Raw genomic sequence first — 71,454 nt, 5'->3', positions numbered from 1 at the left:
AATAAATAAATGGAAAATAGGGTAAAATGATTCCCTACATCATAAAATTGGAGAGAAATAAATTTGAAATCATTTTGGTATTTTTAAAATGATTTTTATTGGGTTTTATTGCATCACTAGCACTCTTTGATTTATTTACATTTTCGTGGACTTTACTTGGCACTAGAAAAATGTTCATGTTGTAGAAAATCTTCTTCTGAAAATTTCGATATATAATATGCCTATGTAAATTTTTATTTTTATTTTCGTTATTCGGTTTATCTTTTTTTATTAAAAAATAACAAAAACTGCGTGTGCGCCCGGAACTAACTGTCGCTCCCGTGCGCAGCATAGTGGCAGTGGGCGCCCCATCTTTTCCTTTTCTTTTTCCTACATGGGCTACGCGCATCCAGCCTTTTTTTCACTTTGACCTATTTTTGTTTAAAAAAAACTACAGCGCGCGGCCGGGCCGAACTTTTAGCCCATGATCTTTTTCAAATTTCATCTATGTACGTATATGTTTGGTCCCACATTGCCTAGCCTTTGACCTCTAAACCCATAGAGCTTCCAGAAATCATCCGATTCGGGTTAAATCAATATTTTGGTTTGACTAGATTCATTTAAGAAAAATATTTTTTTTCTCTCCGGGGCGACTTCTCGAAGTTGTCTCCTCTCTCTGAAGTCGTCTTTTCTCTACCTTATAAAGGTATCTTTCTTCGTTTTTTAATACTTCTGTAGTTTATTATTTCTAGACTACTATGGTAAAATAATTAGATTATCAATTAGTCTCTGAATGTATACATTAGACCTAGAATTCTTTCAGCTGTAGCTATTTTTCTTTCGTAAAACAGCTTGGCCCTGATTTTTCAAATAGGCATAACTTTTTACTCATTCATCCAAATTAGATGAAAACATCGCCTATAGTTTTGTCTTGTTTTCACCTATGCAGTTAACCTGTCACATCAACTTTTTGAAATTTTCAAATTTCGAAATTTGTTCAAATTCATATTCAAACTTCTTTTGTTCATAACTCGAGTTTTATAACTCCGTTTGAGTAGATTCTTTTTGCAAATCGAAGCTCTTGACCTAAACTTTCTGATAAGGCCAAATTCACTTAATTTTGGTACTGTTAGAATTTTTTTATGTTGCAAGAGTTATTTGCTTGGTTTTTTGATGTATTCCGAATTGTCTTCTTCGTTCTTCCCGATATTTTGGGTGATTACTTATGTGTGGTTACTATTGCTTGCTCACGCTAGATTGACTGGAGTCTGACGAGTAGAACTATCAGGAGTTATGAGTGTGACTAATCTTCATCAATAGTACAAGGCAAGTTCGCACTTTGATCATATCCCTTTCATACCCAGTTTTTATGCATTAGTTTCACCCTTAAACATTGCATGGTTAGGATTTGATAACATGTGGGTATTGGGAAGTAGATGATGAGGTAGAACCTATTGCCCTTTCTATATCAAACCCTTGGGAGTTACTTCTACGTTATGCTTATACTGCCATGCTATGCTCATAGGCGTGGTTTGGTTGAGTGTATCCATGACAGATGTGAGAGTTGTTAATTAATGGTTAACTTAAGGTGGCTACTTAAATACACATCTGGGTGGATTGGTTGCGGACACCTGGGGATATACCAGTGTTGTCCTAGGAGATCCCGGGGAACCCATGTGATCATCCTATGGTTCGCCACCCAGGCTCAAAGGGATCATAAGATTATTCATGCTAGAAACTTCCGTGTGCAGCCACAAGCTATTATGGGCTCTAGCATAGTGGAGTAAGTTGCCTGACCTCTTCCAGTGGTAGGCTAGCAGATGTAGGGGATGTAGGTTGGTATGGTCTACCCGGGGTTAGAGTTAATGTTTCTGAAAATCTGTGTCTCGGTCATCCGTTTCTCAAACACCATGTAGTGCGAGAAATCCAACGGAGGAGATCGAGTCTTGTGGGGAAAAGTGCGCAAACCTCTGCAGAGTGTACAAACTAATCATGATTAGCCATGTCCCCGGTTATGGACATCTTGAGTATCTGGTTCTTGGATTATCATGTTGATCTCATCACTTTACTTAATTAATTTGTTGGGTTATAAATATTATTTTGGGATTGAGTTGGGGATATACCTTCTCAATAATTTTCAACAAACTTTGTAGTTAAATAAAATATATTCCTTTCCAGTAGGGAGAATTGGATTTTCGCAAAAACATGATAACCATAGAGCTTTTCCACCAGCCAAATATGCATGTAGTGATAGCTATTATTCATCATTGTCCTATGGTGTGAATTTGCCAGTACATTCAATGTCCTGACCCTTTGTGGCTGCAACGTCTCTTGTTGCAGGATTATCTTACGACGAGTAAGTGACACGTTAGGGTTACGATTTCTACACTCAACTTTGCCGTTGGTGTTGATGGGAATCCACAACCTTGTTGTTACTTCCGCTATTTGGATTGAGGTAATAGTATTTACATTACTTTATACATGTGATTTACCTCTGTTATAAATCCTCGAGTATTGTGTGTGTCAGCATACCGACCCATGGATGACACATAAGCACAGAGACTTGACCGTCTAAGGTCGGGTCGCTACAAGATGGTATCAGAGCACATGTTGACTGTAGGACGTGACCCCTAGAAACTGGCAAGCCCATAGGAAAGATTTTCTCTAAAACTTTATTTTTTTAAAGGATCTTTTAACTCTCATCTTTTCTAAGCTTTACGAAGTATTTCCTCTCATCTCAAATAATTAGACTATACCCTTTCCCCTTTTGACCACGCGAGGATTCGACTAATGAGAGTACTCCAAGAAGTATAAGATATCGGACAACTAAGACCACTTCGGAATGAAGAGGATTTCACCATGTATTATAATGGAAACTACAATGGTTGGAGACTCCAAAGACTAGGAGAATTGGAAGGCTCTGAAGAATTTTCAGATTTGTATGACCTAGGAAGGCTACCCTTATGGAATTTGTCAAACTATTCAAAGCTGTCAATACTCGAGATCAAGGTGTGTCAGAGAAAGGCCGGAACATGGACCACTAAAACTCAAAGTTTTTGTCAACAAAACCCTAAGGCAGGAGATATCAACTATGGAATGATAGCTCATGGCAATGACATGGGGATAAAGACGGCTATCCATGATGTTATCGATGCTTATGCTATTGTCACCGTGCTGAGTTAAGCATGCATTTCTTCGGAAGGATTGGATGGTAGAAGGCAGATGGAGCATCTATCAGCAAGGGATACATTTTTAACCTTAGCTGGTGTATCACCAGGATCGGGGGTATTACATCAAGAATTTTAAGATGGACCTTTAGGAAGCCATATTTGACAAGGAAGTATTTTGTGTAGAACTCAGGACCCAGAAGCTGAAAGTATCCAAGCTGAAGGAGCAAAACTTCGAGATACCAGAGGTTCATCAGGATTTGAAGGACATTAGTACCATGATTCAAGCCAAGGATGTTGAAACCCAGAAGTTGGAACGCAACTCCAGAAATATTGAAGGACATCACGAGAGACTTTGCGTCAACATAGACGATCTAGCAAAAGAACTTGAGAAGGACAAGCACGATTGGAAGAAGCCATCGGAGACATGAACAAGGCTTGAAGAGTTTGTCGAATTTGAAGATTTATTAACCCTTAGAAGACCAAACCCCTGTTATATACCTACGTTAGATGTGACGTTTGTGAGCTGTCATTTGTTTGATGTTTTTTCGACAGCCACAAAATAAAATTTGTTCTTTCAAAACTATTGTTTGTATTATGTGTATCCCTCTCTGCCTCTCTTATCTCCCCCCAAAACCCATGGACCCAATAGAGGATGAATGGAGAAGGACTCATGTTTCCTTGACTGATAAGTCAATTGGGGACAAACCAATGGATTCAGAACATGGAAGATCACATGAAGAATAACCCTATAGTCGGGAAGGATATGACCCATCATGCTCTTTAGTGCTTTGAAAGAGGTGCTTCTACTTGGTGGAGGATGTACCAAACCATCAATGGATGACAAGGAGTAACCACTTGGAAAGAATTTAAGTCGACTATACTAGAGTCTCGATTTGTGTCCCAGAAATTGAAGCCTTATGGAAAGGATATGAAGAAACTTTGTGCATGCAAGCTCTGTGGAGAAATAGGACACACCCATAAAGAACACAAGGATGAATGCCCTAACTGTGAAGGAAGTCACACAGCTGGAGAATGCCCAACTAGGCAGATCACTTGTTTCTTGTGTGAAGGGACTACCCACTACCCTGCTTAGTGTCACATTTACCCCATGGTACAAAGAACCATCCAGCAGAAGAAAGAAGCAACGAAAGGATCCCTCATGGAAATTTTAGAAGAAACGGTGATAAAGGAGGATGTCGAGGACACACACAGAGGAAACAGAATTAAAGCCTGCACCCAGTCATGCTATTCATGTGGAGAAGGACACATCTCCCAAAATTGTCTGGATGGAGACCTAGTAGAATTCCCGACAGAGGAAGTAGAGTATGATCCACGGGAAATAGAAGCCATGATTGGAACGGAATAATCCAGGAAGAGAAATAGATTGGATTCTAGGAAGGACCTGAGTCATATCACCTGTTTCAGGTGCAAGGAGTCAGGGCACTACTTCAGCAGTTGCCCAAAAAGGAAGCCGAGGACCCAAGGAGGCTTTGAAATCAGAAGGAAACCTCGAGACTTGTCAGAAGTAATATGCTTTCGTTGTAATGAAGCATGGCACTTTACCAGAGAATGCCCGAAGGAGAAGGAGACTTGTGATAAATAGTTGGGTTGCAACGAGGAAAATAGTAGTAGTATTGAGAACTTTTCGTTTATATTGAGGCGATGAATTGAGGCATGAAATGAAAAAGCAAGAGATTGTAATCATTGGAGAATCAATAAAGTTAGTCTCGTTGGTACTGATTTAGAATTTTATACTCTATGAAGAAAGATTTTGACCTTTTTCGAGGATTTGAGAAATATGGTCTATGGATGAATTTGTGCATTTTAAGGGTGGTAGTACCCTGTGAGGACACTTGACCCCTGGAAAGGATAAAGATATTCCATGGAGTGGACTTTGGACAAAATAAGTATGAGTTTTATCTCGATATGTGGTATACCCCAAGAATATGGAGGGATGAAGTATTATTGGATATAAAGGAGGTATAATGTTGGTAATATGGAGCAATTGTAACTCCATCATGAGTCTGAGTAATCACGCCTCAGTTTGGTACAAATAGAAGGAATGAAGACAGTACAATTGGATGGATTTAAGAATGCTGGGAAGCTGGATGTTGGAGTAATGATCAGTTGCCCCGATGATGAGTTCAAGGTTTACAAGAGATAAGATGGGCCATAACCCACAGGCCACAGGACCTACCAAGAAGCAAGCACATCCTTGCTGAAGGAAAAACCCTGGAAGAAGTTACGAATTTATCAACAGACGATCTTATAGGAGTTTACGCAAAACCTGAGAGATGTGAAGGAACGATAGATGTTTCTTTGGCTTGCAGAATCAATGGATTTTTTCCGAACCCAGTTCGTGGACAAGAGAAATTATGCAATACTTGTGAGGATGACCGAGTGTTAGAATGCGAGATTCGCTAAACCGTATACAAGATAATGATTTGGGTGCGGGATGGATTGATCACCATACCGACTTACTCTTTTTATTCGCCTTGCTATATGGGATGGTAAATCTGGTGACTTACCCATAGTAAAGCGACAACGATCAAAACCATGTTGAAACCTTAGAATGGTATGACAATTTCCCCTTGTACTAGGCAGCTGTTGCCAATCGTAGGACGTCCGGTGAAGTTCAACCCAGACCCATTTCCTGCAGGAGAAACCAAAAATGGTTGACCACCATGAGATATAGATAGTTGTTTAGCATTGGCACCAAACTCGTCAGCTAAGAAGACCCAGTCTCGGAAGAACCTTACCAAGACGAAAGGACACAAGAATTGAGTAAGAATGGTTGTGCCACTACCGTAAGTGCCGGAGTAGGAAATTTCCTGAGAATCGAGGAGATTGACACTGTCAACAATAAGGATGGAGTATATGAGTATTGATGGAACCGTAACGATGTTTCTAAGGGTGGTAGCACCCCAGACCCCGTGTGACGATCGATGGATTTTGAGAAGACCCCAAACCTAACCTAAGGACAACAGCAAATAGTAGCCTTGGACGCTCAGTATTGCTTAGACATGTACGGTAGTACTATCACACTAAAAATCACTTTTTAGTTTTAGAAGAACACTAAAAAAGACTAAGTTTCAGCCGTGGACAACATAAAGTACTAACAACATCATGCTAATAGTAGTTAGAAATTTACTAAGTACTGCAACAGGAAAAGCAAAGAACCGTCATTACGTATTTCCTAGTCACTAGCATGCTAGGACTGAGAGTTCTTGTACACTTGAACACACGGTACATTCATTCTACACAAATATAAAAAGGAACAGGAAGTTTCAGTTTGCATTCCATCAAACAGTGAGACACTAAGAATAACAGTAATAATACAACTTAGTCTATACGACAAGTACTATGATCATACCAAACATTGCCTTGAGAAGAACCACAGCCTAGAAAAAAAGGCCAAAACTAAATAAAAAAAGATATCTGTTCGACCAAGGAGAAAAATCACAAGAAAGGAAACAGAAGCATCAGCCCACATTGACCAGTGAGGCACTAGTTTCAAACAACACGAAAAACATAAAATGATAAAAGTACTAGCACAATTGAAATCTCAGTACAGCTTAGTTTATTCGGTAAGTGCTATGATGATACCAATTAATGCCTTGAGAAAGAAGGCCAAGACTCGACCAAATAGATTATAGTTCAACCAAGGACAAAAATTAACAAAAAACAAAAAACAGAAGCATCAACCCACATTGACTAGTGAACTAATTATGAACTTAATACGGCTATCCGTTAAATGTAGCTAATTTAAACCTGTGCTTTAACTTTCAATATGAAATTCAACTACTAAAATTCAAGAAGTTCAAACCAAAATTGGGCTCTCAAAATTTTGCTAAATTTCTTATACTTAAATAAAATCTGGATAGAGATCACGTAGCAACTTGGTCGTAAATAATTTCAATACCAAAAAAACTTCAATTCTAATACATTATATGAAATCAGTTCTACATAACAAAAGAAGCATCAGTCCACTCACGCTAGATCCACAAGTGCTACCGTGACACCAAATTTTGAGAGCCTTACACTGAATGACATTACAATTCAGTACTAACAGAACTATACTATAAGTACAAGAAAAGAGGGTACATAAACTATAAAGGTCCAACCTAGGTTGGGAGAGATGAAAATAAAATAAATCTCACTTTTCCAGCAACAACTCGTAATGAACTTGGCAAAAGGTGTTTTCAGTTCAACTATTTACAAGACTTCAGTACAAAAAATAGAACTTAACCAAAACGAATTCCCAATGAAACATACACAAGTGAAAACAGCTATTCAATCACACTATCATCATGGAAAAAAAGATTGTTAAACATTGTGCCACACTTAAACACAACACAAAATATACCAGTTATTACATAGTACTTGACAAGACATCCAAACACTACAAACAAAGCCTACAATGCTTTCAAGAAATATATCACACAAACTATCCATTTCTTCTATGCACTAGGAGCCAAAGCCTGAACCTCCTTGGGAAGCTCCGTCACCAGAAGCTGGTTATTCCGGTTGAACACAACTCTATACAGATCCTCAGCATTCCAATAAACAATACGAGGCTGCAAAAACAATCAAACAAATAATCAAAAATCATGACAAATAAAAAGAAGAATACACAATCAGCCAAACACAAAAAAGTGAAAAGTTCAACTAGAACCCACGTCATTATCTTGAATGTTCTCAATGATCTTTTCACCATCATAGCATCCCGCATACTTCAGAGTATAATGGCCACATTCATTCGGGCCTTGAAGTGGAACCTTGACAAACGTTGGTTTCTTTGCAAAAACCTCCCATTTGGGCTGCTTGCTCGCATTGTACTAAGCATCACCATACATAGCCTTCATTACTTGGACTGTAGAGACCCGACCTCAGACGGTCATGTCTCTGTGCTTAAGTGTCATCCCTGGATCGGTATGCTGACACACACAGTACTCGAGGATTTATAACAGAGGTAAATCACATGTATAAAGTAACGTAAATACTATTACCTCAATCGAAATAGTGGAAGTAACAACAAGGTTGTGGATTCTCATCAACACCAACGGCAAAGTTGAGTGTAGAAATCGTAACCATAACGTATCACTTACTCGTCGTAAGATAATCCTGCAACATGAGACGTTGCAGCCACAAAGGGTCAGTACATTGAATGTACTGCCAAATTCACACCATAGGATAATGATGAATAATAGCTATCACTACATGCATTTTTGGCTGGTGGAAAAGCTCTATGGTTATCATGTTTTTGCGAAAAGTTCCCTACTGCAAAGGAATATATTTATTTAACTACAAAGTTTGTTGAAAATTATTGAGAAGGTATATCCCCAACTCGATCCCAAAATAATATTTATAACCCAACAAATTAATTAAGTAAAGTGATGAGATCAACATGATAATCCAAGAACCAGATACTCAAGATGTCCATAACCGGGGACACGGTTAATCATGATTAGTTTGTACACTCTGCAGAGGTTTGGGCACTTTTCCCCACAAGACTCGATCTCCTCCGTTGGATTTCTCGCACTACATGGTGTTTGAGAAACGGATGACCGAGACACATTTTTCAGAAGCATTAACTCTAACCCCGGGTAGACCGTACCAACCTACATCCCCTACATCCGCTAGCCTACCACTGGAATAGGTCATGCAACTTACTCCACTATGCTAGAGCCCATAATAGCTTGTGGCTGCACACGGAAGTTTCTAGCATGAATAATCTTATGATCCCTTTGAGCCTGGGTGGCGAACCATAGGATGATCACATGGGTTCCCCGGGATCTCCTAGGACAACACTGGTATACCCCCAGGTGTCCGCAACCAATCCACCCAGATGTGTATTTAAGTAGCCACCTTAAGTTAACCATTAATTAACAACTTTCACATCTGTCATGGATACACTCAACCAAACCACGTCTACGAGAATAGCATGGCAGTATAAGCATAACGTAGAAGTAACTCCCAAGGGTTTGATATAAAAAGGGCAATAGGTTCTAACCCATCATCTACTTCCCAATACCCACATGTTATCAAATCCTAACCAAGCAATGATTGAGGGTGAAACTAATGCATAAAAACTGGGTATGAAAGGGATATGATCAAAGTGTGAATTTGCCTTGTACTGTTGATGAAGATGATTCGCACTCATAACTCCTGATAGTTCTACTCGTCACACTCCGGTCAATCTAGCGTGAGCAAGCAATAGTAACCACACATAAGCAATCACCCAAAAGATCGGGAAAAACGAAGAAGAAAATTCGGAATACATCAAAAACCAAGCAAATAACTCTTGCAACATAAAACAATTTCTAACAGTACCAAAATTAAGTGAATTTGGCCTTATCAAAAAGTTTAGGTCAAGAGCTTCGATTTGCAAAAAGAATCAACTCAAACGGAGTTATAAAACGCGAGTTATGAACAATAGAAGTTTGAATATGAATTTGAACAAATTTCGAAATTTGAAAATTTCAAAAAGTTGATGTGATAGGTTCACTGGATATGTGAAAACAAGAAAAAAGTATAGGCGCTGGTTTAATCTCATTTGGATGAACGAGTAAAAAGTTATGGCTATTTGAAAAATCAGGGCCAAGCTGTTTTACGAAAGAAAAATAGCTATGGCTGAAAGAATTCTAGGTCTAATGTATAAATATAGAGACTAATTGATAATCTAATTATTTTACCATACTAGTCTAGAAATAATAAACTACAGAAGTATAAAAAAGAAAAGGATACCTTTATAAGGTAGAGAAAAGACGACTTCACAGAGACGAGACAACTTCCAGAAGTCGCGCCGGACAGAAGAAAAATATTTTTCTTAAATGAATCTAGTCAAACCAAAATATTAATTTAACCCGAATTGGATGATTTTTGGAAGCTCTATGGGTCTATATTTATAGGTGGAAAAGAGGTTTAGGGGTCAATGGCTAGGCATTGTGGGACTAAACATATACGTAGGTAGATGAAATTTGAAAAGGATCATGGGCTAAAAGTTCGGCCCGGCTGCGTTGTAGTTTTTTTTAAACAAAATTCGGCTAAAGTGAAAAAAAAGGCTGGCTGGGCCTGTCCCATGTAGGAAAAAGAAAAAGAAAAGATGGGGCGCCTGCTGCCACTATGCTACGCACGTGGGCGACAGTTAGTTCCAGGCGCACGTGCAGTTTTTGTTATTTTTTAACACAAAAAGATAAACTGAATAACGAAAATAAAAATAAAATTTTACATAGGCATATTATATATCATAATTTTCAGAAAAAAGATTTTCTACAACATGAACATTTTTCTAGTGCCAACTAAAATCCACGAAAATGTAAATAAAGCAAAGAGTGCTACTAATGCAATAAAACCCAATAAAAATCATTTTAAAATTACCAAAATGATTTCAAATTTATTTCTCTCTAATTTTATGATGTATGCAATCATTTTACCCTATTTTCCATTTATTTTATTTGGGAGAAAAATAATTTGAATAAAACCCAAATAACTCCAAATTGAAAATAATTTCAAAAGGACTTTAAATTTGACTCCTTTAAACTTCTAACTCATATTTCAGATATTTTGTAGAAGTCATTTTATATTCTCTAATGAAAATCATTGAGTTGCTTAAAGTTTCCGAATTTGAAATAGTTCCAAATGGAATTCAAATCTTTTCAAAAACCTTTTCATTTATTTAAATGGAAGAAGTCATGTCATCTTCTCTCTAGGGTTTTGTGATGAAATGAATTTGAATTCATGGGGATCATAAATGCAAGATGAAAGTTTGGGAAAGTCCTTTTATTCCCTCTCATTTAACTTTCAAAAAGTTTCACATTTCACTCAATTTCACACATCACAATCAAACAAACAATCAAACTATCTATTTATTATAACATTCCAAAATTTAGAATTTTGGGATGTTAGAAACCAACCACACTTAAAATGAATCTCGTCCTCGAGATTCGGAGAGGCTAGAAAGAAATAGGTTAGGTTCGGGGTCTTCTCAAAATCAATCAATCGTCACATGGGGTCTGGGATGCTACCACCCTTAGAAACATCATTACGGTTCCATCAATACTCATATACTCCATCCTTATTGCTGACAGTATCAGTCTCCTCGATTCTCGGGAAATTTCATACTCTGGCTCTTCCGGTAGTGGCACAACCATTTTTACTCAATTCTTGTGTCCTTTAATCTTGGTAAGGTTTTTCTAAGGTTGGGTCTTCTTAGCTGACGGGTTTGGCGCCAATACTAAACAACTATCGATATCTCATGGTGGTCAACCATTTATGGTTTCTCCTGCAGGAAATGGGTCTGGGTTGAACCTCACTGGATGTCCTACGATTGGCAATAGCTGCCTAGTACAAGGGAAAATTGTCATACCATTCTAAGGTTTAAACAAGGTTTTGATCGTCGTCGCTCTACTATGGGTAAGTCACTCAGATTTACCATCCCATACAGGAAGGCGAATAAAAAGAGTAAGTCGGTATCGTGATCAATCTATCCCGCACCCAAATCATTACCTTGTATACGGTTTAGCGAATCTCGCATTCTAACACTCGGTCATCCTCACAAGTATTACAGAATATCTCTTGTCCACGAACTGGGTTCGGAAAAAAATCCGTTGATTCTGCAAGCCAAAGAAACATCTATCGTTCCTTCACATCTCTTAGGTTTTGTGTAAACTCCTATAAGATCGTCTGTTGATAAAGTCGTAACTTCTTCCAGGGTTTTTCCTTCAGCAAGAGTGTGCTTGCTTCTTGGCAGGTCCTGGGGCTTGTGGGTTATTGCCCATCTCATCACTTGTAAACCTTGAACTCATCATCAGGGCAACTGATCATTACTCCAACATCCAGCTTCCCAGCATTCTTAAATCCATCCAATTGTATTGTCTTCCTTCCTTCTATTTGTACCAAACTGAGGCGTGATTACTCAGACTCATCATGGAGTTACAATTGCTCCATATTACCAACATTATACCTCCTTTATATCCAATAGTACTTCATCCCTCCATATTCTTGGGGTATACCACATATCGAGATAAAACACATACTTATTTTGTCCAAAGTCCACTCTATCGGGGATATACCCCGCGGTATGACCCATCCGGAAATATGACCCGGCAAGACTTGGCGGTTTACTTGAGACCCGGTTTACACTTGGCGATTCATTGGCAACCTGCCCTGATCAGACGGTTTACGAGCAACCTGCCTGAACATTATGACTCACTGGTAAACTGGCAGGCGGGACTGGCGGATGACAAGGCCCAAGGCCCAGAAGGCCAGTTTATGTTAATGGTGGGCCGGTTTGAGAGGAAAGCCATGAGGAATATTTACCTTACAAGAAGTTAAGACCCAGACTTGTATCCGGTCTGTACTAGAAGGTAGACTAGTCCTAATCCTAATAGGACTCCACATGTAACCTGCCCCTCTAACTTATATAAGGAGGGGCGGGGCACCCAAAGAGGACAAGTTTTTGATAAGTTAGGTTTAGACAGACAACTCAATAGCTCTCGAGATAGAGCTGCCTTGTAATCATGATAATCATCATCAATATCAATGAAGCAGGACGTAGGCTTTTACCTCCACCGTGAGGGGCCGAACCTGGATAAAACCTCGCATCTCTCATTCCACTCAACCCCTTTCAAGCTACCACATAGATGTGTTGGCCTCGCGACTAAGTCCTGACACTAAGGACATCTGCCATGACAATTCCACGACAGTTGGCACCCACCGTGGGGCAAGCGCACGGTGGTGTTGAGTTCTTGGAGGGATCTCTTCAGGGATCGAAGAGCTCGCGATTAGACAGATAAAGTTTTGAGTTCAAAGATTAGGGTTGCGTGGTGCGCGCTGCTATGACCAGATGATCCGTCAAATCCGGGTCAATTTCTGTTCAACTGTCATTAGAAACCAAGGCAAGATTAATTGCCTCCTCAAGTTCTTAGATGATCAGGCATTGCAGCAAGTTACGAGAAAAAGCGATCTGCTATTTTGTCTGATACTATGTTGAACCAAGTAGTACTTTTGCTACATCCCACATAAAGATACAGTCAGGTTGGTTATCCGTGAGTATTGAGGATTGGATTGACAAAGAAAAAAAGGAAGGAAGGGGAAGAGTAAGAATTTTCGACTAGTGCTCCACGACAAGGGAAAGTCCCAAGAGACCTCTTGTTTGTTGAGAAGGAAAGTTCAGTTAAACAGCACAACGGCTCCATGATCTGAAGGTAGACTCGGACATGGATAACCATCCGTGACACGGAAACAAACACGGGCCACGGATTCGGTCTTTGACCACGCCGCCGGCTCACCCCCGGTCGAGATACCGCCACAGCTGTGCTCCAGCCTGAACCTCTGCCGTCGAGCTGCCCTCCTCTGCATTGAGTCACCTCCACCAGAGCTTAAGTTGCCCATCTCGCGCTGAACCGCCCCACACTAAGTCACTGGGCTCCGTCTTCAAATCGCCGCCGCTGGCCACCTTTGAGTCGGCCGTCGTGGTGTATCTAAGCCGATGTCCGCCTTGGGCCGCACTGGCTGAAGTAGCCTCGCCTACGCTCCCTCTGCCTCAAGCACGACCTTGAGCCGTCGCCTGCCTCGGCTGCTCGTCGTTGACCAGCCCCGGTCGAGCCGCCATCATCTTCACCCGCCTTGCCTCCGCCTCAAGCCACCGCGCGTTGGGCCACCAGTCGCCTTACCGCGGGCCAACTCAGTGGCAGCCGCGCCGAGTTGGCCTGACCCCGTTGCACTTCCACTCAGACTCGCCACCAAGTGGCCTCGTCTCTGAGTCGCTCCGCCTTCCGGACCAGCCATTTCGAGCTGCCCTCGTCAAGGTGCTAGTTTATCAACTCCTCTGTCAAGGTGCTAGTTGCAAAGAACAGTAGCCATCACACATTGACACATGCGATTCAGAAAACGAAGAAATACTCCCTTGTCTGGAGTAGTACACAGTTCAAATCAGTAGACATTATTTGTGAGGCCACACTGGACAACGGAGAAGACTGCGGCAGCAATGCTAGCACGTGCTGGCGGTTTGGTCAAGCGTTGGTCTTACAAAAGGTTCAAAAGGAGGGGTGGAGATCGACCCTATATATGCATGCAAGCAATTCATCGAGGACCCCTACGTGTCAGATGCTCTACTAGATTAAACAGGAAAATACATGTCATGACGGCGCGATCGGCCAGCGTGGCCCGATGTAAGCTGCTGCTGTTACGGCCATATTACCACCTCGCAGAACCTCCTGCAAGAACAATAGGCTGAAGTCTGTAGAGATCGCTGGAACAATGAAAAGCGCCCAAGAGTTATCACTTCATTACCACTGGCATAAAGGGAATATATGCACAAATTCTTAGGTGCTGAAAGAATCCTATTTACATGGAGAAGCAAATTCAATGCCAACTGCTAATAGTGCTCGGTGAGGATTTTTCACTAGCGTACTATATGAGGAGAAACGTGACATCAATTGTCATCTGCATGAAACATGCCGACAAACGCACATTCGGATCATCTGTCGTCCGAACAAATCAGGTGATATACATCTAAGTCTATTTTATTTAGCACATATTGTTTTTGTCAAAGAACAATTACTTTGGTATATATATTTTACGCAGGGCAATTATTTATTATAAAATCGGTGTTATACCGCAAATGCGGAGCATGTGCGGGCAACATTCCACATCGGTGTTCGTCTGTGTCATATTACCCTGTGAATGGACGCGCATAAGTCGCCACCCTTGCGGCTCGGTCTACATTGACTTGTCGGGATCGCGCTTGTTTGTTGTTCAATGGATGTGCGCAAGCCGCCGCCCCTGTGGCCCGGTCTACATCGACTCGCCGGGGCCGCGATAGCTCGCTGCTCAACGGACGTTACAATGTCGCGGCCGACTCATCTGTCCGCGGACGACTCATTCACGTCTATGCCGCTTCTGACGCTGCGGCCGTCTTTGCCCCTCTGTCTGCACCGGATAGCTCGATGGGCAGGCACACAAGTCGCCGTCACTGCGGTTTGGTTAACTTCAACAACCAGTCAAGATGAACCGTTGGCCGGGTTATTAAAGCAACTCATACGGGATCATTTATAACCCGACACGGTCAACCTCAACCTTCCTTGGATTTACCTCGCATTATCAACGCCAAGAATATACAATGAGTGTTGCAAAGATCATCAACTCGCCACTTCACCTCCAGCGTCAACACATTCCAGTGTTCCGCTGTTTAACTATATGCCGGTTTATATCACGGTCAAATATGGAGAATCTCAAGCCAACTCCTCGAGTCACCTTGAGACTCGAGGGCTACAATGATATGACTCAAGCAAGTGTTGCCAGTTTTCAGTGAATTCAAGAACCCCAGGACGTTGGAGGAAAAGTTAATCCAGTCCCGGAGGCTACTACCATATTGATGAAAATTTGAAGGGTGTCAGATGATTTCTGATTCAAAATGAAGAATGTCGGTTTAAAATCCGGTTCAAGGGAAATCTGTTCTCCCACAAAGCTCTAAAGTTCTCAAATCTGGTTTAAGAATTTCTGGTTCAAAAAGAATTAATCTCTCGCAAGTTCGAGTTTAAAGGCCGTCAGAAAATTTCCGGCTGAAGATTCCGGTTTAAAATCCGGTTAAAGGGAAAGATGTCTCCCACAAAGCTTTGAAGCTCTCAGTATCCGGTTTAACATCCGGTTCAAGAAGAAATATCTCTCACAAAGTTCGAGTTCTCAGAAAAGTTACATGGGGGCTTTTATTTATAAAGCGGAGTTCTATTTACCCATTGATCCGGCTTATAAATCCATATATAAAAAAAGCATTTGGGGGCTTGGTTGTATTCGAGCCATAGCTACACCTCTTGATCGGCGTAAGGCCACCAGGGAAATCACTTGGGGGTTTGTTCGTATTCTAACCATAGCTACACCTCTTGATCGGCGTAAGGCCACCAGGGAAATCATTTGGGTGCCAAAGAGAGTGTTGCAAAAGCACAACTCAAACATAGGCACCCACTGAGCACAGCTCAAAATATTGCTTGGGGGCTCTTTGCTTCTCAAAGAACAAATAGTCTACACCCTTATAATAGGCTATCAAGACAGTCTTGGAAGCCAGGTGTGTTCACCTAAAACCCCGGGTTATCCTGCCTCTTTAAGTAAGCCACTCCGTCCAGGTAATCCTGGTATGACCCGCTGAACGTTTGACAAGTCAATCTCATAGACCCTGAACTTGTCAAAGTTAGATCGACGATTGGTTAATGTGAGGTCCATCTTAAAATGCTTTGTAAAATGGTTTAACTCAGTGGCCTGGTAGCCCATGAAAAGCCTCGATTTTTGTCCTGGCAGCCCATGAAAAACCTCGCATATTCTTTTTATGCTTTTAATTTGCCAAGTTTTTTCTCCTTTGATAAGGTTCATATTATCTTATGATAAATCGGCGTTTATTGACCCGTCTTGGCTTTCAACTACAAGTTGTCAGTACATGATCAGTTATAATCCGGTGCTTATTGACCCGGTCTGGTTTCGACTACAAGTCGCCAATATTATATATGGATAATCCGGTGTTTATTACAACCCGGTACGGTTTTACTATAAACCAGCAAGACATAGGAAGAGTTATCAGTACTCAAAATTCGGGTTATCACCTTTACTACAAAAAGTTGGTAAACCAACGATGTGATTCAATGTCACAGGTATGACATTTTCATATTTGATTATTCTTAAGTGCAAGCCTTGGTTATAAACCCGGGTTATATGTTGGGCATTATGACCCGTCCGGAGGTAAACCGACAGGACACTTTAAACTTGTTGTATGCAGAAACAGGTTGAATAAAGCATGATTATAAATCACCGACGTTTATTAACCCGACCTGGCTTTCGGCTATAAGTCGCCAGTATGTTGATAAATTATCCAGTGTTTATTAACCCGGACTGGCTTGGGATTATAAGTCTCCAGTATATATTTGGATTGCGCCATTGGAATCATGCGCTCATAAATCATTGGATGGTATTATTCAAATCTTCCAATAGCCAACATGGCGGGATTTTATTATGGTTATTAATAACTAGAATTATGATTAAGGTTTTCAAAGTCGCTTTAGCGCAATTGGTATTATATTATCAATGGATATGATTTATTCTATAATTGAAGGAATAGTCCCGAGTCGCTGCAGGCTTACGACCCGGCACTTGGGGGCTACATTATTCAAGTCTACATGATCATATTTATAAAGTCCCTGCTCATTATTGCATAATGACCCGGCCCTTGGGGGCTACACTGGTTGAAGTTTTTATGAGCATAAAGGCAATTATAAGTCTCAGGCTACTGCAAGCATGACAACCCAGCACTTGGGGGCTACATATGTGGAATATTCAGTTTTGACTAGTGACTAAGATGAACAATCTGGATTTCTTCAAAGGTTGTAACATTTATATTGAAGCAAGTCTTAAGCTATCACTATGTTCTCCTCTTAAGACTTGGGGGCTACAGGTAATATGCATATAAAGGAGGAACATCTTCAAATTCTCAGTTTTGAGCAAAGCAGGAAGATTAATTGTGTGACCCGGTGTATATAACAGTCATGACCCGGAATTATCAGTTTTCATAACCCGGCAATGGTGGTAATCATAAACTGGCAAGTTCTACATCTTCAAGCCGGCTAGATATCAGTTGAATATTTCAAAGTCCAATATTTTTGTCAAGTCAGAGCATTGAAGGCCGACTCAAATGGATTCTTGATTTACAATATTTCTTATGCAAACAAGTTGATTATGAAGCTGGTCTGTTGACCTGGATTTTCGAGAAGAAGGAAATGACAAGGACTTAAGGATGTTCAGGTGCAGGTTTACAAGAATTTCATAACCCAGGGCACAACCTGTCAAATTTGTTCTTGTGTTTTTTGCAGCATAAGTTTACCATGGATAAATCCAAGCTAAACTGGGGGCTAATGTCGGGGATATACCCCGCGGTATGACCAGGCCGGAAATATGACCCGGCAGGACTTGGCGGTTTACTTGAGACCCGGTTTACACTTGGTGATTCACTGGCGACCCGCCCTGATCAGACGGTTTACAAGCAACCTTCCTGAACATTATGACTCACTGGTAACCAGGCAGGCGGGACATATGGATGACAAGGCCCAAGGCCCAGAAGGCCAGTTTAAGTTAATGGTGGGCCGGTTTAAGTGGAAAGCCGTGAGGAATATTTAGCTTACGAGGAGTTAAGACCCGGACTTGTATCCGGTTTGTATTAGAAGGTAGACTAGTCCTAATCCTAATAGGACTCCACATGTAACCCGCCCCTCTAACTTATATAAGGAGGGGCAGGGCACCCCAAGAGGACAGGTTTTTGATAAGTTAGGTTTAGACAGACAACTCAATAGCTCTCGAGATAGAGCTCCCTTGTAATCATGATCATCATAATTAATATCAATGAAGCAGGACGTAGGCTTTTACCTCCACCATGAGGGGCCGAACCTGGGTAAGACCTTGCGTCTCTCGTTCCACTCAACCCCTCTCAAGCTACCACATAGATGCGTTGGCCTCGCGACTAAGTCCTGACACTAAGGACATCTACCGTGACAATTCCACGACACACTCCGTGGATATCATAATCCTTTCCAGGGGTCAAGTGTCCTCACAGGGTACTACCACCCTTAAAATTCATCCATAGACCATATTTCTCATATCCTCGAAACTGGTCAAAATCTTTCTTCATAGAGTAACAACTCATAAAATTCCAAATCAGTACCGACGAGACTAACTTTATTGATTCTCTAATGATTACAATCTCTTGCTTTTCCATTTCATGCCTCAACTCATCGCCTCAATATAAAGGAAAAGGTTCTCACTAGTACTACTATTTTGCTCGTTACAACCCAACTATTTATCACAAGTCTCCTTCTCCTTGGGGCATTCTCTGGCAAAGTGCCATGCTTCATTACAACAAAAGCATATTACTTCTGACACAAGTTTTGAGGTTGCATTGTTATTTCAAAGCCTCCTTGGGTCCTCGGCTTCCTTTTTAGGCAACTGCTGAAGTAGTGCCCTGACTCCTTGCACCTGAAACATGTGATATGACTCAGGTCCTTTCTGGAATCCAATCTATTTCTCTTCCTGGTTTTTTATTTTCCAATCAGGGCTTCTATTTCCTGTGGATCATACTCTACTTCCTCTGTCGGGAATTCTACTAGGTCTGCATCCAGACAATTTTGGGAGATGTGTCCTTCTCCCCATGAGTAGCATGACTTGGTGCAGGCTTTAATTTTGTTTCCTCTTGTGTGTCCTCGACATCCTCCTTTATCACCGGTTCTTCTAAGATTTCCATGAGGGCTCCTTTCATTGCTTCTTTCTTCTGCTAGATGGTTCTTTGTACCATGGGGTAAATGTGACACTAAGCAGGGTAGTGGGTAGTCCCTTCACACAAAAAAAAACAACTGATCTGCCTAGTTGGGCATTCTTCAGCTATGTGACCTCCTTCATAGTTAGGGCATTCATCCTTGTGTTCTTTATGGGTGTGTCATATTTCTCCACAAAGCTTGCATGCATAAAGTTTCTTCATATCCTTTCCATAAGGCTTCAATTTTTGGGACACAAACCGAGACTCTAGTAAAGTCGACTTAAATTCTTTTCAAGTGGCTACTCCTTGCCATCCATTGATGGTTTGGTACATCCTCCACCAAGTAGCAACACCTCTTTCAAAGCACTGAAGAGCATGTTGGGTCATATCCTTCCAGGCTATAGGGTTATTCTTCATGTGATCTTCCATGTTCTGAATCCATTGGTCCGTCCCCAATTGACTTATCGGTCCAGGAAACGTGAGTTCCTCTCCATTCATCCTCTATTGGGTCCAGGGGTTTTGGGGTGAGATAAGAGAGGCAGAGAGGGATGCACACAATACAAACAATAGTTTTGAAAGGACATATTTTCTTTTGTGGTTGTCTAAAAAACATCAAACGAACGACAGCTCACAAACGTCGCATCTAACGTAGGTATATAACAGGGGTTTGGTCTTCTAAGGGTCAATAAATCTTCAAAGTCGCCAAACTCTTCAAGCCTTGTTCATGTCTCCGATAGATTCTTCCGATCATGCTTGTCCTTCTCAAGTTCTTTTGCCAGCTCATCTCTATTGACGTGAAGTCTCTCATGACATCCTTCAATATTTCTGGAGTTGCGTTCCAACTTCTGGGTTTCAACATCCTTGGCTTGAATCATGGTACTACTGTCCTTCAAATCCTGACGAATCTCCGGTATCTCGAAGTTTTGCTCCTCCAGCTTGGATACTTTCAGCTTCTCGGTCCTGAGTTCTACACGAAATACTTCCTTGTCAAATATGGCTTCCTAAAGGTCCATTTTAAAATTATTGATGTAATACCCCCGATCCTGGTGATACACTAGCTAAGGTTAAAACTGTATCCCTTACTGATAGATGCTCCATCGGCCTTCTACCATCCAATCCTTCCGAAGAAATGCATGCTTAACTCAGCACGGTGGCAATAGCATAAGCATCGATAACATCATGGATAGCCGTGTTTATCCCCATGTCATTGCCGTGAGCTATCATTCCATAGTTGATATCTCCTGCCTTAAGGTTTTCTTGACAAAAACTTTGAGTTTTAACGCTCTATGTTCCAGTCTTTCTCTGACACACCTTGATCTCGAGTAGTGACAACTTTGAATAGTCTGATAAATTCCATAAGGGTAGCCTTCCTAGGTCATACAAATCTGAAAATTCTTCAGAGCCTTCCAATTCTCATAGTCTTTGGAGTCTCCAACCATTGTAGTTTCCATTATAATACACGGTGAAATCCTCTTCATTCCGAAGTGGTCTTAGTTGTCTGATATCTTATACTTCTTGGAGTAGTCTCATTAGTCGAATCCTCGCATGGTAAAAAGGGGAAAGGGTATAGTCTAACTATTTGAGATGAGAGGAAATACTTGGTAAAGCCTAGAAAAGATGAGAGTTAAAAGATCCTTTTGAAAAATAAAGGTTTAGAAAAAATCTTTCCTATGGGCTTGCCAGTTTCTAGGGGTCATGTCCTACAGTCAACATGTGCTCTGATACCATCTTGTAGCGACCCGACCTCAGACGGTCAAGTCTCTATGCTTAAGTGTCATCCCTGGATCGGTATGCTGACACACACAGTACTCGAGGATTTATAACACAGGTAAATCACATGTATAAAGTAACGTAAGTACTATTACCTCAATCCAAATAGCGGAAGTAACAACAAGGTTGTGGATTCCCATCAACACCAACGACAAAGTTGAGTGTAGAAATCGTAACCCTAACGTATCACTTACTCGTCATAAGATAATCCTGCAACATGCGATGTTGCATCCACAAAGGGTCAGTACATTGAATGTACTGGAAAATTCATACCATAGGATAATGATGAATAATAGCTATCACTACATGCATATTTGGCTAGTGAACAAGCTCCATGGTTATCATGTTTTTGCGAAAAGCCAATTTTCCCTACTGCAAAGGAATATATTTTATTTAACTACACACTTTGATGAAAATTATTGAGAAGGTATATCCCCAACTCAATCCCAAAATAATATTTATAACCCAACAAATTAATTAAGTAAAGTGATGAGATCAACATGATAATCCCAGAATCAGATACTCAAGATGTCCATAACCAGGGACACGGCTAATCATGTTTAGTTTGTACACTCTACAGAGTTTTGCGCACTTTTCCCCACAAGACTCGATATCCTCCGTTGGATTTCTCACACTACATGGTGTTTGAGAAACGGATGACCGAGACACAGTTTTTCAGAAGCATTAACTCTAACCCCGGGTAGACCGTACCAACCTATATCCCGGCTAATCATGTTTAGTTTGTACACTCTACAGAGTTTTGCGCACTTTTCCCCACAAGACTCGATATCCTCCGTTGGATTTCTCACACTACATGGTGTTTGAGAAACGGATGACCGAGACACAGTTTTTCAGAAGCATTAACTCTAACCCCGGGTAGACCGTACCAACCTATATCCCCTACATCTGCTAGCCTACCACTGGAAGAGGTCATGCAACTTACTCCACTATGCTAGAGCCCATAATAGCTTGTGACTGCACACGGAAGTTTCTAGCATGAATAATCTTATGATCCCTTTGAGCCTGGGTGGGGAACCATAGGATGATCACACGGGTTCCCCGGGATCTCCTAGGACAACACTGGTATATCCCCAGGTGTCCGCAACCAATCCACCTAGATGTGTATTTAAGTAGCCACCTTAAGTTAACGATTAATTAACAACTCTCACATCTGTCATGGATACACTCAACCAAACCACGTCTACAAGCATAGCATGGCAGTATAAGCATAACGTAGAAGTAACTCCCAAGGGTTTGATATAAAAAGGGCAATAGGTTCTACCTCATCATCTACTTCCCAATACCCACATGTTATCAAATCCTAACCATGCAATGTTTGAGGGTGAAACTAATGCATAAAAACTGGGTATGAAAGGGATATGATCAAAGTGTGAACTCGCCTTGTACTGTTGATGAAGATGATTCACACTCATAACTCATCATAGGTCTACTCGTCACACTCTGGTCAATCTAGCGTGAGCAAGCAATAGTAACCACACATAAGCAATCACCCAAAAGATCGCGAAGAACGAAGAAGACAATTCGGAATACATAAAAAACCCAAGCAAATAACTCTTGCAACATAAAACAATTTCTAACAGTACCAAAATTAAGTGAATTTGGCCTTATCAGAAAGTTTAGGTCAAGAGCTTCGATTTGCAAAAAGAATAAACTCAAACGGAGTTATAAAACTCGAGTTATGAACAAAAGAAGTTTGAATATGAATTTGAACAAATTTTGAAATTTAAAAATTTCAAAAATTTGATGTGACAGGTTCACTGGATAGGTGAAAACAAGACAAAACTATAGGCACTGGTTTCATCTAATTTGGATGAATGAGTAAAAAGTTATGGCTATTTGAAAAATCAGGGTTTAGCTGTTTTACGGGAAAAAATAGCTACGGCAGAAAGAATTCTAGGTGTAATATATAAATATATAGACTAATTGATAATCTAATTATTTTACCGTAATAGTCTAGAAATAATAAACTGCAGAAGTGTAAAAAAACGAAAAAGATATCTTTATAAGGTAGAGAAAAGACGACTTTAGAGAAAGGAGACAGCTTCGAGAAGTCGCGCCGGAGAGAAGAAAAATATTTTTCTTAAATGAATCTAGTCAAACCAAAATATTGGTTTAATTCGAATCGGATGATTTTTGGAAGCTCTATGGGTCTATATTTATAGGTGGAAAAAAGGTTTAAGGGTCAAAGGCTAGGCAATGTGGGACTAAACATATACGTACGTGGATGAAATTTGAAAAAGATTATGCGCTAAAAGTTTGGCCCGGCCACGCACTGTAGTTTTTTTAAACAAAATTCAGTCAAAGTGAAAAAAGGGCTGGCTAGGCCTGGCCCATGTAGGAAAAAGAAAAAGAAAAGATGGGGCGCCCGCTGCCACTATGCTGTGCACGTGGGCGACAGTTAGTTCCACGTGCACGCGCAGATTTTGTTTTTTTAACAGAAAATGATAAACTGAATAACGAAAATTGAAATGCATTTTTACATAGGCATATTATATATCAAAATTTTCAGAAACAAATTTTTTACAACATGAACATTTCTCTAGTGCCAAGTAAAATCTGCAAAAATGAAAATAAAACAAAGAGTGCTACTGATGCAATAAAACCCAATAAAAATCATTTTAAAAATACCAAAATGATTTCAAATTTATTTATATCCAATTTTATGATGTAGGGAATCATTTTAACCTATTTTCCATTTATTTTATTTTTGGAGAAAAATAATTTGAATAAAACCTAAATAACTCCAAATTGAAAATAATTTCTAGCCTCTCCGAATCTCATGGACGAGATTCATTTTAAGGGTGGTAGGTTTGTAACATCCCAAAATTCTAAATTTTGGAATGTAAAAATAAATAGATAGTTTGATTGTGATGTGTGAATTTGAGTGAAATTTGAAACTTTTTGAAAGATAAATGAGAGGGAATAAAAGGACCTTCCCAAACATTCATCTTGCATTTATGATCTCCATGAATTCAAATTCATTTCATCACAAAACCCTAGAGAGAAGATGACATGACTTCTTCCATTTAAATAAATGAAAAGGGTTTTGAAAAGATTTGAATTCCATTTGGAACTATTTCAATTTGAGAAACATTAAGCAACTCAATGATTTTCATGAGAGAAGATAAAATGGCTTCTTCAAAACATCTGAAATATGAGTTGGAAGTATAAAAGAATCAAATTATCCATGTTTGATTTTGTTGCTCCATTACTAGTGCTGTGTGGCAGCCATAAAGTTTCAACTTCAACCTAGTTCAACTTGAAATGATAGATCAAAAAATAGGAAGCTATCATATTTGTTGAATGACATAAGCAAACAATGTACTTGATAGACATAGGCAAACTTGTTCAAACACTGACACACATAACATAGGGTCTTAATCTGAAAAGAATCCTTGGAACGGGTCCCTGTTGCACGTCTGCGCCTGTGTCTCCATTGTGCCGTATCCTGGACGGGCGTAGCACGGTGTTCATCTGTAAAAGAGAGGAACTTAGTTTAAGAAAGATCGTGCCGAACATAAGTTATACTAAATAAACAAAGTATAAATTGAAATGGGTAAAATTGAGCTTTATTGTCTCTTGTTTTATCTGCGCGGAGCCCCTAGTACAGGGGTATACGGCTATTAAGCCGTTATCAATTGTATGTTTATGCCGGACTTGTCTAGCCGTGTCCGTGGTCTTGACGACCTGTTTAGGTGCTTTGGCTGGTGAAGACGCTTTATTGTGGGGCTGTCAAGGCAGCCGCACTGTCTTCCGCGCGAGAGGAACACTCAATGTTTTCCCTTTAATGAGATGATGCCTCGTGGACTGGGCATCTTAAGCGTAAGAGATGCATAATGCGGTATTGCGTTAAAGCGGGAAAAAGCTTCGCGTCCCAGCAGTGCTTGATAGCTACTTGAGAATGGGGCGATGTGGAAAGTTAGCTGTTTGCGATGGAAGTTATCGGGGGAGCCGAACATAACTTCTAGCCAGAGAGAACCCATACAGCGGGCATCTGGGCCTGGCATTACCCCTTGAAAGGAGGTTTTGCTATGGCAATTTTTTGTTGGGTCTATCCCCATGTTGCAGATTGTGTCCTGGTATAACAGGTTTAGATCACTGCCGCCGTCCATCAGGACATTTGTAAAGTGGAGTCCGCCGATTATTGGATCTAATACCAAGGCAGTCCAGCCTGTGTTCCGGATACTTCTAGAGTAATCCTAATGGTCGAAGGTGATCGGTTTTAACAACCATTGGCGAGACTTCTTTGGGATAGGCCGTATGGCGCGTATCTCTGGTGGCACCGTTCTGTTCGTCACGTGAAGTAAGTTTACTGTTTTGACTTCTTGTGGGAAATCCTTTTGTTTCCTGGTGCTCTTCTTGTGGGGTTCGTCGTCGTCCTCACTTGGTGTGTCGAGCCCCTTGTGTTCGGCGTTGAGTTTGCCGGCTTGCTTGAAAACCCAACAATCTCTATGGGTATAGTTCGCAGGCTTCCCGGGAGTACTGGGTATTTGACATATCTTGTCCAACATTTTGTTTAAGTTGGATAGCTCGTCCCTGTTATCCTTGAGGGGCGGCTTTCTCTGATTTTGCCGCGAGCTTTAGAATCCGGCGTTGACCGCCGTGCTCTTTGGGCTGTTTCCCTTATTCCGGCGTTGGTCCTTGCTGCGTCGGGGTTTTCCGTTTCCATCCCTAACTTCGGATGTACTTGGGTTGCTGGTGCTACATCTTGCCAACCAGCTGTCCTCTCCTGCGCAAAAGCGGGTCATGAGGCTTGTTAATGCGGCCATTGTTCTTGGCTTTTCTTGGTCGAGGTGTCTGGCGAGCCATTCGTCTCGAACGTTATGCTTAAAAGCTGCTAGGGCTTCGGCGTCCGGATAGTCGACTATTTGATTCTTTTTAGTAAGAAATCTGTTCTAGAATTTCCGGGCTGACTCTCCGGGCTGTTGAGTTATGTGACTGAGATCGTCTGCATCCAGAGGGTGGACATAGGTCCCTTGAAAATTTGCCCGGAAAGCATCCTCAAGCTCTTCCCAACTTCCAATGGTGTTTTTGGGAAGGCTTTTGAGCCAATGCCGGGCTGGCCCTTTAAGCTTGAGGGGTAAGTATTTTATGGTGTGGAGGTCATCTCCTCTGGCCATGTGTATGTGGAGGATATAATCCTCGATCCAGACCCAGGGTCTGTTGCTCCGTCGTACGCCTCTATGTTTACGGGCTTGAATCCCGCTGGAAATTCATGGTCCAGCACCTCATCGGTGAAACATAGGGGGTGTGCGGCACCCCTGTATTTGTGTGTGCCGTGATGTTCGGATATTTGTTGTGTTGCATTGCTTACTAGAGCTTGCTTTCCTGGCCCGTAGATAGATCTGGCTGGGCCGTCTTTTTGATGCGGATCCTTTGGTGGATAGCGTGCCGACTTGTGTGCGGCGCCGCTTGCCGCTCCATGCTGGCCATGCGGTCGTCTATCCGACCGGATGGCTTTCCTATTTTTTGATTGCGGGGGCTCTAAGGCCTCCTCGCCAAATTCAGGCAGTAGCTTTCGCTTTGGATAGCTTTTTGTGTGGCGATGGCCGCCATATTTGTCTGCGGTGTTGCGTACTTTGCTCCATCTGATTATGAGTGCATCTTCCATAGTTTTGAGCTTCCGCTTCTGCTTTTCCAGGCTATGCGCAGTGGCGATGAGACTTTTGTGGAGCTTCTTCTGCTCCATGAGTTTATCCGGCGTAAGGTCGTCCGGACTGTTGTTTTTGCCGGGGGCGGGGTGTTCGCTTTGTTTATCCAAGTTGCCCTGTTCGGACGCTTTCTCGAAGGCATGTTCGTCATCCGCCGGCTTGTCCTACTCTATGGTTGGGTCTGTATGGCTGCTGTCTCTGTCGAGGCCGGGCTTGGAGTGGCGCTTACGTCGCTGCTTTGATTGCTTTTTGAGTGAACGATCCCTCGTTGCATCCCTGTGTTCCTCGTTGTCACTTCCTTTGGGTGTGTCCACCACGTATACATCATGAGATGAGGTGGCTTTCCAGTGCCTTATAGGCGTTGGTTCATGTTCATCTCCTACATCGTCGTCCATACCGTCGATGTCTTTGGATTCGAAGTCGAGCACGTCGTTTAAATTATTGACAGTGGCTACGAAGTGGGTGGTGGGTGGTCATCGAATTTCTTCGTTGTCCACATCCCAATCCTGCCGGTCATAGTCCGGCCAGGGCTCTCCTGACAAAGAGAGAGACCTGAGTCAATTCAGAATGTCGCCGAAGGGTGAGTGCTGAAAGATGTCTGCGGCGGTGAACTCCATGATCGGCACCCAATCTGATTCGATTGGTAGGGGCGCAGAGGGCTCGGAGTCCGGAGAGGAGTCCGGCACCTTGGAGTCACGGGCTTCGCAGAGGATAAGGCTGGTGTTCGGCTTGATCGCCGTAGAGATTGCAGCACCCGAGGCGGTGTCTAACCACCCATCCTCGATTGGTGTGATCGGCTCCGAGCTAGGGGTCGGAGCAGACACAGATGCGGCCTCCAGGGCACTGTTCGGCGGCAAAGCTAGATCATGCCCATTGTGACAGTGCAGCGCGCTTGGCTGTGGCTCGAATCCATCGAAGATCAAGTCTCCGCGGATGTCGGCTGTGTAGTTCAAACTTCCAAATCTGACCTGATGGCCAGGGGCGTAGCTTTCGATCTGCTCCAGATGACCAAGCGAATTGGCCCACAGTGCAAAGCCGCCGAATACAAAGATCTGTCCAGGGAGAAAAGTCTCACCATGGGACGCATCGCTGTTGATGATCGGAGAATCCATCGGGCCAAAAAGTGACGACACAGAGGAACTCTCAATGAAAGCACCAATGTCGGTGTCAAAACCAGCGGATCTCGGGTAGGGGGTCCCGAACTGTGCGTCTAGGCGGATGGTAACAGGAGGTAGGGGACACAATGTTTTACCCAGGTTCTGGCCCTCTTGATGGAGGTAAAACCCTACGTCCTTCTTGATTGATATTGATGATATGGGTAGTACAAGAGTAGATCTACCACGAGATCAGAGAGGCTAAACCCTAGAAGCTAGCCTATGGTATGATTGTTGTTCATCCTACGGACTAAGACCCTCCGGTTTAGATAGACATCGGAGAGGGCTAGGGTTACACAGAGTCGGTTACAATGGTAGGAGATCTACATGTCCTTATCGCCAAGCTTGCCTTCCACGCCAAGGAAAGTCCCTTCCGTACACGGGACGAAGTCTTCAATCTTGTATCTTCATAGTCCAGGAGTCCGGCCGAAGGTATAGTCCGGCTATCCGGACACCCCCTAATCCAGGACTCCCTCAGCGAGCAACACGAAGGCAGACTTTAATGCATCTTCATCCCGCGAAGTTGCAGTGGTAGTAGGGGTCAGCCTCCTGCTCTTTTGAAATGTCCCAACCTGTCACGATGTTGTCGATTGTCTTCCATGACTTGTACGTGGCGTACGCATCTATTCCTGCATGCTCGATGAGCTTGTCTGGCAGCGGGTTGGTCCCCCATAGTTTGTGGTCTTCCTTCTTCTCGATCTTCTTCTTCATGCCTTTCTAGAATGGGTGGATGACACCGCCTGCAACAAGTCATAGTATTTGTTGGTGGTTGGATCTTTCCGTTTGCGCTGCATGTCGATGAAATTGTTGGGGTTGATCTCCAAACCAGACTTGTCCAGCACCCGCTTGTCACCTCCAATACTAAAACCGACAAATGTGTACAATTTCTCCTCCCGCGGGAACTGTTTGAGGCTCTTGGTCCTACAAGGGGGAGACACATATTGAAGGTTAGTGTTCTTTTTTGAAGATTTAATTCTTGTGCTTTTTGGTTTTACAAGTGATAATCCATGAGGTAGATCCTTATATAGTATAAGTCATGGATGGATGTAGTTCAGAAACTAGTACACAAAGTCCTAAAATTAAATTAAACTACACCATGTAATTTTTCTTTTTTGCTATCTTCAGTGCTTCACCAAATGCTTCACCAAATTGAAGAATCATTTTTACTAGAGTCAATGATATATGTGCTGCTTGATTCAAGTTTAGTTTTCTTTTTTGTTGAATAAAAGACATATACCAGTGCTTGATACATATTTGTGCATCAATTCTATATCAAGTTCAGAAATTAATTTGAGCAACATGTGCATCCAGATATGGACCTATACCACTTCACCAAACATCTTTTAATACAACAATTCTATAAACTATACTAGTGCATCAAGATCAGAATATATGCTTGTACATCAAGTTCAGAAATTAATTTGGGGCATCAAGTTCAGAATTCTATAAACATTTTTCAGATACTAATCCAATGCATCAGTTTTCAGATGCTAATCTGGTGAAACAATCCACTTCACAGTTTCAGAAATGCATGTAACTTGAGAAACATGTACTCGTAAATCCACTTCACAAACTATAGTAGTTCATCTAGTTGGGAAACAAGTTTAATGAAGTTTTTAGGGAGTAGTACTAGTACAATAGATGAATGAACAGTAGTATGGGTTACCACTTTGTGGCCGCTGCGATGTGGTACACCAAGCAGAATTCCTCGACGCACAACTTCAGGACTGCCGTCATCTGTGGAGTTTCATCTTCGCTTGTGTATTCCACATCAACTCCGATGAAGCTCGGATACAAGCCGCCGCCCTTCATCCTGAGCCTGCTCATCATCTCGTCGGCCTTGTCTGGTTTGCTGGTGCAGACGATCTCCAGCGTCTCTTTGCCGTGGAGCTCAACCCCTGTGAGGGTTTTCGTGTACTCGCGCTTCTCTCCGGGGATGTGAACGTCGACGAGGTTGCTGGTCTTGTCTGACGTCTCGCCATGATGTCGCTTGGCGGACGGTTCCTCCACCATCGCCTTCCTTCGGCGATTGTGGGCTTTGGAGAGAGAAGTTTGTGGTTTGTGTGCAGTGGAGATGGAAGCGGCAATGATGGTTCCTGTGAATGAGGCAGAGACGGAAGACAATGGGGTATTTTGCAGTTCGTCGATGGGGATGTGTGGGAGGCGGTTCGTCGGGGCCGTGGGTGTAGTGGTTGTGGGGGTCCCGGTCTGCAATCCCTTGTGGCAACCCACTACAAGAAATATGTCAACTTGTGACCACCACTATTGGTCACTGAATGGTCACAAATTTCCATTTGTGACCTTTTTGTGACCAAAAACATAAGGTCAAAAGCTGGCCGTCATAAACTGACATTAGCGACCTTTCTTCTGGAATGGTCGCAAATGTTTATGACCAAAAAAAGGTCGTAGATTTAACGACCAACTGTTTTGGTCACTACCAATCCGACCACACCACGTTAGATCCACCGTGGCAAGCTGACCTGGCAGACTTACGACCAAATGAAAAGGTCGTAAAATAGAATCAGCCCGGTCCATTTCAGCCATCTTGATGGGCCAAGCCCAATAATTCAGCCCATTTAATTTTTTTCTCTTTATTTTGCTTTGCATGGGCCTGGCCCAATAATTTGGCCTTTTATTTTCTGGGAATGGAGCCTTTTTATGATGATTTTTTTATATTCCACTATTGTTTTGGGCCACAGTCTTTTTAGTCTAGTTTGAATTTGGGCCTTGGCGTTTTTATTTTGTGTTATGCAGCCTTTTGTAATTTTTTTTCTTACAGTCATTTCTTTTTTTAGGTCCAAGCCTTTTTAGTCTAATTCTTGTTTGGGCCTCGGCCTTTTTAGAGCCCAGGTTCATATTTTGCATGACTTCAGAAAATGATCCACAAGCCCAGGTTCACAAGATCCACATAACTATAAACAGGCCCAGGTTCACAAGATCCACAAGTGATTCACAAGGCTTAAAACAGCTAGGTGCAAAACACTACCAGATGCAAAACACTACCAAGTGCAAAATGCAACAAACACTACCAGATGCAAAACACTACAAGATCCACATAAGTTCACGACCTACTACGACATAACTTCACATCAAGTTCAAAGACAAACTGCACAGCAAGTTCAAAGACCATCAAACTGCCTTAGCTCCAAAGAGAGCCATCAAGTGGGATAACTGCTCTTCCTGCTCTTGAGACTTCTTGCGCCGCAGCTCAAGTTCCTTGTCGCGTGCAGCTTCAGATTCTTCCGCCTTCATCTTGATTGCCGCCAATTCTTCTTGCATCACTTCAGCTTGAAGCTCAGACCTCTCCAGCTTCTGCTCAAGGTCACGAACATGAGCAGCAACTTCAGTTGTTGCTTTGCCAGAGTTGTTCCTAGATGACTGGAGCCCAACATTCCTGAGGAATGTGCTTTGCTTGACTTCGGTCTTGAGGACTTGTTCGACAATTTCAACAGCAGACTTTGGCTCTTCACCTTCTGGTACCGGCGTGTCCTTCATTTTTTCCATCTCAAGCTAGCATATGGAGGAAAATGATAGGCATTAGTGGGAGATCTATTTCACATTTTGCAAACCAAACAAAGCAAGATAAACCAAACCAGCACACAAATGGATTATTTGAAGTAACCAAACCAGCACACAAAATCTATACAAGAAGATGATGACTAGTGACCTGGAGACATGCAATTGGAACAATATGATCACTTCATTAAGCCTAGAATGGTGGTTCTATATAAGATGGCTTCCCGAGTGAGCCGATCATCAAACTAACATTCAGATCAAATTTCATCATATCATAAAAAATGCATCAAATAGCTACAGCAAGTTCTGATATCTTTGTTGAACTATCAAACAACATCAAAGCATGAAACATAGCGTGTGTTCTTGACTGGCTCCGAATCAAACAAGATCAAATCATCAAAGCATCAAAGCTGGCTGTGAATCAAACAGGGCAAAGCATGGAGTGACTTACTATAGCAGTCTTGACTGGCTCCAAAAACCCGTGCTTCTTGCTGTTGTGGGTGGCCTTAGACAAGTCAATCGCAGGCAGCTCCTCACCCTTACGCTCTTCTTTTTGAAATGTTTTTCAACAAAAATCAAAATGTTATTCAGCAAGAATCAGAAATGTTATTCAATGAGGATCAAACGGTAAGGTCTCTAGAGAAGAGTTCTCACAGTGGCAAAAATGTGTGTTGTGTAGTGCCTGGAACCAGTTCTGTGATTGTACACGACTTTTTCTCGATTCATCTTGTTCGACACACAGGTTTCCTACAAAAAAGCATACTGTCAGCATGATCTAGCACTACCATATCATGTGCAGAACATAAAGCATCAAACAAAGCAGAGACAAACCTTGTGTCTTGGGGTAGACCACATCTCCACCAGAGCTTGTCATTCACCATCCGTTAGATCAGGCACCGGAGACTTAATGCTGACTTTATTTGCGGCTACGGTATCAAAATACTTCATCTTGATCTGATGGCGTCTGTTCTTTGAATATTTCTGCAGAATATCTTTGCACGAGGTCTTGATAGTCTCCGAGTCCGTGTTCATCTCAAAATTTGCCTACCAAGATAGCAAACAAGGTAGGAACAATATTAGTGATCATGCATAGGTGTAACAGGAAATAGATAGCACATTAACTATAAAACAAGTAGCTTACAACAACTTTCCCAATGTAGTTCTCCAATAGACTAGCATTTTTTTGTATAGCTTCAAGTGAGGAAGAACCGGAAGATGGCTTTTTGCAATGAATCCACACTCAGAAGCAAGCTTTGCTGCCTGTAGAGGCTTCTCTGGACGAATCATCCCTTCGGCAATTTGGATAGGCACCTTGCTACCAAGCGACTTGGTGATCCTCTCTAGCCCTTTGCCCTTTCTAAGTCTAGTCTTGGGAGTCATTGCATCTGAAAATGAAACTGAACTCATAAATTAGAATATAAATCGACAAATGCAGGAATCGACAAAAGCATACATGATCATTCCATTTGGAAAATGCACTAGTAAAAGATAGCATTGCAAAGGTCAACTTGCCTGATTGAAGCACAAGCTGCTGTTCTTCTTCATTGATGACAACGTTCCTGTCAATAGAAGGTGCAACAGGGCTGAGGTCTGTGTGGACAGTGCCTGCTTCATCAATGCAGATGGTTCCTGCTTCATCTAGGCAGACAGTGCCACTTCCATCCATGCTGAGAGTGGTTCCTTCATCCATGGGCGGCAACTCATCACCCATTTGCACTGAGGTCTGAGAGTCCATGCGCAGCATACTTTCCTGATGGTCCGTCGTAGTCGCCATCCTTGCTTTCTGCCTTGTGACTCTATCAAGGGCAGGTTCATCAGGTTCCAGGATCCTCTTTTTTTGTCCTGGAGCTGGGGACATCACCCTTCCTGGAGGCATTGCAGCAGATGTTTCTGAGCTCTTGTTCTTCTTGCTGACTGTCTTCTTAACACCAGTCCTCTTCGTCCTAGATTCCTTTAGTGCCTCATATAAACAGCACGGAAAAAAGCATTAGATCACAAGAGAAATATGTGAGCACAAGGAATAACATAGAATAACAGAACCCCAACCCTCCAAGCAAGACAGAGTTTGCACCTTAACAATCTTGTTGACTACAACATCATCCACTTCCTCTCCATCAATAACTTCATCCTCCTTAGGATTGTACTCTGGGTCATCATTGATAACTCCACTACCCTCTTGAACCTCATCACTTCTACCTTCTTGTACACCATTTGTTTTTCTAATCATCGACGCTATTGCACCGATGCCAAGGGACTAGAACATCCGATTGTTCCTCATGATATTTCTAGCCCTAACCTTCTCATACTCGGTGAGAGGCTCTTCTTTGCATGATAAAGGAAACGTAACTATTAGGTGAATGTTTGGAATGCATGGACAGGTAGCCAAATATATCTTATGAAATTTTATTATCATTTAATCCTAGTTATTCAGGTAAGGAAGACTAACAGCACACAGGCACAATTAAGCCAGCTTATTCAGATTGCAGCAATACATTTCACTTAGCATATTAAGACACAGATTTTATGAAACTGACAGTATAACCACAAGGAGCAAGTTGCATACCAACGGTTGGCCTCATGCTTGACCTTGTCATCCTTGCCATGGATGATCTTGAGGTGGTGCTTGCAAAATAGAATAAACAACAATCAGATACAACAGGGATAAAGTAAAATGATGCACTTGTATCAATAAAGGAAAGCATGTGGACCATCATGCACATACATGTAATACATGTGAAACAAACTTGATGGATCAACAATATAGTGATCTAGTGTTATTAATTAAGCAAACATGTAAGTGCACTAAACAAGCATGCATGTACACTAGTAGCAAGTAAGCAAAGTGCATAAGTGCTACTAATACAAGCAAGCAAGCAAGCAAAGTGCTACTGATAGAAACAAGCAAGCAATGAAGGAAATTGAAGTGAAGCAAGCAAGTAATATTGATACAAACCCTAATTAATAAGCAAGCAAGTAGCTCCTTCTCCAAGTTATACTAATACTAGCAAGTACTGCTGATGGAAACCCTAATTAAGCATGTACTGCTGATAGAGCCCACCCCGCACTCTCTTTCCTTCCCCAGTCCCCACATGATCACATATACATCATGTGGTAAATCTGACAACGTCTCGTGCTAGTATTAGTATAGCACAATGGTCTACAGTATATGATTGGTATTGTGACAACACTATCAGGTACACCATGAATGGCAGATGGACTTAATCATTTAGTATTAGTATAGCTCGTAGGAATGGCAATGTCTCGTGCTAGTATTAGTATAGCTCACAGTAATGGCAGATGGACTTAATCATTTAGTAATGAACACCATGAATTAACTAGACCAACCCAGAGAGCATATATCACACCTACATGAACTACTCTAGTAGTACAGTGAGCAGAAAGCTTTCTATATGTAAACCAAAGCATGGCAGGAGCTCACAGGATAGAAACCAAACATGAATGGGAACCTACATACCCTAGATAGCATGGGAACAACAACTAGAGAGCTTTAGATTTAGTGGTGACCATAATCAAGAACAATTAACAGAGTGCCACAGCAAGCAAAACAAATCGAACACCCAAAAAGAATAACATCCTTGTTCTAGCAAATACAAAACAGGGAGAAGGCTTCAAAGGAAGATTTCTCAAAGAACATGTAGCCATTTCTGTGAAGATGCAAATGGATATCAATACTTCACACAATGGCACAACAATTACATCACAATAGCTTACTCCAGGTTCTTATTTAACTCAAGAGGTGGCACTAAACTAGCCAAGTAAATTTAAAAGGAATATGCAATATAATCCAAAACTTTAGTACCTGCTAGGGATTCCAAAGAGAAAACTACTACATCATGTTAACTATTAGTATGGCTACAAACGACCTCTTACAGACATCAACTTCAATGTCATCAAGCAAGCAAATCGCTATGATTACAGATTAACAAAGCATAACAAGGATTAACAAAGCAAATGGCTCTGAAGTAATACACTATGACAAGTAAAGATTAACAAACCATAACAAGGATTGGCAGCAGAGGGAGATGGAGATGGACAAAAACATGCTTTTGTGGTAGCCGTGCTTGAGCTCCTCCTCCTGATGCTGCTCAATGACCTGCATGACAAACAAGGCCATGGATGAGCTGCCACAGGGCATCCACATGACAACACAAAACATCAAGCAACGACATTGACAGGGATGCAAAATCAAAATAGAGCATACAAAATCTAGATTAAAGAACCACCTCCCCACAAAACCCTAACCCCATGAATCCATCCCCATCTCAAAATCACATTACCAACGACATGAACCCTAACCCCATGAACAAGAAGGATATCATCCCATGAATCCTAACCCCATGAATCCATCCCCATCCCCATGAAGAAGAACCCTAACCACCAAGAGATCCTAACCCTAACCATCAGGAGATCCTAACCCTAGAAGATGCACCATGAGATCCTAACCCTAGAAGATGCACCATGAGATCCACCGAACCACCAGAAAATCCTAACCCTAACGAGGGGAGTACCTGTCGTCGTGTTGTAGATGATGCAGCAGTGGCTCCTGTCACAGTCGTTGCTCGCGTCTACCCTCTTGTCACCACCATCGTCGATGTAGAGGAGCAGAGCGGCGATTCGTCATCGGGGAGCAGAGCGGGGCGGGGCGGAGCAGAGGAGGAGGGGCTAGGGTTGCGGGGTGGGGAGAGGGGAGGGGGATTCATCGGGGCTGGGAGGTGGGGAATGGAAGGGCGGAGCAGAGGACGGGCGGCGGGGCTGCGCGGAGCAGGGGAGGGAGTGGTCGTCGGCGGGGCGGCTCGGGGAGGGAGAAGCTAGGGTTCGTCGGGGAGAGGGGAGGGGAATGGGGAAATTTGGGGAGGGGAGGGGAGGTGTGGCGGTGCGGCACGGAGCGGGGCGGCGTGAAGCAGGGGAGGGGCGGCGGGGCGGCACGGAGCAGAGGAGGGAGGGTTGCGGGATGGGTAATGGGGAGTGGGATAGGGTTGCGGGCGGGGAGGGGAGATTTTGGGAGGGGAGGGTAGGGGATCCAACGTGTTAGTGGGAGAGGGAATGGTGGGACCTGCCTGGTAGTGGGAGAGGGAGTCGAGGGAGTGGAGGGAAATTTTGGGAGAGGGAAATTTTGGTGGAGGGAAAATTTTGGTTTGGGAGGGAAATCCTTTTGGGTTTGGGGGTAGAAAAAATAGGGGTTTTTTGTAAATTTTGTAGAAATCAAGGTTAAAATCATACCGAGTAGCTGAAGAAAACGTCGGTATTGCAAGTTTAGTATTTTTGCTAGTTGGTAGGCCACATTTGATGATGTGACGCGGAGGTCTCCCATTTTTTTGATTTTTTTGAAATTTTGATGGTGTTTTCAAAAACCGTCCGATTTCGTCGCGGCGACCGTCCGTGGCTAGGGTTTGAGCCGTGCGAATCTGTTGTCGATTCTGTGATGAAATGCCTATCTGTGAAGCTAAAAAGCATTTTTAGTGAAAATAACGGGCAAGCTATGGACGACCCGCAGTTCAAATTCCAGCCAGTTCCAACTGAATCGGCCGAAGGTGGTCGGAATTGCCGGGAGTAGCTATGAGGGTTGGAAATGCATGCTTTTTGGCGACCGTCCGTAAAATAGGGTCTACTTTGAGATAGACATGGAATGGCGCCGTTTGGGGTGCCCCTCCTTGTAGCCGCTTCACGAAAAACGCGTGTCTTTTGCATTCAAAAAATGAAAAACGGTTTTTTTTGTTAAACAAGTTGGAAGCTCGCTTTGGCAACATTGTTTGCCATCACAAGACGGAGGCATGCGCCCAATTTGGGCATATTATCAGAAACTATTCAACGGATGCGGCCATATCATTGCTAGTTTGGCTTGAAAGCCATGAATCTTCGTTCATGGTAGGTCGTTTTTGAGAACAATTTTCAAGAAAACACCGGTATTGCAAGTTTATTATTTTTGCTAGTTGGTAGGCCACATTTGATGATGTGACACGGAGGTCTCCCATTTTTTTTGATTTTTTTGAATTTTTTACGGTGTTTTCAAAAACCGGCCGATTTCATCACGGCGGCCGTCCGTGGCTAGGGTTTGAGCTGTGCAAATCTGTTGTCGATTCTGTGATGAAATGCCTACCTGTGAAGCTAAAAAGCATTTTTAGTGAAAATAACGGGCAAGCTATGGAGGACCCGCAGTTCAAATTCCAGCCGGTTCCAGCTGAATCGGCCGAAGGTGGTACGAATTGCCGGGAGTAGCTATGAGGGTCGGAAATGCATGCTTTTTGGCGACCGTCCGTAAAATAGGCCCTACTTTGAGATAGACATGGAATGGCGCCGTTTCGGGTGCCCCTCCTTGTAGCCGCTTCACGAAAAACGCATGTCTTTGCATTCAAAAAATGAAAAACGGTTTTTTTGTTAAACAAGTTGGAACCTCGCTTTGGCAACATTGTTTGCCATCACAAGACGGAGGCATGCGCCCAATTTGGGCATATTATCAGAAACTATTCAACGGATGCGGCCATATCATTGCTAGTTTGGCTTGAAAGCCATGAATCTTCGTTCATGGTAGGTCGTTTTTGAGAACACTTTTTCAAGAAAACGCCGGTATTGCAAGTTTAGTATTTGGTCATATTATTTGAAACTATTCAACGGATGCGGCCATATCATTGCTAGTTTGGCTTCAAAGCCATGAATCTTCGTTCATGGTAGGTCGTTTTTGAGAACACTTTTTCAAGAAAACGCCGGTATTGCAAGTTTAGTATTTTGCTAGTTGGTAGGCCACATTTGATGATGTGATGCGGAGGTCTCCCATTTTTTTGATTTTTTTTTTGAATTTTTTACGGTGTTTTCAAAAACCGGCCGATTTCGTCGTGGCGGACGTCCGTGGCTAGGGTTTGAGCCATGCAAATCTGTTGTCAATTCTATGATGAAATGCCTACCTGTGAAGCTAAAAAGCATTTTTAGTGAAAATAACGGGCAAGCTATGGAGGACCCACAGTTCAAATTCCAGCCGGTTCCAGCTGAATCGGCCGAAGGTGGTCCGAATTGCCGGGAGTAGCTACGAGGGTCGGAAATGCATGCTTTTTGGCGACCATCCGTAAAATAGGGTCTACTTTGAGATAGACATGGAATGGCGCCGTTTGGGGTGCCCCTCCTTGTAGCTGCTTCACGAAAAACGCATGTCTTTTGCATTCAAAAAATGAAAAACGGTTTTTGAATTTTTACGGTGTTTTCAAAAACCGGCGGATTTAGTCACGGCGGCCTTCTGTGGCTAGGGTTTGAGTCATGTTTTTAGCATTCCAAAAATGAAACTTATATTGTTTCATACATGAGCATGCACAAAAACCCATAATTTTATCTTTCATCCATGAGCATGCATAAAAAATTTCAATTCCCATCAATTACCAAACTGAATATTCATTGTTAAAAACATGACTTGTTTAGATGACACTGTCATACAGCATCCATGAGCATGCACAAAATTAAACCTTACATACTTAACATTGACATGTTCATATTACACTAACAAGTTTAAACCTAACATGTTGAACACCTTCTTAACATCTTCACTCCTCCTTCTTCTCCTTCATCAACCTGATGCGCTCAGAGTGGCGAATCCCAACGCGGATGTACTCCTCTACCACAATTGGCATGGTCCTGTCGCTGAGCTATGGGATTGCAGGCGCCGCCACCATCGCGAGGTCGTCGTCCGCCACCACCATAGCAAGGTCGTCGTCTGCCACCACCATCGCGAGGTCGTCGTCCGCCACCACCATAGCAAGGTTGTCGTCCGCCACCACCATAGCAAGGTCGTCATCCGCCACCACCATAGCAGGGTCGTCGTCAGCCACCACCATAGCATGTTTGTCATCAGCCAGAATAGGCTGCTCCTCGTCATCCCCACTCTGCTCCTCGTCATCCCCGCTTTGCTCGTCATCCCCGCTCTGCTCCTCGTCGCCATCCCCGCTCTGCTCCTCGTCATCCCCGCTGCTGCTCCCATTGCCTGGCTAAATGCAACAAAGAGTGAACATGGTGTTGTCGTCGTGCAGGTAGAGGAAGCCAAAAGGACAGGAAGAAGAGAGGCAGAGAGCTTACTGGCATCGTCGTCGTGCTGGTAGTACATGCGGCACATGGCGTTGTCGAACATCTTCACGGTGAACATGGCGTCGCCGTCGTAGCGGAAGACAAGGAAGTACCTGAGCTGTAGCTCATGGGCGCGGGCGAAATGCTCCCAGCCGGGCCCTAGGTACATGTGGCCTTCACCATCAAACACCACCAACACTTCCCCCAGCCTGTGAAGCCCGCTGCCGGCCTCCCGCAGCTTCACTTTGTGGGGCTCACAGCCGGCGAGCATCTTCACAAACTTGTCAGGCAGCCTCTACAACGAGGGTCAAGCAGTGGTTAATTGTCGCAATCAAGCACTAGACAGCAGAGTGATGATAAAGAAATTAGTGATTATAAATATACCTGCCTACTGCAAGATTTCTCAATTACGATCTCGAAGAACTCGAAACCTTCCAAGCCAGCCATCTCACTTCTCTGAAAAGCAGCATTGTAATTAAACAACAAGTTACCATAAACAGGACTGGACATAAATAGGAACAGAACCAAGTTTATGATGGCAAAAGTGATAAAAATGAGAAGAGCAATGCACTTGTGGATATTTATGATAGGAAAAGTGAGAAAAAAAAAGCAATGCACTTGTGAACATTTGGAATACTACTACTCTATCTACAATGGACCATATCTGCCCATGTGCCCATGTCTACTATAAATGGCAAACACAGCATCAGGATCATATCTACTATAAATGGACCATATCTACAATGAACCATATCTACTATAAATGGACCATATCTTCCCATGTGCTACATTTTGTTAGAACCCAGCACTTAAGAACTGAACCCTAAATTCTCAATTTAAACACACCTACCCAATACAGTCATGTACAAAACTGAACAGCTTTATAGTCGTCGATATGCGCATGAAGGCTATTGGCTTGACACCGATATAGTCATGTACAAAACTGAATTTAACACTAGAATTTCAGAGATTCAGAGCTATTGGCTTAATTTGCTTTGCTAGGGTTTATATAGACAAAGGCCACTGGAGGCTAGATCCCCTACAAGTTTAACTGCTCCAGTGTGCCGCTGCATCTTTTTAGACAAATATAAACATGTTTATTTTAAAAACAAACAAACAAAATTGGAAAATACTAATACACTTGCAACATTATAAGTGTTGGCATCATTTTTCCCCTCTTGGTCTGCCTTTTGTATTTCTGATGAATTCTACGTCACTGTGAAGAGAACCACAGGGAAACTAGCATACCTAGCAAGGTAGCACCACATCAACTGAACATGGCCAAAAGGGACCTAAACCTAAATGCCTAATTCAGTCTGCAAAATCCCTCTGAATGTGGTCCAATCGCTCGACAGTTGGGATGGAATCAACAGAACGCACGCGCAGGCACAATACGACCATTAGCCATGTAGTATACCACAATTCTAGTAGGGACGCACACGTAGGCACAATACGAGTAACTCCTAAATCAGCATGCTTGTTGGCCTTGTCGACAAAGAACATGGGGGAAACAAAGAAAATCAAAGAACACGGGGGGAACAGAACAGACTTGGGGCGACGGCGACTGCTTGAGCTTGTTGGCCTTGTCGGTGTCGTGGACGGTGCCTCCTCTTGATCTACTACTCTATCTACAATGGAACCCTAATCAGCATGCGCCGGGGAACCCTAATCTAATCAATAGGAAGAGGAACAGGAAGGACTCGGCGGATTCATACCTTAGGAGGCCGTCGCTATCGATGGAGGAGTGGTTCGCCAGGGAGGTCGTCACCGTCGATGGAGGAGAAGGGGATGCCGGCGGCAGAGAGGAGGAGTGGGTCGAGTGGATAATGGAGAGGAGGAGCGGGTCAAGTGGACAGGAGGAGTGGGGAAAAGAGTGGGTCCACTTGTCAGCGAGTTCTGTTTTGATATATTGAAAAGGGTTGGCATAGAGTACAAAACCAACAGCCTCTAACTAGCCCAGTGGTAGAAAAACAGTGGAATAAGCGGCAGGTCATGTGTTCGAGCCCCCTCTCGCCCAATATTTTTTGGTAGCTCAGGGGAAAAGGGTCGAGTGGGTAGAGTAGCAAAATGGCCCACTTGTCAGTGAGTTGGTCGAGTGGCCCACTTGTCAGCGAGGTCTGTGTTTGATACTTAACTGGTTTGATGATTTGAAAAGAGATGGCATAGAGTGGACGACCAGTAGCCTCTTCCTAGCCCAGTGGTAGAAACACAGTGAAACGAGCGCACGGTCGTGGGTTCAAGTCCCCGCTCACGCATATTTTTTTGCTCACAATGAAATGGGGCCGCGCGTGGGATCAGATGGCTGTCTGATGGAGCGCGCCCAAAAATTCAGTTAAAACAGCTCTGAAAACATCTTCAGTTCACCAAAAACAACATCTTCAGTTCAAAAAACATCTTTAGTCCAAAAACAACATCATTTTGCAATCTTTTACATCACAACCAAAACTACATGATCACCAAAACTAAGAAAAATAGCTCTAAAAACAACATCTTCAGTTCATCATTTTGCTTCTTCATTCAAAACAACATCTTCATTTTGCATTGTATCTTCCGTCACCAAAACTACATCATTTTGCATTGTATCTTCAACCATCATCTGCCTCTCCATCACTACACAGTCTCATGCATTTTGGTACGTGGAGAGATTTGTAGTAGAAAAACTACATCAGGATCACATCAACAACAACTACCAAGGAGACAAAATAGCATTAGATCACCAAGGAGACCAAATTTACCTTCTCTACTCATCGTCGTCGATACGAAAACAAGGAACTCTATGCCCACTCTTGTTTTCCTCATCATCACTACAATATTGCAGCATAGTATGATCAGTCCGGTTTTCCTCATCCTCGCTTTCATGTCCATCCTATACCACCTTTCTTCTTTTCTTGATGACTTCAACTGTTGCAGCACCAACGATCACATGTTCCCGGTCCCTTCGCACTCTGCTTTGCACCAGAACTTCCATAGAGTCATCATCAGCTTGCAACGGAACTTCCGTAGAGTCATCATCTTGGTATGTTAGTCCACCATCACCGGGGCCCTTTTCCACTTCAGTTTCAGTCACACTCCACAATTGTATGTGCTGAAAGTTTTGCACAACTCGCCATTTTCCGTGCAAAAGATTGTCTGGCAGATAAAACACCATTGTTGCTTGTGTTGTTAGAATAAAGGGATCACTCTTATACCAGCACCTTGAAGTGTTGATGCTTTTGAAGTGGCCATCATATTTGGCAAAAGAGTCTCTCCTCTTCTTGCTACCATGCTCAAACCAGTCACAGCGAAATAAGACAACCGAGCGATGGATGCCTCCACTAGAGTTGTACTGCAACTCTATGATGCTTCTCAACTGACCATAGAAGTCAATGATCTCACCATCATGTGATCCCTTAGTGATGATTCCACTATTCTGTGTCTTCCTTTTTTCCTCGCGATAAACGGTGTGGTACCGGACACCGTCAGCAATGCATGCTGAATACACTCTCACTCGCTTATCCGGTAAGCATGCCAAAGCAAATAGATCATCACTGACCTTCTTCTCCTCATGCAACTTTCCAATCTACACAAATAAACCATTTAGCAAACAATGGTATTTAACAATGGGTGAATAACACAGAAAACATAAACACATGTGGCTAAAGATCTCACATGATTCTTAGACCACTTAGCAAACCCCTTGGCAACCCTTTTATCAACATTGATATTGCTTTCTTCCTGATTTAACTCTTCCTTGCATTTCCTGCAATGCCAACAAAACATGTGAATTAAAACATTAGGCTAGTGCCAACCCAAGCAAAATATATATATATAATGAGTGCACAAGATATAACGTACTCGATATATGGTAGAACCTCGGCGCAATTGCTGAGCACAAACAAAACCATCTTGTCATACTCATCACCAGCCTCCAAGTATTGTGAGGCTCGAAGAAAGTTCACACCATGGTTGAAAACAGAGACATCACAACTTTGCGAATCAGACGGCTCTCTATTTTTGCCCGGCCGGTTCCATCTTGTTTCCACATCACCAAAGTATCTAGAGCAAAAAGTCAAGCACTCATCAACGACATATGCTTCAGCAATAGAACCTTCAGGTCTTGCCGTGTTTCGCACATAACACTTACAAGTAAGCAGCCTTCTTTCGATTGGGTACATCCAACCGTATTGCACAGGGCCTCTAAGCATTGCCTCTTTGGGTAAGTGCACCGCCAAATGGACCATCACGGTGAAGAAAGCTGGAGGGAAAATCTTCTCGAGCTTGCAAAGAATAATTGGGATTTCTTTTTCAAGTCTTTCCAGGATAGTTAACTTGAGGGTTTTGCAGCACAGTTCTCTAAAGAAATTTCCCAGCTCAGCAACCACTTCATATATATCCTTGTGCATGATTCCTCGGAGGCCCGCCGGTAAAATCCTTTGGAGGAGGATGTGACAATCATGGGTTTTCAGTACTGAAAGCTTGAATCCATCAGAAGTAACACACTTTGCTAGGTTAGCAGCATAACCATCTGGAAATTTCACCCCTCTTAGGAATTCACAGAATGCAAGCTTTTGTTCTTTATTCATTATATACCATGCTCGTGGAATTTCAAATGAATCTTCATCGTAGATGCAAATCTTCTCTTATGCCCATGTCCTCCAAATCAAGCCTAGAACTAACCGTGTCCTTTGTCTTCCGTTCAATGTTCAGAAACGTCCCTAGCAGATTCTCGCATAAGTTTTTCTCAATGTGCATTACATCGAGATTATGCCTTAATTTCAGATCAGCCCAGTATGGCAGGTCCCACAAACAAGACTTCTGGTCCCAACATTGACCTTCCTCACGCTTTCTTTTCTTTGCCAGCTTTCCTGGTCTCACATCTTTCACCTTTTCAAGTTGCTGCTCCAGCTCTTCTTTAGTGAATTCAGCTGGCTTGTCATGGGTTTCATTATCACCATTAAAATCTTTGCTTCTTCGCCAGCGATGGTTTCGGTGAAGAAAGCGGCGGTGCCCAATATAGCAGATCTTGCTCCTTATTCTCTTTGAGCAAGGGTCTTTGTCACAATGGACACAAGCCTGATAACCCGCTGTGATCCTCCCAGACAGAGTGTGCAGAGCCGGGAAATCATGGATGGACCATATGATCACAGCACGTAGATTGAACTTTTCTTCCGGACTCAAGGCATCGTATGTAGGTACACCAGTCCAGAGCTGGAGCAGTTCTTCTACGAGGGGCTCCATAAAGACATGAAAATCCTTTCCTGGAGAATATGGACCCGGGATAAGCAATGACATCATGATGTTGGACTGGTCCATGCATGCCCATGGTGGCAGGTTGTACGGCACCACAAAAACTGGCCACATGCTATAAGACGTGCTCATGTTCCCAAACGATTAAACCCATCTGTGGCAATGCCAAGTTTTATGTTCCTTGGATCTGCAGCAAAATCTAAATGTATACGGTCAAACTCTTTCCATGCCTCTCCATCCGCTGGATGGCTCAGCTCATTGTCCACAGGTTGCCGCTTCAGCTTGTGCCACTGTACCTCACGCGATGATTTCTTCGAGATGAACATCCGCTCCAACCTTGGTATCAAGGGAAAGTGCCTCAATACCTTCTCTGGTATTGACTTCTTCCCATCAGCATCTTTCCACCTAGATGCATTGCATTTTGGACAGTTGTCATGCTTTGCTAAATCCTTTCGAAACAAGACACAGTTATTTGGGCACACATGTATTGACACATAACCTAACCCCAGCCTGCGGATTATGCTCAATGCTTCATCATAATATCTGGGAACACAACTATCAGGGAATTGCAAGCTCAAAAGACGGAGTATTGCGTTGAATGCGGCATTGCTAATCCGGTAGAAAGACTTGATGTGGAGTAACTTCACGGTGAAGGTAAATCTTGAAAATTTACCGCCTTCATGAGCTGCGCGCTTCTCCTCCTCTAACACCTCAGCAAACAACGATTTCTGTCCATCAGCACGATCTTCAGCATCGTACAAATCCTTCAATAGGTCAGGAATCCTATCATCTTCATGCCCATCCTCTTCCTCCAAAACAACATTATCTCGCAAAACCTTTTCCATGAAATCAATGCCAGCATCACCACCACCCATCATATGAGGGGCCTCTGTATCAGCTTCAAAATGTTAAGGTTGTCTGTCTAAAGGTTCTCCATGATATATCCATCTATCATATGTGCTGGACATCCCATTAAGAAGTAGATGATCTTCCACTCTTCCTTGAGCCATTCTTGGACGGTTGAGGCATTCACAACATGGGCAAAGAATGTGAGCATCGTTGGCAAAATTTGCCCGAACAAATGCCATGAAATCATCAACTCCTTTCATATGTTCTTTCGAAAACTTTCTAACTCCTTCTCTAATCCAGCTTCTGTCCATCTGCCAAAGACAACAAAATGTTGCAACTTAGCAAATCAATCTAAGTGCATCAACATTAATTAATGAAAATGGATGGAAGTAATGGAAGCTAAAATTCCAAAAAAATTTATGTGCTAATTGCCTAACCACAAGGCCTGAAGAATTCTTAACAAACAAGCTGAACAATTCCTAACAGTACATCAAGAAAATTCATCTATGCATTATCTACCAAACAAGCAAGCTATCTCCTAACTACTAACAGTGCATCAATAAAATTCATCTATGCTGAAGAACATCTGACTGAAATCCATCTCCCACTGCTCGGGTGACAAGAGAGGAGAGGGGGGAAGAGGTGAGGGGTGCATACCGGGAGGTGTGCTTGCGGCGGCGGCGAGTCCCCCATGCTCGGCGAGCCCCCACCACCGTCGGTCGCCTACGCCCCTGCTAGCCCCCGCCTCCACGCCCTGCCTCGCCTCCGCCCCCTGCCGGCCCCGCCCCCGCCTCCACTGCCGGCCCCGTCCCCGCCTCCGCTGCCGGCCCCGCCCCCGCCTCCGCCCCCTGCTGGTTGCTTCCGCCGCGAGGCCGTGGGCGAGGTCACCTGCGGCGAGGCCGTGGGCGAGGTCACCTAGTTGCTTCCACCGCCGCCCGCCGCCACCTGGTCAGAAGACCTAGAAAAACGCTAAGTGTTGCTCTGTTCGATGCCACCTGCCGCCACCTGGTCGGAAGGTCCCACTTGTCACTGATACGTGAGAGCCGTGGTTTTATATACTATATGGAAAACTACCCACACATTAGCAACAATCTCTCTCTAGCCCAACGGTAAAAAACGAGCGAATCCAGCGCGAGGTCGTGGGTTCGAGTCCCCGCTAGCGCATATTTTTTAGGGAATTAAACGGTCGCTCACCCACCTGTCAAATGGGTCCCGCTTGTCAGTGTTGCAAATCGTTGCTCTGTTCGATGCCACCTGGTCGGAAGGTCCCACTTGTCAATGATACGAGAGAGCCGTAGTTCTATATAATGTATAGATAAACTCCCAGATGTGAGCAACTGTCCCTCTCTAGCCCAGCGGTAGCATGCGAGCAAACCAAGCGTGAGGTCGTGGGTTCGAGTCCCGCCTCATGCATCTTTTTTGGGCGAATTAAGCGCTCGGCCCCACCTATCAAATGGGTCCCGCCTGTCAGTGTGTGCCCCGTCTGTCTGTTGAATATTAAAACTCAAGCAAAAATGACACCTAGACAGTGACACATAAGAGAGGTTGTTGAGGTGGCTGCCTAATCATCCTAATTCATTCAAACTCAAGTGTAGTGACCATTTTATATTGGTCGTTATCAGCTAGGCATGAGGCAGTGGACAGTGCTACTAGCTTTACGACCATTTCCTCTAATGAAATTATGACCTTTCTGACCAAAATGGTCGTTATGGTTTAGGGTTTAGAGCCCCCAGACAGCTTTTGACCAATTGGTCTAAAATGGTCATAAATTTATGACCAATTCTTCGAGGGTTGCTGACAGAAGGTCATAAGTTGACATATTTCTTGTAGTGACCGCCCAGTGGGTGGCGCGGGTGGTGGCCTGGAAGAACCAACTGTTCAAGCCAAGGGTTAATTTGGCGTCGCACTGACTAGTCTTGTCAAGCTGTACTTATGATCTGCTTATCCCACTTGCAAATCTCCTGGGTGGTGATGATGGCATTTTGCACTGTTTAGGTGACGTATGCTTTGTGATGTTTTTCCATGTGGATGTTAAGTATTGTTTTTCCACTGAAGTCTTATACACTAGTTTATCTCAAAACATTTTTCAGTGCCCTGGGAGTTGTTCTCAAAACTGGTACTTATTTTATTTTCATCTATACCAACCTAAGTTAGGCGTTTATAGTTTTTGTATTCTCATTTTAGTGCACTTATGGTTTAGTGCTATGTGAACTGAATTGTAATATCATACAGCGTACGGTTTTGAAATTTGGTGTCATAGTGGTGTGAGTGGCTTGACTGGTCCTGCTTTTTTAGTAATGATGCCATATGTATGTTTGAACTGATTTTTTTGGGGGGGAGGGGGGACTTGAGATTATTTATGACCAAATCGTTCATTGAGGTATGGAAAGATTTTATATAAATAAGAAATTTAGCATAATTGACAAAGAAAATCTATTTGAACTTGTTGCATTTTAGTAGTTGAACTTGTCATATTTTATATAAATAAGAAATTTAGCATAATTCACAAACATTGTCTATTTGAACTTGTTGCATTTTTAGTAGTTGAACTTGAAAGTAACATTTAATTCAGTTTTTTAAATTATGTACATTTAACAGATAGGCTATTAAGTTCTCTTCTTTTTAGAGGTTCATTGTTTTTGTATCATATTTTTTACTCTTTTTTATCATCCAGGGTGCAGAGCTAAAATTATTTTTTATTTATATTTTTCGTATTTAAAGTTATTGCCTGCGAACTAGTATTTGAATGTATATATTTTCAGTTTCGAACATTTTTCTTGTAGTTTATATTTCTTTGCCCCGCCCTCTGGTTTGTTTAACTGGGCTTATTGGTGGGGTGTTTGTAGACGATGGAGGCTATTGGGACGTTTTCCGGCCCAGATAGCTGGTCCGCGCGGTTGTGTAGTGCGGCGTGCGCGTGTGCTCTGGGTTTAGTCCCACCTCGCTAGTCGAGGGGGCTCTAGACCTGTTTATAAGCGCAGCCGAGGCTCACCGGTCGAACTCCTTTGAATACTTACCTAAGCGCTTATACATGTGGGCCCTCGACGGCATGCCCTGCATTGTGCGGATTACTAGGGTTCACCCACAGGCTCGAGTTCAAGTATCTAGCATCGTCAGGGCCTGCACCGGTCCTTGGGCGGTCAATTTTTTTTGTTTGTTTGAATCTAGTACTTGACTCCACCAGTAACTTGGATTGATCCTTTTTGTTCTAGTTCTTGTGAGTTTTGTGTAAGTGTAATTTTTTTCATTTCAGTTTTTTGCCTTCTTTTTTGTATTTGTTTTTGTAATTGTTCTCAAGGGTCTTCTGGTGTCATTTTCAGTACTATGGTACTTGCCTGTAGACTAAGTTGTACTCATAGTCCATTCATAGTAGAACTTATGTTCTTAGTTTGACATTTTTTTGGGGGTGTTAAGGATTGATGCTTCTTTGTACTTTTTATTGTAGTATGTATGTACTGTCCGATCAAGTGTACTAGTACTTTCATTCTTAATCTGCAAGTGACCAACATAAGTGTGTGCTGATGCTTCTTAACCTTTTCTGTTTGTAGTACTTGTTAATTTTCTAGCAACTACATATGAATGAGAACATTACATGAAGTACTAAGAATTTCTGCTTCAACTTTTGAAGCATTCTTAAGCAACTCAAATTGTGCTGATTGTTTTCAACGTTATGTTTTCTATACAATACTGAATTGAAACTACACATGGAACAACGTTGTGTGATTAGTTGCTTCATAACTAGTAATTTAGAGCTGCCAGAAAGTTCCATTCAGGAGCTACTTTGAATTTGAAATGATGAATTAACAACATACAAAGCTACCAAACTTATATAATGAGATAAGCAAAACATTGTACTTGATGACATAAATAAACTTGTTCAACCATGACAAGCATGACATAATCATACTGGTTCAACCCAACAAGAGCAAACTACTAATTTGAAACAACAATATAAAAGGCAAGCACAAGCGGAAGGAAAACAAAGGCAGGCTCTGATGTATCTTCATCCATAATAGGGGTGAAAGGGGCAGTCATAGAATTTGTCAGCCTCCCGCTCTTTTGCAAATTCCCAACCATCTGTGATGTAGCCGATCATGTTCCATGACTTGTACATGGCGTACGCATCTAGTCCTGCATACTCGATGAGCTTATCTGGCAGCGGGCTGGTCCCCCATAGTTTGTGGTCTTCCTGCGTGTCGATGTTCTTCTTCATGCCTTTGTAGAATGGGTGGATGACGCTGCTGCAACATTAGTCAAGGAGTCGTACTCTTTTCCGGTGTATGGAACTCTCCAGAGGCACTGAATGTCGATGAACTTGTTGGGGTTGATCTCCAAACCAGACATCTTCAGCTTTTCTTTGTCGCTTTCAATGCTGAAACCGGCAAATGTGAACAACCTCTCATGCTACAGCATCTTGTTCAGGCGCTTGGGCCTACAAGGGGAGAGACATTTTGAAAATTAGCATTACTTTGATGTTTGAATTATTCATTTTTGTCTTGTTTTACAAGCGATGAATCCATAAAGTAGATGCTTATATAGCATAATTAATGGATGAATGTAATTCAGAAACTAGCAAACAAAGTTCTGAAATTAAATTCAAGTACATCCTGTTATTTTTATTTTTGGATTATACATTGTTTTAGTCAATGTTGTATGTGCTGCTTTAGTACTAATTTAGTTTACTTTTGTTGAATAGGACAACACATAACCAGTGCTTCACCAAGTCCTTATTTTATTTGCTTATGAAAATAACATTAGATCAAATTCAGAAAATACTTCACTACATCAAGTTCAGAAATATCTTTTTAATACATCGAGTACATAAACTATGCTATTGGATCTAGTTCAGAAACTACACTAGTCGATCAACTTCAGAAATTAATCTTCCGCAAGATATTCCAAATAGTAATCCAGTGCATCAGGTTCAAAAATATATTTATAGTGTATCTACTTGAGAAAATGCAGTAGTGCAACCACTTTTCACAAACCACACTAGTACATCTAGTTGGGAAACAAGTCTGATAAAATTTTCAAGATACAGTACTAATAAAACAGATGAACCAAACATGGCAAATGAGTAGGGTGGGTCACCATTTTGTGGCCGTTGTGATGTGGTACACCAAGCAGAGCTCATCGACGTACACCTACAGGACTGCTACCATCTGGGGAGGTTCATCTTCGCTGGTGTAGTGCACACCAACACCGATGATCTTAGGAAGCTTGCCGCCAGCCTTCCTCCAGAGCCTGGAGATCATCTCGTCGACCTTGTCTGGTTCGTTGGTGCAGACGATCTCCAGTGTCTCCTTGCTGTAGAGCTCAACCCCTGTGAGTGTTGTGGTGTAATCACACTTCTCGCCGGGGACGTGAACGTCGACAAGGTTGATGGTCTTGTCCGATGTCCCACCATGATGACGCTTGGTGGACTGTTCCTCCGCCATCGCCCTCCTCCGGTGACAGTGGACTTGGGAGAGAGAAGTTTGTGGTTTGTGTGTAGTGGAGATGGAAGGGGCAATGGTGGTTTCTGGGATTGAGGTAGAGATGGAAGAGAATGGGGTATTTTGTAGTGCATCGACGGGGGGTGTGTGGGAGGCGGTTTGTGGGGAGTGTGGGTGTAGTGGTCATGGGGGTCCCCATTTGCAGTCCCTTGTGGCAACCGCCCAGTGGGTGGCGCGGGCGATGGCCTGGAAGAACTAACCGTCCAAGACAAAGGGTTTTTAATGACGCACTGAGTAGTCTTGTCAAGTTGTACTTATCAGCTGCCTATCCCACTTGCACGTCTCAGGGGTGGTGATGATGGAGGTTTTGTACTCCTCTGCTGTGGGTACTTGGACTGGTGATTGAAGTGTAATTGAACTTACCAAATACCAGTCATGCTAATGTTTTTTAAAACAATTTTTGTTTTTTGAAAGGATTTGTTTATATCAAGATAATCTCTGAAAGTATTTTTTACAGATAAACTAGATTTTCATCAGTGCAGGTGTATTATATTTTGCATTTTGCTTGAGGTAATTATTTTTATGTACTGATGGTCTTTCTGAACTAGGACTGGTAGAAGCAGACATAGCTTGTTTTTTTCAAACGATGTTTTTTGAGGTGTTCACGGGTGTGTTTGGTTACTATGCCTTTGTACTGACGAGTGAGAATTATCAGTACTGATGTACTATAAGAGTTTAAATTTTCATTAACATATTTTTGCTGAGTTACTCGTCGACAGTAGTGTTGGCGTTACATATAATCCAGATAAGTTTTTTGAAATGTATTTGTGACTGCATTCAAAAGGATTATCAAATAGTTTACATAATAATGTCACTTGTCCAGCGGGCACAAATCACAAATTATATCTTAACTATAATACTGATCGAGAAATCGATGATAAAGCTAAATAAGTTTTTGGTAATGACAGTGTTTCTGATATGTTTCCTCATTGTGTACCGAGGCAACGGAGAGTACAAGCTTATTTTTTCAGTTGACGCACTAGCATAACCACTATGAATTCTTTAGCCTTGAGCTCCTCCTAACTAGCCCGAATGTTGTCCCTTGCCGGTGCCCTTTCCTGGTTGAGTCTTGGCAGCTTCATCGTAAGTTTCAGTTTCCTCGTCCCCAACATTGTCATCTTCATTGTCTTCGTCTGATTGGTCGTCATTCTCGTCAAACTCTTCTTCTTCATCCTCTTCTTTTGATTTTTTGGAACTCTGTACCTTGCCCTATTTCTGTTCAGCGCCACTGACCCTCCTTGCCCGCTTTGCATGTGCGGGCATTATGTCCGTCAGTTCCCCCACACTTGCGGCAAGTGTAGCTGTTGCGTGTGTTGTCTCCATTGGTAGAAACCTGGGCAGCTCCAATCTGCTTGTGCATCGTTTGCTTGTCGACAGTGGAATCTGTGCAGAGTGGGCATGTGCGGTAATTATGGTTGCTCACGACGTTGCAGAATCCGCATGCCCTTATCCCGAGAGGTTTGCCGTCTGGGCCAAATTCCACGCACCTGATGGGGCGTGGCAGCTTTTTGGTTGCTGCTTTCGCTGCTTGCGTCTTACTCTTCCTCCCCTTTGTGTTTGAGAATATGGGTGTTTTAATCACCCTTTCCTGCTGCTGCTGGTAGGATGTCCTGTTCTGATCTTGCTGTACACAGCTTGTGAGTAAAGCTTTGCCATCTGGGTGTCAAACCCATAGAAGGTCAGCGTGTTTTGTTCCTTGTACCCATGCAAGAATGATGACCAAATTATTAGTTTTCTCGCAGCAAAAAATTGTCTAACTAATAAAGTTTTACTTTAGTAAGCATGTTATTTTTTGTCCTACGACATGTGATAGAGCTATACCCGGTTACCCATTGTCTCCTGGTTCTCTGTCTGCCTCCTTGTTTTGACGCAGGAGTTTACCTGGCTGACAAACCGGTGGAGGTTTTGTCTCTCACTTACGAAGTTATTCTTGAGAACATAGTTCATGCTCTCACTTTGTTGTGTGGATGTCATTTTGGCGCAGAAAATTTCTTTGAAGTATGCTGATATCCATCTCTCACGATCGTTCCACATGCCCACAATCGTGGCATCATCATGGAGGTTGTACTTATCCATGAGTCTTTTCCAGGCAGCCTCAAACTCAGTTGGCATGAGGGGCCAGTTGAGGATTGTTGTGAATTCATCCTTAAAGTCTTCGTGCAGGTTGTACAGGTATGCGAGGTGTTCCCTGTACTTCTTCATAATGTGCCAGCGGCACAGCTTGTGTACTATGTTTTTGAAAGCATCTGGGATCGCCAAAGCCATTGCCGAGCACTGGTCTGGTAATGAGAAAAGAGACGTGGAGTGGTCAGCAGATGGTAGTGCATATATACAAAATAGAACTGACACAACATTTTTATTGTGTTATTTTCCTTTTTTGGATGGGGTGGTGGTTGGGGGTGGTTTTGGCGGTTTGTACCTGTGAGGATGCATGTAGGAGCCTTCCCTCTGATGCACCTTAAAAATTTCTTGAACAACCATCTGAATGAATCTGCATCCTCATCTCTTATTAGGGAAAAACCAAAGAATGTAGTCTGTAAGTGGTTGTTAGTACCTACAAACACCCCAAGTGGCATATGGTACTTGTTCGTCTTATATGTGGTGTCAAATGTTACGCAGTCACCAAAGTCTTGATAGGCCGCTCGACAGCTTGCGTTCGCACAGAATATGTTCTTAACTCTGTCAGACTCATCGAGTTGCATGTCACAGAAGAATTCCCTGTTTATAGCTTTCATCTCCCTAAAGAAGTTGACAGTCTTTAGGACATCGTCCACATCATCCATCCTTGAATTCTTTGCTTTCCTGCATATTAAAAGCGAACAGTCATTCAAAAATGCACATTGAACAGGTGTTAGGTCATGCGTTGCGTAATATGTTTGTATTGACAAAGTAAAAAAAGACGGAGGGGGTTTATGGGAAGAGAACAAGTTTGTACTTACAGGTTAATCAGGTCTTTGACATTCATTTCGAGGAAGTAGCTACCGGGGTCATCCATTGTCCAGTATGCTCATGATTTGCACGTGTTCAATGCCTTTGAACTGCAGGTACTTGACGTACTCCAAGATTGTTTTGTCAAAGTTTTTGTGGGAGTGCAAGAAGACAAGCATTTAGGGGGTGAGCTGTAGCCTGTGGTTGTGTTCCCAGACTATCTCTTTTACGACAAGTGTTCCATCCTTTTCCCTCTTCAGCCTCATTTTATCCCTGCAGTTAGTCCTGGCTGTCGTCTTGTTCCGCTGTCTATTTGCTTCTGACACCTTCGATTCATAGACTCCATAGCACGTGCAATAAAGTTAGACTTTGGTCTCAACCTTGGAGCCTTCCCTGATAGAAAATCCCGCGTGCTTTGCATAGACGTTGTAGAAGTCCCTTGCTTCTTGGAAAGTTTCAAAGCGCATCTCTAGCCTTGGCAGAACGTAAGCTTCAATGTTAGGTGGCTACACGCAACAGTGAGCAAACAAAAACACAGTTATGAAAATGTTAGATTGGGTGGTCACAGTACCATGGTATGGACTGTTCTTGTATGTTTTCTTCTGATTGTGGATACTTACATGTGTATAGCTCTGTGCTGCCTCCGGTGTTTGCTGTTCACCCTGGTGTATGGGTGTGGGTGGTGTCACCCTTGGCACATGCAGCAATGCATCTCTTGGAGGGAGTAATGTTGACGAAGGTCTCCGTCTCTCATTGTACGGCCGTCTCCCCTCAGATTCGTTGTGAGCTTGCTCCTGTCTATATGGCTCATATCTTGTACTTTGCATCCTACTAGAGTGGCCAAAATTTCTGTTTCTTTGGCCTGGCTTCCTGTCACAATCGCTTTTGCAGCATAGATGATTGATGTAGACGGAGCGACTGGTGGAAGCCTGTGTGTCCTCGCCTTTCTACATGCGCTAGGGAAGGAAAACATTTGTTGTTGGGGACATGGTTGACCTTGTTGCAACCCAGCAGTGGCAAAGCTTGTATTCCCAGATATCGGTGTTTGCTGCGTAGAAGAACATGTCCGTGCTTCTGATGACTCTAGCATAGGTTGAAATCTGCCTGTATTGTTGAAGTATCCAGGTGCTATTTTTGGTGTTACCCAACCAAGCGGTGCCCCATATCTGCTTGGCTCATCAAACCCTTGGTGCGTGTGCCGCCTTGCATGTTTCTGCAATGACATCCAACAACTTTGGGATTAATCTTTTCTACATTTTTCTCGTATAAATGCTATGGGTAACATGTTATGCACTGAAGGCAATGTACAAGTTGAATTTGCATCGCTGGCCATTATTAAACTTTGTTCTCTATTTTGTATATGGTTTAGTTTTCAGTCGAACTAGTGAACGTACATGTTCAGTACTGATGTACTGATGTACTGATTTTTAGCACCGATTGCAAACTAAACATTGAACTTCATCTGTTATGGAAAGTTTTTTTTATGTTTTTTCCTATAACTCATGCATAAACATTTGGTGCACTGCTTGCAAACTGAACATTGAACTTCAGATATGTATGGATATGCATATATATAAAACTGATGCATGTCTTCTCTTTTTTTTCTTCTATAACTTATGCAACTACACTAGAAGTACTCCTAGTTTATGTATCATTGAACTTACTATGTAACAAGTGTATATTTTTACAACAACATTCTTTTTTACTAGTTTGAACTGACGCAACTACATGGCATGCACTAGTAGAAATAACATCATACAAACTTGCAGTGGTAGCTGAATCTTATATAAAGCCTAGTAGCTACTTGGACTGATGCATAAGTCTATGTTTTTTGGCTTGAACTGAAGCTAGCATATTAGAGGTACTGACAGTAACCTCGAGCTCCAAACTGTGCATCAAGTGGCAGGGGTGTAATGAACTGATGCAATCATTTTTGCAATGTACTATCTACTTCTACATCATAGGAACATGTGTCACTAATGCAGCACACATGTAGTACTGATGAATCTGATAGTATAACATGTATGCAGATCATAGTGTGTGCAATTTTTAAACTGAATCTTCTTCATTGCAGGACTGAGGAACTGATGAACCGAACACAAATGTTACCTCCAGTGGCATGGTCTTGGAGCTGACTTCTTCTTCCTAGTCTTATATATAGAGAGAGATATATAGTCAATGAAGAACACAGTTGGAAAGAGTGAAGACATGAAAAGTTGAAGAATTTTAACAATTGAGGAATTTCAAATGAAGAAAAACTCAAATTGAATATTTCCAACTTTTGTTGGTGGCGAGACCCACTATATAAGAATGATGATTTCAGACGCCGCGTACATTGTCGTAGGGCTCTGAGAATCAAATTCTTCGTTAATTTCTTCACACTTAGAGGGTTAGTCTTCATTGATTGAAGAAAAAAATTTACTTCATTTGTTGCACATCTAAGTCATCAATTTGCAAAGGACATTCAAAGATTCTAAGTTATTTAGCTCACACCGCAACTTGCTAAATCTCTCCTCATCTGTCGGTGTCAAAACCGGCGGATCTCGGGTAGGGGGTCCCAAACTGTGCGTCTAGGCGGATGGTAACAGGAGTCAAGGGACACGATGTTTTTACCTATGTTTGGGCCCTCTCGATGGAGGTAAAACCCTACTCCTGCTTGATTAATCTTGATGATATGGGTAGTACAAGAGTAGATCTACCACGAGATCAAGGAGGCTAAACCCTAGAAGCTAGCCTATGGTATGATTGTTGTATGATGAGCTTGTCATACGCACTAGAACCCTCCGGTTTATATAGACACCGCATAGGGTTAGGGTTACACAGAGTCGGTTACAATGGTAGGAGATCTTGAATATCCGCATCGCCAAGCTTGCCTTCCACGCCAAGGAAAGTCCCATCCGGACATGGGACGAAGTCTTTAATCTTGTATCTTCATAGTCCTGGAGTCCGGCTGAAGGTATAGTCCGGCTATCCGAACACCCCCTAATCCAGGACTCCCTCTGTAGCCCTTGAACCAGGCTTCAATGACGATGAGTCCGGCGTGCAGATTGTCTTCGGCATTGCAAGGCGGGTTCTTCCCCAAATTCTGTGTTCCTGTAGGAATAATGTCCGATTTTTGTAATGTAGCGCTCCTTGGCTTCCACGCCCAATAATGGTCGTCTTCCACGTGTCAAACGAATGCGAAAAGCCGGGGCGTTTTTACATCCACACCCCCAGCCGCATAAACGAGCCGCCTATTTAACGGGATGGGGATTCAGATCCAAACCACACCTTCTCCTCTCCGCGAGTAATCATCAGAGCGCCTCCAGCAAAGGTCCATTCCAACATGGCCAGCCGTCGCAGCTCCTCCCCTCGCCCTTCCAGTCCTAAACCCGGAGACTGGGAGAGTTGCTCCATCCCGCACAGCGAGTTAGTGTCTCTTCAGGCCAAGGGATTTCTCCCTTAGGATTATATGGTCCCGGTCCGAGCCGGACTCGCCACCTATAATGGCGGAAAACAAGCGGAGAGCACCCCCAATCCCTCTAAGGGAGAGCGGGTGTGCTTCGTCCCTTATCTAGTAAGGGGACTGGAATTTCCAGTTCATCCGTTTCTCCGTGGGCTTCTGGAGTTCTACGGCCTCCAGCTGCACAATCTCACGCCCACATCTATATTGCATATCACGGGCTACGTCGCCCTTTGCGAGCTATTTTTGGGTGTTGAGGCTCATTTCGCGCTGTGGAAGAGGATATTCTGCCTGGTGCCCTGTTCTCAAGAGGGGTCTATATATCAAGTGGGCGGAGCCGAAGTGTGGCGCATCACCGGGACCGAATACCTATCCGGGACCCCAAAGAAGGCGTCCGGGGACTGGCCTTCGGAATGGTTTTATATGGATGATGTCCCGCTACCGGACCCTATCCGGGTCGGTCTGCCTGAGTTCAGCAATGCTCCATTATAGAAACGCTTGAGCTGGCGTCTGCGGAGCTCTCAGAGAGAAAGTGACAGAGACGTCCTTTACCTGATGGGCTGGATAAGACTATTGGCTCATTCCGGACTAACCATGATTGGAGTCATGGCCGCATGCATCATGCGGGGGGTGCAGCCGCTTCAATATAGAGACCACCCCATATGGGATTTTAACGGGGAGGATGACGCCACCCGTTACGGTCGTAAGGGGCCAGCCTCAGCTGCCGCTCTAGTAAAGATCTTATCCTCTTTGTACAAGGGAGAAGAGAAGGAATTCCGCCGCGTCAACCCGCAGGGCGGATTTACTATGTACAACCCTCCAAGTTGGGTAAGTGGACAATTGTGCTTGCCCATTTGTTTTATATTCCCATGATTAAATATATAGTCTAACGACTTCAACGCAGGAACTGCGTCAGGAGGTAAAGGATACAAACAGCCGTCCTCCATAGCCCGAGGATCCAGAACGGTCCCTCGATCTGAACTCCGAAGAGGATCCGGACATATCGGTGGAGTTTATTGACGGGGTGTTCCATCAGCTAAGCAAGGACAATACCTTGGTGGCCGTTATGGCTGATTACCCAGGGTTAATCCCGGCTTCCCAGGTGACCGAGACCGGAGCCTCATCCCCTTGAGAAGGATTCCATTCTCACGTATTTCAGTTTCTCTGACGACAACCGCGTTTTGCAGGGGAGATTTCCGAGGCGGGAGGCCGAACCTGCGGCGGCTAGCCAACGAGGGGCCGCAGGGCCCCGTGGGGTAAAAAGGAATGTGGTCCGGACTGATATGCCGGCGCAAAGGTATAGTGCACCCTCTTTTTCCCTGGGGTTATTCCTTCAGGGCATATTAATGTTCGTGCTATCTTCAGGACGAAGAAACCTCACCGGACTATATCCGGAGAGGTTGCCAATCATGCCTCCACCAGCCAGGCTCCAACGTCTGGCCCGGAAGCGGAGGCGAGCACAAGGCACGCACCGGACGCTCCTTCGACAGAGGATGCGGACAGGCTTTCTGCCACGAATTCTGAGGTGGAGAGTGCCATGAACCATAGGAGTCGCCGTACAGTTCTTCGCGACGCTTGTTTCTCCCAAGAGGTGTGAGATGCCTTCAATTCGGGAGATGCATACCTCCGTGCCGCTCAAAATGGTTTAGCCAGAGCCACAGAGCAGTATGTAAAAGACATACGGGTAAGAAAATTTTGGTCAAATATATATATATATATATACTAGTAGCCCCCGAGACTTGAAACAGTTAGAGTAACTGATTTAAGGATCATTTGTTATGCAGGTTCTTACTGAGAAGAATACCGTACTGTCCCAGGAGCTGAAAGAGTGCAAAGCCCAACTGGAGGCCGCACTAGCCGTGGCAGGGAAGCCCAAAGAGACCCCCTCTGGTAAGATACACTTCGAAAGATTAGTATTTTGCGGCGTGGGTGCAAATCTGACAAATCATATTGCAGATGGCGCCGGACTCGATCCGGAGAGACAACAACTCTTACGCCGGCTAAAGGCTGGTGAGAGTATGCTGACAAAGGTGAGGCGAGAGAAGAATTTTCTTCAGGATGCGAACACCAAGCTGGACGTTGAACTTAGAGATGTTCGTGGCCAGCTGTCGGACTCCACTAAGGAGAATCAGCGGCTTCGACGCGGCATATTTAGTAAGTGCTTAAGCGAATCTTTTGAAAAAAGAGTTCGGCGAGGAAGTCGACTAACAGAGTAATGTCTGTAGGTATGCTAACAGGTCGTCCTGCAGAGGAGATGCCCGGTTCTACGGGTGACCTTTTTCCCGAGCTATTGCAACTGCACGAGCGAGTTCGGCAGGCAATGCGAGGCGTTGCCCAAGCCTTATGGCCGTCCCGCTCCATGCCCGAGGGCCTTGGAGAGCTTGCGGAGAAGCTTAAGGGAGCTCGGCGGCGCTTCGGGTTGTGGAAGATATTAGCCTGCCGGCAAGGTGCTAGGGAGGCCTGGGCCATGGTGAAGACCCGGTTTACGAGGTCTGACCCAAACCACATGGCCGAAGTCGGACCTGTGGGGCCTGATGGGAAGGAGATCCCTGTAAGCTTAGTATACGGCCAAGTAGAATTGTCCGCAAAGTATTCCCAACAGGACTGTAAATTAGACAGCCTGTTAGATGGTATAGAAGAGGAATACAATCAGTCAGAGTGACTATGTAATTGTTAATTGACATGTGTAATGCCTTCTAGCCGGATTGTAGATCTTTGTCATTGCCGACCTTTTCGCTTCGACCTCGGGACCTGACAGTCCGGAGTGTGTCCGAATACCCTACCGGTTATGTACGAACCGGGGTATGCATGGAGACAAGGCGTAGGGGTCATTAGTGCGTTATCAGACAAGTGCCCAACTAGTTATGTTATATTACATGGTTAGTAAGAAACATCTTCCAGAGAGAATAGTTCCGTTAGGGGTTCCTTTCTCTGGGAGGCATGCCCTAAAGTGCATGTTCGGACTGCAAATGCAGGAAAATCATCTGGGGGCATGTATATAAATAAGTAAAAAAGGTCGTCTTTTAGTTCACCGACCGAATATTCCCTTAAGAACGCTAGCTTTCGGCTTCACCCAGTCTAAGGTACACACCGGCTGATCAGGCAGTAACAATCGCAGAGGTGCTCCCTTTACCACCTAGCCGAACAATCGGGAACGTAGGGGTAAGCACAGGAGCCAGGCAACCCAGCTTGGCCAAAACTTAAGTCATATCGATGCATATAATGGTGAAGAAAAGGTACATGCGGAAGTTTGACGCATGTGTTGGGCGTGAAGCCCATATAAATAAGCTTCTGTTAAAGAAGCCCCCAGGTTTAATGAGCACGTGTAGCGTGTCACTTAATGAGCCTTTAAGGGCTATAAGAGAAAAGAGGGGAAGGAGAGAAATGTAAGACAGAAAAGGTAAAAAATGACAGAGGAAGGAAACAAACACAGAGTCCGGTGCTAGGCATAGAATCTTCGGAGATGGGCGGCGTTCCATGGGTTCGGCTCGAGTCGGTTATCCGACGCATCTCACAGGCGGTACGCTCCACCAATCAGGACTTGGTCGATTATGAATGGACCTTCCCACTTGGGCTTGAGTTTGTCCTTTTTCTTATCCGGCAGGCGTAGAACTAGTTCGCCAACATTGTAATTTTTGGCCCGTACTTCTCTGCTTTGATATCTTCGAGCCTACTGTTGATAAAATGCGGAACGGGCTTTTGCCAGGTCACGCTCCTCCTCCAAGGCGTCCAAGTTGTCCTGCCGATCAAGCTCGGCTTCTCTTTCTTCGTACATGCGCACTCGAGGTGAGTCATGAATTATGTCGCAGGGAAGAACTGCCTCTGCGCCGTACACCATAAAGAATGGTGTGTATCCGATGGTGCGATTCGGCGTGGTCAGTAGTCCCTAGAGTACGGAGTCGAGCTCCTCTACATAGTGCGTGTTAGATTCCTTGAGGGACCACACTAGTATGGGTTTAATGCCGCTCATGATAAGACCATTTGCACGTTTGACCTGGCCGTTAGTTTGTGGGTGATAGACGGAAGCATAGTCGAGCTTGATGCCCATGTGTTTGCACCAGAGTTTTACCTCGTCGGAGGTGAAGTTTGTGCCGTTATCAGTGATGATGCTGTGGGGGACGCCGTAATGGTGTACAACCCCGGATATGAAGTCTATCACAGGTCCTGATTCGGCCGTCTTAACAGGCTTAGCTTCTATCCATTTGGTGAACTTATCCACCATGACCAGTAAGTATTTTTTTCTTGTGGGTTCCGCCTTTAAGGGGTCCAACCATGTCAAGCGCCCAGACCGCGAAGGGCCAAGTGATGGGGATAGTTCGGAGGGCGGTGGGTGGCATATAGCTTTGGTTTGCAAAAATCTGGCAACCGACGCATCGTTGGACCAAGTCCTGAGCGTCTGCTCGGGCCGTCGGCCAGTAAAAGCCTCTACGGAAAGCCTTGCTTACAAGGGACCGAGCTGCAGCGTGGTGGCCACCGAGTCCGGCGTGAATTTCAGCCAGCAAGTTCCGCCCTTCCTCTTCGGAGATGCACCTTTGAAGGACTCCGGTAGTGCTTTTCTTATAAAGCTCTCCCTCATGGACTTTATAGGCTTTAGATCGCCGCATTATGCAGCGTGCCTCGTTTTGGTCCTCTAGGAGTTCCTGCCTAGTAAGGTAGGCTAGGAACGGTTCTGTCCATGGGGCGATGACCGCCATTATTACGTGGGCTGAAGGTGTAATTTCGGTGGCAGGGCCTCCAATTATGTCAGATTGTTCGGCGTCGAGTGGTGTGGTTAGGTCCAGGCTGTTATCTGTGGGTTCCCCCTCCCATGCTACAGATGGCTTGAACAGTCTTTCTAAAAAGATGTTGGGGGGGACTGCATCGCGTTTTGCTCCAATGCGTGCCAGGACGTCCGCTGCCTGATTGTTTTCTCGGGCTATATGATGAAACTCCAACCCTTCAAACGGAGCTGACATTTTTAGGACGACGTTGCAGTAAGCTGCCATTTTTGGATCCTTGGCGTCGAAGTCTCCGTTTATTTGGGATATCGCGAGGTTTGAATCCCTGCGTACCTCTAGGCGTTGAATGCCCATGGATACTGCCATCCGGAGATCATGTAGGAGGGCCTCATATTCGGCTGCATTGTTGGAGTCCGTGTACATGATCTGGAGCACATATTGAACTGTGTCTCCTATGGGGGACGTCAAGACGACGCCAGCCCCTAGTCCGGCCAACATTTTGGAGCCGTCGAAATGCATGATCCAGTTTGAATATGTGTCGTACTCTTTAGGGAGCTCCGCCTCCGTCCATTCTGCGACGAAGTCGGCCAAAACTTGCGATTTAATAGCTCGCCGTGGCTTATAGGTTATATCGAACGGGAGGAGCTCGATGGCCCATTTTGCGATCCGGCCCGTTGCGTCGCGGTTGTTGATAATATCGTTGAGTGGTACTTCCGAGGCTACTGTTATGGAACACTCTTGAAAGTAATGTCATAGCTTCCGGGATGCCATGAATACCGCGTATGCAATCTTTTGATAATGCGGGTACCGTGATTTGCATGGAGTGAGGACAGTTGACACGTAGTAGACCGGCCTTTGAAGGGGGAGTTTGTGTCTGTCCGTTTCCCGCTCGACGACGAGTACTGCGCTGACAACTTGATGGGTTGCTGCAATGTACAATAGCATTGGTTCGCCGGTGTTTGGCGCGGCCAGGACTGGGTTTGTTGCCAATATGGATTTTATTTCATCAAGTTTGGCCGTGGCAGCATCCGTCCACTCGAAGTGCTCAGTGCGCCGAAGGAGGCGATAAAGGGGCAGTGCCTTTTCTCCCAAGCAAGAGATAAAGCGGCTTAGAGCCGCCACGCATCTGGTTAATTTTTGTATTTGTTTGAGGTCCTTTGGGATATTCAGTTGCGACAAAGCTCGGATATTGGCCGGATTTGCTTCAATTCCTCTACCAGATACAATGAAGCCCAAAAGCTTTCCGGCTGGAACGCCGAAGACGCATTTTTCTGGGTTGAGCTTGATGTCGTATTTTCGGAGGTTGTCGAATGTTAGCCTCAAGTCGTCTACTAGAGATTCAACATGTCTTGTTTTGACGACCACATCATCCATGTATGCCTCCACTGTCTTGCCGATCTGGTTTGCCAGACATGTCTGAATCATGCGCTGATATGTTGCGCCGGCGTTTTTCAGCCCGAAGGGCATTGTGTTGAAGCAGAATGGGCCGTATGGTGTGAAGAATTCTGTTGCGGCTTGGTCTGATTCTGCCATCTTAATTTGATGGTAACCGGAGTATGCGTTGAGGAAACACAACGAATCGTGTCCTGCAGTGGCATCGATAATGTGATCGATACGGGGGAGGGGGAAGGGATCCTTTGGGCAAGCCTTGTTAAGGTCTTTAAAATCGACGCACAGGCGCCAGGATTTGTCCTTCTTTGGTACCATCACCAAGTTTGCTAGCCAGTCCGGATGTTTTATGTCTCTAATGAATCCGGCCTCCAATAGCTTGGCTAGCTCCTCTCCCATAGCCTGTCTCTTGGGTTCGGAAAAACGCCGAAGGGCTTGTTTGACAGGTTCAATCCTTTTAGGATATTTAAGCTACGTTCGGCCAGCCTGCGTGGGATTCCTGGCATGTCTGAAGGGTGCCAGGCGAAGATGTCCCAATTTTCACGTAGAAATTCGCGCAGTGCGGCGTCCATATTAGGGTTTAATCGTGCCCCGATGGATGCTGTTTTATTGGGGTCCGTTGGATGGACCTGGAACTTGACTATTTCGTCTGCTGGCTTAAAGGATGTGGACTTGGATCTCTTGTCGAGTATCACATCATCCCTGTTAACTGTGGAGCGTAGCGCAGTTAGTTCCTCAGCTGCTAAGGCTTCAGATAGTGCCTCCAGGGCTAATGCAGCTGTCTTGTTTTCGGCGCAGAGTGCTATGTCCGGATCACTAGCAAGAGTGATAATACCGTTCGGCCCGGGCATCTTGAGCTTCATGTACCCGTAATGGGGTATTGCTTGGAAAATTGTAAATGCTTCCCGCCCTAGTAGGGCGTGGTATCCGCTGCTGAACGGGGCCACTTGAAATGTGACCTCTTCGGATTTGTAATTATCCGGCGTGCCGAACACCACATCTAGTGTGATTTTTCCTGTGCAGCGCGCTTCCCGACTGGGGATTATTCCTCTAAAGGTTGTGTTGCTTCGCTCAACGCGGCTCCACTCTACTCCCATTTTTTGAAGAGTTTCCTCATAAATGAGGTTCAATCTGCTGCCTCCCTCCATGAGTACCTTGGTGAGGCAAAAGCCGTCCACTATCGGACTGAGGACCAATGCGGCTGGTGCTCGGGCTATTCGGAATTTAGGTTCATCACTTGCGTTGAAGGTAATAGCCGTGTCGCTCCATGGGTTTATTGTTGCTACTTGCTAGACTTCGGCAAGGCTGCAGAGTGTTCTTTTTCGTGTATTATTTGATGCGAAGGTCTCGAAGACTGTGAGAACGGTACTGGTGTCTCCGGGGTGGTTTTCTGTGGCCTCCGAAATTAAGAGGTCCTCGCCAATTTTGGCCACCTGCCGGAGTATCCAACATGCTCTAAGTCTATGAGTTGGTGTGGCATCCTCTGTACTATGAATTTTACAGGGTCCATCAAGCCATCTTTCCAGTACGGTTCCATGCTCTGTAGAGGCTTTTGGTTTTTTGGTGTTTAACCCGGGTGTCTTATGATGATGCACCCTCTTAGTTCGGACGAGATTGCTATTCAAGGCCGGATTATCCCAAAATTTTATTTCGGTTTTCCAGGCACTTTCCATCGCACAGTACTTTTGTACTATGGACGCCAAGTCAACGAAGCGCGTAATATCACGACGACTTATGGCGTTAAGGATTCCCTCGTCCGTGCAATTACTGCAGAAGATTGATATTGCGTCTCCCTCACGGCAATCCTTTATCCTGTTCATAACCAGGAGGAATCTGGCCCAGTAATGATGTACTGTTTCCTCGGGCTTTTGCCTGATTTGGGAAAGATCGCTTATGTTCGGGTGGGCGGGTGGCGTTGATTCTGAAACCTCGCCCAATCTAAGATACAGAGGCCGAAGAGCTTCCGAACTCTGAGGTCCGGATTCTTGGATGTTGTCCAATGAGTCTAGCCCGTTGCCTGATTTTAAGCTCAGGTCTCGAGTTACATCCTCCCCTCCGTGGGTATCCGGCTTGGAGGGGTTAGGAATTCGAACGTAACTAGTCCTTAAAATAGATGAAGGGTCGCTGCACTGCACCTCTACCACGGCGACGTGGTGGGTGGCCTGGGGAGAGTTAATTTCTCTTAGATCGGGTTTAAGCCCAACTTGGTTGTAATCCGTAGTGACCCCCAGGGCGGCGATGCGATCCAAGAGCTCGTTTACATAAGAGAGCTCCATTGGATCTAACTGCTCGGCGAGTTCCGAGCTGACGTGGAGATTGCTTTTGATGACCCGAGAGGTCATCGTCGGCGCAACAGCCGAACATGCGGTCATAAGAAAACCGCCGAGCCGGAGAGTTTGGCCGACAGCCAAAGCTCCCTTAGCAACGGTGCCGTCTTTAAAGACGGGAAGAGGCATCCTTCCTGATTGCGACGACACAGAGGAACTCTCAATGAAAGCACCAATGTCGGTGTCAAAACCGGCGGATCTCGGGTAGGGGGTCCCGAACTGTGCGTCTAGGCGGATGGTAACAGGAGACAAGGGACACGATGTTTTTACCCAGGTTCGGGCCCTCTCGACGGAGGTAAAACCCTACTCCTGCTTGATTAATATTGATGATATGGGTAGTACAAGAGTAGATCTACCACGAGATCAAGGAGGCTAAACCCTAGAAGCTAGCCTATGGTATGATTGTTGTATGATGAACTTGTCATACGGACTAGAACCCTCCGGTTTATATAGACACCGGATAGGTTTAGGGTTACACAGAGTCGGTTACAATGGTAGGAGATCTTGAATATCCGCATCGCCAAGCTTGCCTTCCACGCCAAGGAAAGTCCCATCCAGACACGGGACGAAGTCTTCAATCTTGTATCTTCATAGTCCTGGAGTCCGGCTGAAGGTATAGTCCGGCTATCCGAACACCCCCTAATCCAGGACTCCCTCATCATCCAAGGGATTTGTGAAGATATCGGCTAGCTGTTCTTCAGTCTTCACGTACTCGATTGATAGGTCGCCCTTCAACACCTGATCTCGAAGAAAATGATGACGAATCTGGATGTGCTTTGTCTTCGAGTGCTGAACTGGGTTACGAGCAATCTTGATGGCACTCTCATTGTCACAGAAGAGTGGCACATTCTTCACATTGATGCCATAGTCCTTGAGGGTTTGCTTCATCCATAGCAATTGAGCATAGCATGAACCAGCATCAATGTACTCAGCTTCAGCAGTAGAGAGTGATACACAGTTTTGCTTCTTCGAGGACCAACATACCAAGGATCTTTCAAGGAAATGGCATGTGTCGGATGTTGACTTGTGGTCCACACGATCACCAACATAGGCAGAGTCAGAATATCCAATGAGATCAAAAGCCGAGCCCTTGGGATACCATAATCCAAGTGTTGGAGTGTGAGCTAGATATTGAAGAATATGCTTCACAACCTTATTGTGTGATTCCTTCGGTGTAGCTTGAAAACAGGCACACATGCAAACACTAAGCATAATATCTGGCCTAGATGCACATAGATACAATAAAGAGCCAATCATGGAGCGGTATACCTTTTGATCGAAGTCAATACCATTTTCATCAGTGCATAGATGGCCATTTGTGGGCATAGGGATTTTGACGCCTTTGCAATCTTGCATTCCGAATTTACTTAACACATCCTTGAGGTATTTCTCTTGAGATATGAAGATGTCGTTGCGCTATTGACGAATTTGAAAACCTAAGACGAATTTCAATTCTCCCATCATAGACATTTGATATTCCTTACTCATCATATAGGAAAATTCGTCATTGTAACGTTGGTTAGTACAACCAAAGATAATATCATCGACATATATTTGGCACATGAATAATTCATCGTCATAGGTTTTGGTGAAAAGAGTTGGGTCAAGTGAACCGGGTTTGAAGCCTTTCTTCAGAAGGAATTCCTTCAAAGTATCATACCACGCCCAAGGGGCCTCCTGGAGGCCATAGAGGGCCTTATTGAGTCTGAAGACTTGGTCAGGATGCTTCGGGTCTTCAAAACCTAGGGGTTGAGCAACATATACTTCTTGCTCAAGCTTACCATTGACCTTGCCAAAGTTTCATCGAAATCAATTCCTTTAACCCGTGTGTAGCCTTGAGCTACAAGCTGTGCCTTATTCCTCACCAGAAGGCCATTTTCATCCTGCTTGTTGCGGTAAATCCATTTGGTGCCGATGATATTGTGCTTGCGTGGGTCTAGTCGCTCGACAAGTTCCCAGACATTGTTTAGCTCGAACTGATGTAATTCCTCTTGCATTGCTTGAATCCACTCAGGATCCATAAATGCCGCATCTACTTTGGTGGGCTCTATGATAGAGACAAAAGGAAAGTGCCCACAAAAGTTAGACAAATGTGAAGCCTTTGAGCGTGTGAGAGGACCTGGTGCTTTGATGTCGTTGATAATTCTTTCAATCTGCACTTCATTTGCGACGCAAGGATGAGCAGGTTGATGACCTTGAGTGGGCTCAGCATTTCCTTCAAGGCCATTTTCCTCCGGTGCATCAGCATGATGTTCTTCACGTTCTGGAATCACTTCTTTAGCAGATTCTTCGGTAGGAATGACATCCTCAGTAGCCTTGAACTTAATGGATTCCTCAGGTGAAATTTCATCTAGCACAGGAGGTAGGTGCTCTCTTTGCGAGCCGTTAGTTTCATCGAGCCACACATCTACAATTTCAACAACCTTATGGCGATAGGTGTTGAAGACTCTGTAGGTGTGCGAGTACTTTCTGTAACCATGCATAAAACCTTCATGTGCTTTCGGTGCAAATTTAGAATTGTGATGAGGATCTTTAATCCAACATTTAGCACCGAAGACTTTGAAATAACTCACATTGGGTTTCTTGTCAGTGAGGAGTTCATATGAGGTCTTTTTGAAGAATTTGTGAAGATATACCCTATTGATGATGTGGCACGCAGTATCAATTGCCTCAGGCCAGAAGTGAGGAGGCGTCTTGTATTCATCAAGCATAGTGCAAGCCATCTCAACAAGAGTCCTGTTCTTGTGCTCCACGACGCCATTTTGCTGAGGAGTATAAGGAGCAGATAACTCGTGAGTAATACCAGGTTTATCAAGATAGTCATCACGACCAGTATTCTTGAACTCGGTTCCATTGTCACTTATAATGTGCTTGATCTTCACTCAGAAGTTTGTTGAAGACCTCGAAGAAAATCGTTTGAAGACTTCCTGCACTTCAGTTTTGTAAGTGATGATATGCACCCATGTATAACGAGAATAGTCATCAACAATAACAAAGCCATATAAGGACGCGGCATTAGTGAATGTGGCATAATGAGTTGGGCCAAAGAGATCCAAGTGAAGCAATTCAAATGGACGAGTGGTAGTCATGATAGTCTTTGAGGGATGCTTGGCCTTGGTCATCTTTCCAGCTTCACAAGCTCCACACAGGTGATCCTTGAGGAATTTGACACCCTTTATGCGAATGATATGCTTCTTCTTCGCGAGCGTGTGCAAGTTCCTCATGCCAGCATGACCAAGTCGTCGATGCCATAGCCAGCCTTCTGAAGCTTTTGCATGTAGACATGTAGCAGGTTGTGGTCCTATAGAGAAATCAACAATATACAAGTCTCCTCTCCTAAAGCCTTCGAAGACTTTGGAATTGTCAGCTTCCATGATCACAACACAATGATACTTGCCAAACACAACAACCATATCAAGATCACAAAGCATTGAGACAGACCTGAGGTTGAACCCTAAGGACTCCACAAGCATGACTTTGTCCATGTGTCGATCCTTTGAGATCGCAACCCTACCTGGACCCAATACCTTGCTTTTGCCTTTGTCGGCATAGGGGATATGCTTCAGATGCGATGGAGATAAAGCAGTGTCCATCAATAGGTTCTTGTCACCGGTCATGTGATTTGTACATCCATTATCGAGGACCCACTCAACGGCTTTGGGTTGATCATCCTGCAGATGAATTATTGCATCTTACGAACTCATATACTTTGTAACATCGCAAATTTTCAATTTGGAATGTTCTACAATTATTAGTTAAGCATCTATGCATCTTGCGTGAATTGAGTGGCATTTGGAATCTTCAGAGGCATTTGAGTTTTATTTGAATTTGGTTTCAACTTGGCATTTGAAAATTTTACTTCAAATATCCCTGACTAATACTTGAGCAAAAGTATGAGAGGAGCTAACATGACACTCCAAAATGTCAGAAGAAATTAATGCCAAAAGTTTTGAACTCAAATTTGATTTTTGTTTGGAATTTTCAAAAAAAATGTTTTTTTAGTTTGTCTTTTGCCTCTTGAAAAATGTTCATCTTATAGGTTATGTTTTTCTGAGAATTTTGATATATATATATATGTCCTATATAAAAGTATTTTAGTTTTCTCTATGTATTTTATTTTCCTCCCTGTCTTATTCAAAAAAATAGAAAAACCCCGGCGCACCAGGCCAGTAGGCCAGCCGCCCGAGCCGCGGCCCACCAGTGCGCTAGCCAGCCTGCCCCAGCGCGCCGCACCCGATCCCCCTCGATCTCGGTCACCCGCTCACTCCTCCCCTCTCTCTGCCCTACTGACCCGGTGGCCCCACCCGTTTCTTTCCCCTCGACCACGCCATGCCGCTCCGGAGCACGCCCGAGTGTCGCCGCGCGCTCCGATCTTCTCACGAGCGTGATCCGAGCCCGACCCCTCCTCCAAGGCGTTGCCCTATATAAAGCCCTCGCTCTCCTCCTTCAACCCCCTTAAACCCCGACCCCAAAACCCTACCTACACCACGCCACCTCCATTCGGACCTCATCACTGCTGCCGCTGTCCACCGCCTGTTCTGATGCCGGTGAGCCACTTCCCCGCCTCCCAGCTCCGCCATCCAAACCCCCTCTCCATACCTTACATTGCTGACATCACCTCGTCACCCAAGACCTACCGATAGGTCGACCCCTAGCTCGTCCGCCGCCCGCCGGAGCTATAGAGCACCGGACTCTGCACCGCCTCGCCTCATCGCCCCCGTTGTCCCCGAGCGCCACCGACCCCACCCTCGACCTCGCCCCACTCAGCTGTATCGCCCGGATGCCTCCTTCACCTTCCCCGATGTCCGGAGCCGCCGCACCGCCGTCGTCTCCATTCGTCGCCGCCGTCGCTGTAAGCCACACCTCCCCTCCACCATCCGATCTAGTTTGAACAGCTTAGATTAGATCCGCGAAGGGGTACGTTTTGTTTTATTAGATCGGTTTAGTTACGGATTAGTGTAGACCAGCCAATCGGTTTCCTTTTATTAACCATTATGCGTTTTAGTTAAACTCGCACGAGCGCTTAGTTACAGATCGCACACCTTTCGGCCCAGTAGCGCATGTTAGTTTTTTAGTTTTATTTTCATTCTGTTTTAAAAACAGAAAGTTCCAATCTTGTAAAATCAGTTTCTCTTAGGTTATTTAATATTTTTAGTTGATTCTTTTTGCTCTAGTCTGCAAATTTTCTGAAGTTTTTGTATAAAATAATTTCGGCCATGTTTTAGTTTTTTTTAAAAAATATATTAGTTTTAGTCAGATTAGTATTTCTGCCATAAAATGAGCTAGAATTAATATTTTCAGGCGATTCTTTTTGCCACAGTTTCTTTTGACCTTGCCTAGAAGTAGGATTAATTTAGGTATTTATAGATTTTCCTAAAATAATTTTTACTCGAAAACAACCATGTTTTAGTTTATTTCACTTTGTTGTTGTTTTATGTTGTTTTAATTACCTTAAAATTTTGTTTCC

General features: G+C 43.9%; 4 protein-coding genes and 1 pseudogene across 4 annotated transcripts; all 5 read right to left on the bottom strand.

The window, feature by feature from the left end:
* Positions 1–28,740: 28,740 nt before the first annotated feature.
* Positions 28,741–30,046, bottom strand: LOC147970616 (uncharacterized). Its single transcript, XM_087523519.1, has 2 exons — positions 29,700–30,046; positions 28,741–28,954 (listed from the first exon to the last, which is right to left on the bottom strand). Exons 1-2 carry the CDS (start codon positions 30,044–30,046, stop codon positions 28,741–28,743), a joined length of 561 nt encoding a protein of 186 aa, XP_087379645.1.
* Positions 30,047–39,198: 9,152 nt separating this feature from the next.
* LOC147970615 (uncharacterized) lies at positions 39,199–40,193 on the bottom strand. Its single transcript, XM_087522680.1, has 3 exons — positions 39,998–40,193; positions 39,626–39,908; positions 39,199–39,533 (listed from the first exon to the last, which is right to left on the bottom strand). The coding sequence occupies exons 1-3, from the start codon at positions 40,121–40,123 to the stop codon at positions 39,199–39,201; spliced, it is 744 nt and encodes a 247-aa protein (XP_087378806.1). The 5' UTR covers positions 40,124–40,193.
* A 1,065-nt stretch (positions 40,194–41,258) lies between these two features.
* LOC147970614 (uncharacterized) lies at positions 41,259–45,999 on the bottom strand (annotated as a pseudogene).
* A 3,692-nt stretch (positions 46,000–49,691) lies between these two features.
* LOC147970613 (uncharacterized) lies at positions 49,692–51,126 on the bottom strand. The gene is made up of 3 exons (XM_087523517.1): positions 50,837–51,126; positions 49,989–50,060; positions 49,692–49,929 (listed from the first exon to the last, which is right to left on the bottom strand). The coding sequence occupies exons 1-3, from the start codon at positions 51,124–51,126 to the stop codon at positions 49,692–49,694; spliced, it is 600 nt and encodes a 199-aa protein (XP_087379643.1).
* A 1,635-nt stretch (positions 51,127–52,761) lies between these two features.
* LOC147970612 (protein FAR1-RELATED SEQUENCE 5-like) lies at positions 52,762–54,178 on the bottom strand. The gene is made up of 4 exons (XM_087523516.1): positions 54,123–54,178; positions 53,603–53,985; positions 53,065–53,462; positions 52,762–52,878 (listed from the first exon to the last, which is right to left on the bottom strand). Exons 1-4 carry the CDS (start codon positions 54,176–54,178, stop codon positions 52,762–52,764), a joined length of 954 nt encoding a protein of 317 aa, XP_087379642.1.
* Positions 54,179–71,454: the final 17,276 nt, after the last annotated feature.

This window comes from Triticum urartu, chromosome 5A, assembly GCF_056163025.1.
Source record: "Triticum urartu cultivar PI428250 chromosome 5A, HENAU_Tu73, whole genome shotgun sequence".
Taxonomy (NCBI): domain Eukaryota; kingdom Viridiplantae; phylum Streptophyta; class Magnoliopsida; order Poales; family Poaceae; genus Triticum; species Triticum urartu.
The sequence above is the reverse complement of the archived record's forward strand: the minus strand, read 5'-3'. Positions and strand labels throughout refer to the sequence as shown.

What these genes read in the sequence shown, in the direction of transcription:
- LOC147970616 (XM_087523519.1), bottom strand. Translation starts at nt 30,046, where the DNA reads ATGGTGGAGGAACCGTCCGCCAAGCGACATCATGGCGAGACGTCAGAC. An exon ending in ATCGCAGCGGCCACAAAGTG is followed by an intron (nt 28,955 to 29,699) that starts GTAACCCATACT and finishes TCCCCCTTGTAG; the next exon opens with GACCAAGAGCCTCAAACAGT.
- LOC147970612 (XM_087523516.1), bottom strand. Translation starts at nt 54,178, where the DNA reads ATGGATGACCCCGGTAGCTACTTCCTCGAAATGAATGTCAAAGACCTG. An exon ending in GTCAAAGACCTGATTAACCT is followed by an intron (nt 53,986 to 54,122) that starts GTAAGTACAAAC and finishes TTTAATATGCAG; the next exon opens with GAAAGCAAAGAATTCAAGGA. An exon ending in TCCACCGGTTTGTCAGCCAG is followed by an intron (nt 52,879 to 53,064) that starts GTAAACTCCTGC and finishes CATGGGTACAAG; the next exon opens with GAACAAAACACGCTGACCTT.
- LOC147970613 (XM_087523517.1), bottom strand. Translation starts at nt 51,126, where the DNA reads ATGGCGGAGGAACAGTCCACCAAGCGTCATCATGGTGGGACATCGGAC. An exon ending in CCCCAGATGGTAGCAGTCCT is followed by an intron (nt 50,061 to 50,836) that starts GTAGGTGTACGT and finishes TGCCGGTTTCAG; the next exon opens with CATTGAAAGCGACAAAGAAA. An exon ending in AACAAGTTCATCGACATTCA is followed by an intron (nt 49,930 to 49,988) that starts GTGCCTCTGGAG and finishes CTAATGTTGCAG; the next exon opens with CAGCGTCATCCACCCATTCT.
- LOC147970615 (XM_087522680.1), bottom strand. Translation starts at nt 40,123, where the DNA reads ATGTCCAGTCCTGTTTATGGTAACTTGTTGTTTAATTACAATGCTGCT. An exon ending in AGAAATCTTGCAGTAGGCAG is followed by an intron (nt 39,909 to 39,997) that starts GTATATTTATAA and finishes CCCTCGTTGTAG; the next exon opens with AGGCTGCCTGACAAGTTTGT. An exon ending in CCAGCACGACGACGATGCCA is followed by an intron (nt 39,534 to 39,625) that starts GTAAGCTCTCTG and finishes GCATTTAGCCAG; the next exon opens with GCAATGGGAGCAGCAGCGGG.